Source organism: Giraffa tippelskirchi, chromosome 1 (assembly GCF_054371585.1).
Source record: "Giraffa tippelskirchi isolate mGirTip1 chromosome 1, T2T-mGirTip1v1.2.pri, whole genome shotgun sequence".
Classification (NCBI taxonomy): Eukaryota; Metazoa; Chordata; class Mammalia; order Artiodactyla; family Giraffidae; genus Giraffa; species Giraffa tippelskirchi.
In genome coordinates this window covers 30,895,371-30,955,226 of record NC_137275.1, presented here as the reverse complement: position 1 = coordinate 30,955,226, position 59,856 = coordinate 30,895,371, and the positions used below count along the sequence as shown (strand labels likewise).

The 59,856-nt window shown below is 37.0% G+C and overlaps 3 protein-coding genes and 1 pseudogene across 10 annotated transcripts in view; all 4 read right to left on the bottom strand.

The window, feature by feature from the left end:
• Positions 1-5,728, bottom strand: part of LOC145515444 (UDP-glucuronosyltransferase 2B18-like) — an 8,575-nt gene extending 2,847 nt beyond the window's left edge. The window contains exons 1-2 of the mRNA XM_081515841.1: positions 5,607-5,728; positions 3,459-3,506 (exon numbers count right to left, since the gene is read on the bottom strand). Of these exons, the coding sequence (XP_081371967.1) occupies positions 3,459-3,506; positions 5,607-5,728 (170 nt within the window). The remainder of the gene's footprint in view (positions 1-3,458; positions 3,507-5,606) is intronic.
• A 4,566-nt stretch (positions 5,729-10,294) lies between these two features.
• On the bottom strand, positions 10,295-14,017 carry LOC145515440 (UDP-glucuronosyltransferase 2B4-like; annotated as a pseudogene).
• An 8,802-nt stretch (positions 14,018-22,819) lies between these two features.
• LOC145511057 (UDP-glucuronosyltransferase 2B31-like) lies at positions 22,820-36,923 on the bottom strand. 4 transcript variants are annotated; one of them, XM_081503821.1, is made up of 7 exons: positions 36,606-36,920; positions 36,203-36,254; positions 35,454-35,602; positions 29,256-29,387; positions 26,550-26,637; positions 25,467-25,686; positions 22,820-23,099 (listed from the first exon to the last, which is right to left on the bottom strand). In XM_081503821.1, the coding sequence occupies exons 1-7, from the start codon at positions 36,918-36,920 to the stop codon at positions 22,820-22,822; spliced, it is 1,236 nt and encodes a 411-aa protein (XP_081359947.1). The 4 variants fall into 4 exon arrangements, with proteins under 4 accessions (XP_081359947.1, XP_081359776.1, XP_081359675.1 ...); XM_081503650.1 differs by having other exon boundaries at positions 35,454-35,598; positions 36,199-36,923; XM_081503549.1 differs by having other exon boundaries at positions 36,203-36,923.
• Positions 36,924-50,354: 13,431 nt separating this feature from the next.
• The window catches only part of LOC145514648 (UDP-glucuronosyltransferase 2B4-like), a 19,586-nt gene continuing 10,084 nt past the window's right edge, over positions 50,355-59,856 (bottom strand). For 4 of the 5 annotated variants that reach the window (XM_081513035.1, XM_081513067.1, XM_081513077.1 and 1 more), the window contains 4 exons: positions 55,480-55,611; positions 54,910-54,997; positions 53,621-53,840; positions 50,355-50,631 (listed from right to left, as the gene is read on the bottom strand). In XM_081513035.1, coding sequence (XP_081369161.1) covers positions 50,355-50,631; positions 53,621-53,840; positions 54,910-54,997; positions 55,480-55,611 — 717 coding nt within the window. The remainder of the gene's footprint in view (positions 50,632-53,620; positions 53,841-54,909; positions 54,998-55,479; positions 55,612-59,856) is intronic. The other variant, XM_081513056.1, reaches the window with a different exon arrangement.

Below are 59,856 nucleotides of genomic sequence, written 5' to 3'. Positions count from 1 at the left end.
TTGGATAAAAGGAAGCACATGAACAAAAAAACAAGGGAAGGGCATGTCAGAAATATACTCTCAAAGAAATAGTGAAGCTATTTATTCAGATAAGAACGGAGTCAAGGCAACAGGAAGCATAATTGTGGAACTGCAAGCAGAGGGAGGAAAAACCAAATTTTATCATGAAATGTGACATGGAATGCCCACATTTTATATACTTATTACTGTTTGTATGCAGCCATGACCTTTCACACATAACAGCATAGACAAAGGAGATTTTCAATGACAAGTATAAATATTTGAGAAATTGTTAGTTGATCTTCATTCTAGTGCAAAAACACAGTCACAGATTACTAATAACTTGCAATTTACTTTATTTCGTATACTAGCTCTCAAATTTTATAGTTACTGGTTTATTTCTTTTTGACTGTTATAGAAGGGAGCTAACATATCCACTTAATATAACTCGTTATTTCATTAGAGTTTTTATCTTTTTATTTACAGAAAGGAAAGTGCATGCAATGAGAAATAAATATTTTTTTCTTATTTGTAATTTATCAATTACAAATTGATGTAATTGTGTCCAACTCTTTGTTACTCCATGGACTGTAGCCCGCCAGGCTCCTCTGTCCATGGGATTCTCCCAGCAAGAATACTGGAATGGGTTGCCATTTCCTTCTCTAGGGGATCTTCCTGACCCAGGGATCGAATCTAGGTCTTCTGCATTGCAGGCAGATTCTTTACCATCTGAGCTATAGGAAAGTCTCTAATTTATCAATAATTAATTTAACTTATGCTGCCTAGGAAGTATACGTTCTTTTATATTACAAATTGTTAAGCCCTACTTCCAACAAAAATGGCAACTTGTAGCATCTTACATGAATCCAGAGTATTAGCACTATTACAAGTTTCAAAATTGTTTGAATTTAGAAAAGAAAACCGTGTTACTACTTATAAATATCAATAAGGCTGTTGAAAAAGAAGTTCCAAAATTATGTTGCTAAAATTTATTGAACCAACCCTGAACATTTTGACAATGAGGCACAAAGCATTGACAGCATTGATTAATGTGGTTTGTTTGCCCAGTACCAAAATAAGATAACCAACTGATTCCCAAGCAATTCCTTTAACTGTATTTTAATTTACTAGTGTTTGACTTCTACTTGTCCTGTGAATGTAAAATAACTTTAAGTTCTCAGCAAAAAATTAGTGTAGGTGCTTAGAAGAAGTCTGTAATATCAGATAGCAAACTAAAAGTAGTTCACAAATCTCCAAAACGATATTTTACATAGTAGAAAATAACACCCAAGGGTATTTTACATAGTAGAAAATAAATTACTACTATATTTTATGGAGGAGGAGGCAGTTGATCTTTTCCATGCCAGTCTTCCTCATACTTGACATCTTATAGTCTCTTTTCCTCCCTCAATTTGGAGAAGACACAGAGTCCACTAAGGGTCAGACTACAATGGGCAGGGTTCATTCTAAGGGCAGGACCCCATCTTCACACTTTATCTTTGATCTTCCTACTTCAGACTTTGGCAGGGCCCAGTCAACCACGGATGCTGATGTTTCTCTAAATCACTGTGGCTGGTTGGATGTCTGGAGGCAGTTTGGGGAGCCCTGACCATCCTTTCTCTAGGTAGCTCCCTGAAAAAAAGCACACTGAATAGCACACCAAAATTTAGAGGAAATAAAAGGGTCCAGGATTACCTGGCAAGTAAAAATTGCATGGCACATTTCAGGCTTTTATCACAATTACTTAACATTATTGTGCTACTATAGGCTGCATATTGTCACCCTGCTTATTTAATTTATATGCAGAGTACATCATGAGAAATGCTGGACTGGAAGAAGCACAAGCTGGAATCAAGATTGCCAGGAGAAATATCAATATGCAGATATGCAGATGACACCACCCATATGGCAGAAAGTGAAGAAGAACTAAAGAGCCTCTTGATGAAAGTGAAAGAGGAGAGTGAAAAAGTTGGCTTAAAGCTCAACATTTAGAAAACTAAGATCATGGCATCCAGTCTCATCACTTCATGGCAAATAGATGAAGAAACAGTGGAAACACTGACAGACTTTATTCTTTTGGGCTCCAAAATCACTGCAGATGGTGACTGCAGCCATGAAATTAAAAGATGCTTACTGCTTGGAAGAAAAGTTATGACCAATCTAGACAGCACATTAAAGAGCAGAGACGTTATTCTGCCAACAAAGGTACATCTAGTTAAGGCTATGATTTTTCCAGTAGTCATGTATGGATGTGAGAGTTGGACTGTGAAGAAAGCTGAGCACCAAAGAATTGATGCTTTTGAACTGTGGTGTTGGAGAAGACTCTTGAGAGTCCCTTGGACTGCAAGGAGACCCAACCAGTCCATCCTAAAGGAAATCAGTCCTGAATGTTCATGGCAAGGACTGATGTTGAAGTTGAAACTCCAATATTTTGGCCACCTGATTCAAAGAACTGACTCATTTGAAAAGTCCCTGGTGCTGGAAAAGATTGAAGTCAGGAGGAGAAAGGGACGACAGAGGATGAGATGGTTGGATGGCATCACTGACTCAATGGACATGAGTCTGAGTAAACTCTTGGAGTTGGTGGTGGACAGGGTGGCCTGGCGTGCTGCAGTCCATGGGGTCGCAAAGAGTCGGGCACGACGGAGTGACTGAACTGTACTGAACTGAAGGGAAAAAACCTAAGTGCCCATCACTTGATGAATGCATAAAGATCTGAAATACACATACACACACACACACACACACAGGCATAGGCACAAACATAGAATTATATTAATCCATGAGAAAGAAATTCCATCATATTTGATAACATGGATAGACTTTGACAATATTATGCTAGAATTTGTACATTCATTCTAATCTTTTATCTACTTCTATAATTAAATATACATTATGACATATATTTTGAAAATTGTAATCTAACATATTCTTCTTTATCCTACAAGAAAATTATGATCTTATTGTTTGTTATTTTCCACTTATTTCCAATAAGTCTCATATGTAGATGATTTAGGGTAATTAAGTATTCTTTGATAGTTCTTTTATAATGGTGTGATGTGCACATTGATACACTGTTTAATCATTGCTTAATATTGGATATTTAGATTGCTTCCTGTGTTGACTCTTATGAATTACTGCCCAAAATATTGTTTTTGCACATCTTGATTATTTTTTTCTGTATCATTTCATAGGAGTATATTGTGAAGCCAAAGGCTATAAGCATTTTTAAGATTCTGGACACATTTTGCCAAACATCTTATTTCTTCAAAAAGTACAGAAATTTTCCGAGAACATAATAATTAATGGAAAAGGTGGTAGTTTGAAAGAACAGTTTCTCTGTATAATAAAGTCTTCACAGTCATTGACTTGGACTTAAATCTTGTTTCTCCAACTTAATAACAACACATATTATAACTAATTATTGTGATTTACTGCTATTCATCTTTCTCTTTTACCTTCTTCGTCTCCTGCTAATCTCTTCTCCTATTAACATTGTCACTTTCCTGAAATGAGAATGGGGAAATCTTTCAAAAAATGGAGTTAGGTAGCACAGAACTTTCACTAATCTTATCTCAGCCTTTGGACACTCTGAAAGTTATCAGAGATAACCCAAGCTTTTGTAATCAAAAGTGATATTATGTTTTACCTTTGAAAAAGTTCATTTTTCCACCAATAAGAGACAAGAAGGATTTAAGAGATCACAAAAGAGTTCACAGATTAGATTCTTGCTTTCCTTCACACTGACTGTCATCCTAAACTGAAGAGAATTTTTTATAATTTGAAAATATGTGCAATTTTCAGATTCATGTATGAATAATTATTTGGTCTTTATTACATGTGCAGAATTTATGGTTCTTATGTATGCAGTGTAAATTCTGTCAGACAGCTATGATGTTGAGACCTACATTCTTTTAAGGGAGCTTTTCTGATGTTTTCTTTAGGTTTAGTATAGGCAGAAAATATCTGTTCATTAGAATAAATGAAAATAATCCTCCCTTTTATGCTGTAAGATATAAAACCTTGGAGTTTTTAATGAGGAATGGTTTAAATGCTGGTGTGAAGGTGAGGAAATGTTGGATTTTGTTGCAAAAATTATTAGGTCATACATTTCATACATTTATATTGTTGAAGATTTTTTTTTTTTTTTAAGCTAAAGTGCTGGTGAAAAGCCTCAACCCTTACAAAAAAAAACTATAGCATTTTATCTTGCTCATCTGTTTGCCAAAACCTTAAAAAATTCTTAACATTATAATTTTAAATTGAATATACTCATTAGACTCTTGAGAGTCCCTTGGACTGCAAGGAGATCCAACCAGTCCATCCTAAAAGGCGATAAGTCCTGAGTGTTCATTGGAAGGATTGATGTTGAAGCTGAAACTCCAATACTTTGGCCACCTGATGCGAAGAGCTGACTCATTTGAAAAGACCCTGATGCTGAGAAAGATTGAAGGCAGGAGGAGAAGGGGACGACAGAGGATGAGATGGTTGGATGGTATCACCGACTCAATGGAGATGAGTTTGAATAAACTCCGGGCGTTGGTGATGGACAAGAGGCCTGGCGTGCTGTGGTCCATGGGGTCGTGAAGAGTCGGACACAACTGAGTGACTGAACTGAACTGATTATATTTCATTTAACAAATTTTATTAAATGTGTTAAAATTTTTGATTACCTTTATTTTTTAACATAAAACATTTAAAAATTTACTTTTTAAAAAAAATAAATTTATTTATTTTAGTTGGGGGGTAATTACTTTACAATATTGTAGTGGTTTTTGCCATACATTGACATGAATCAGCCCTGGGTTTACATGTGTTCCCCATCCTGAACCCCCCTCCCTCCTTCCTCCCCATCCCATACCTCTGGGTCATCCATTGCCCCAGCCCTGAGCATTTGTTTCATGCATCGAACCTGCAATGGTGTTCTGTTTCACATATGATAATATACATGTTTCAATGAATTTAAAAGTAAATAAAATTTACTTTTAAACAACTATCTAGAATATCTACTCTCTAGGACTTTACTGGATTATATAATCTTGATGTATTGGAAAATTGATTTCTAAATATTAATTCACAAAATCCAAGTGGCTGGTGCACACTGGGTTATTGATAGTATGTTATAGTTACAATAATGACAATATTTAATATTTCTTCTGGATCACTGAGTATGTGTCAGAGACATTTTAGGTGCTGCATACCTAAAATGACAATATGAGGTTGGTACTGTTACTATGTTAGTATGATTATATCTCTATGAACATTGTAGTCTAGTTTTCCATCATTGTTGTCTGTATCTTGCCTGGTAAATGATGGCCATTTCTACTCTAGCCCCTTTACAGTCCAACACAGTGACTAAATCTTGTGTTTCTTTTTAAACGTGATCATCTCTTTCCCTTTCCTAACCTTTTTAATTTTCTCCATAGTACTCTTACTAGATGTTTCAAACTCCTTATAATTATCTGTCTCCAACTTTACTTTTTTTACTTTTAAAAGTAAAAAAAAATTTACTTTTAAACAACTGTCTAGAATATCTACTCTCTAGGACTTTACTGGATTATATAATCTTGATGTATTGGAAAATTGATTTCTAAATATTAATTCACAAAATCCAAGTGGCTGGTGCACACTGGGTTGCTGGAGAGGTGCACACCTCTCCAGCATCATCTGCTTCTTTACTCAGCCTCTTCCTGTTTAGACCAAACTTAGACTTCTTGGGAACTGTCATTACTACTCCACCTGATTTTCTTTTCTGTCTTCCTCCACACATGCCCTATCCCTTCTGTTTATTCCTAAATATCCTTCAGATCTCACCTTAATGTCAGTGCCTCACAGATAATTTCTATGACTCACTCTGGATATTTCCTTACTGTTGTGGTCTTTTCTTTCTTTTTTTTTTTTAGCATTTTAAAATTTGTTTATTTTATATTTTTTAACTTTACAATATTGTATTTGTTTTGCCATACACTGACATGAATCCACCATGGGTGTACATGTTTTCCCCCTCCAGAACCCCCCTTCCACCTCCCTCCCCATCCCATCCTTCCGGGTCATCCCGGTGCACCAGCCCCTAGCACCCTGCGACACGCGTTGAACCTGGACTGGTGATTCGTTTCACATATGATAATCTCCATGCTTCAATGCCATTCTCCCATATCATCCTGCCCTCGCCCTCTCCCACAGAGTCCATAATACTGATCTATTTATCTGTGTCTCTTTTGATGTCTCGCATACAGGGTTATCTTTACCTATTGACTAAATACCGTATGTATGTGTTAGTATACTGCATTGGTGTTTTCCTTTCTGGCTTACTTCACTCTGTATAATAGGCTCCAGTTTCATCCACCTCATTAGAGCTGATTCGAATGTATTCTTTTGAATGGCTGAGTAATATTCCATTGTGTATATGTATCACAGCTTCCTTATCCATTCTTCTGCTGATGGGCATCTAGGCTGCTTCCATGTCCTGGCTATCATACACAGTGCTGTGATGAACATGGGGGTACACGTGTCTCTTTCAAGTCTGGTTTCCTCAAGTGTGTATGCCCAGCAGTGGGATTGCTGGGTCATATGGCAGTTCTATTTCCAGTTTTTTGAGGAATCTCCACACTCTTCTCCATAGTGGCTGTACTAGTTTGCATTCCCACCAACAGTGTAAGAGGGTTCCCTTTTCTCCACACCCTCTCCAGCATTTATTGCTTGTAGACTTTTGGATAGCAGCCATTCTGACGGGCGTGAAATGGTACTTCATTGTGGTTTTGATTTGCATTTCTCTGATAATGAGTGATGTTGAGCATCTTTTCATGTGTTTGTTAGCCATCTGTATGTCTTCTTTGAAGAAGTGTCTGTTTAGTTCTTTGGCCCACTTTTTGATTGGGTCGTTTATTTTTCTGAAATTGAGCTGCAGGAGTTTGTATATTTTTGAGATTAATTTTTTGTCCATTGCTTCATTTGCTATTATTTTCTCCCATTCCGAGGGCTGTCTTTTCACCTTGCTTATAGTTTCCTTTGTTGTGCAAAAGCTTTTAATTTTAATTAGGTCCCATTTGTTTATTTTTGCTTTTATTTCCACTATTCTGGGAGGTGGGTCATAGAGGATCCTGCTGTGGTTTATGTCGGAGAGTGTTTTGCCTGTTTTCCTCTAGGAGTTTTATAGTTTCTGGTCTTATGTTTAGATCTTTAATCCATTTTGAGTTTATTTTTGTGTATGGTGTTAGAAAGTGTCCTAGTCTCATTCTTTTACAAGTGGTTGACCAGTTTTCCCAGCACCACTTGTTAAAGAGATTGACTTTTCTCCATTGTATATTCTTGCCTCCTTTGTCAAAGATAAGGTGTCCATAGGTGTGTGGATTTATCTCTGGGCTTTCAATTTTGTTCCATTGATCTAAATATAATATAAATGTATATATATATTATAATGTAATATAATAATAATATAATATAATATAAATATCCTTGTGCCAGTACCATACTGTCTTGATGACTGGCTTTGTAGTATAGCCTGAAGTCAGGCAGGTTGATTCCTCCAGTTCCATTCTTCTTTCTCAAGATTGCTTTGGCTATTCAAGGTTTTTATATTTCCATACAAATTGTGAAATTATTTGTTCTAGTTCTCTGAAGAATACCGTTGGAAGCTCGATAGGGATTGTGTTGAATCTATAGATTGCTTTGGGTAGTATACTCATTTTCACTATATTGATACTTCCGATCCATGAACACGGTGTATTTCTCCATCTATTTGTGTCCTCTTTGATTTCTTTCACCAGTGTTTTATAGTTTTCTATATATAGGTCTTTTGTTTCTTTAGGTAGATATATTCCTCAGTATTTTATTCTTTTCATTGTGATGGTGAATGGAATTGTTTCCTTAATTTCTCTTTCTGTTTTCTCGTTGTTAGTGTATAGGAATGCAAGGGATTTCTGTGTGTTAATTTTATATCCTGCAACTTTCCTATATTCATTGATTAGCTCTAGTAATTTTCTGGTGGAGTCTTTAGGATTTTCTATATAGAGGATCATGTCATCTGCAAACAGTGAGAGTTTTACTTCTTCTTTTCCAATCTGGTTTCCTTTTATTATTGTTAATTTTTTTTCTGCTCTGATTGCTCTGGCCAAAACTTCCAAAACTATGTTGAATAGCAGTGGTGAGAGTGGGCACCCTTGTCTTGTTCCTGATTTTAGGGGAAATGCTTTCAGTTTTTCACCATTTAGGATAATGTTTGCCATGAGTTTGTCATATATAGCTTTTATTATGTTGAGGTATGTTCCTTCTATTCCTGCTTTTTGGAGGGTTTTTATCATAAATGGATGTTGAATTTTGTCAAAGGCTTTCTCTGCATCTATTGAAATAATCATATGGTTTTTATTTTTTAATTTGTTTATGTGGTGTATTACATTGATTGATTTGCGGATATTGAAGAATCCTTGCATCCCTGGGATAAAGCCCACTTGGTCATGATGTATGGTCTTTTTAATATGTTGCTGGATTCTGTTTGCTAGGATTTTGTTAAGGATTTTTGCATCTATGTTCATCAGTGAAATTGGCCTGTAGTTTTCTTTTTTTGTGGCATCTTTGTCTGGTTTTGATATTAGGGTGATGGTGGCCCTATAGAATGAGTTTGGAAGTTTACATTCCTCTGCAATTTTCTGGAAGAGTTTGAGTAGGATAGGTGTTAGATTTTCTCTAAATTTTTGGTAGAATTCAACTCTGAAGCCATCTGGTCCTGGGCTTTTGTTTGCTGGAAGATTTCTGATTACAGTTTCAATTTCTGTGCTTGTGATGAGTCTGTTGAGATTTTCTATTTCTTCCTGCTTCAGTTTTGGGAAGTCGTACTTTTCTAAGAATTTATCCATTTCTTCCAAGTTGTCCAATTTATTTGCATATAGTTGCTGACAATTGTCTCTTATGATCCTTTGTATTTCTGTGTTGTCTGTTGTGATCTCTCCGTTTTCATTTCTAATTTTGTTGACTTGATTCTTCTCCCTTTGTTTCTTGATGAGTCTGGCTAATGGCTTGTCAATTTTATTTGTCTTCTCAAAGAACCAGCTTTTGGCTTTGTTGATTTTTGCTATGGTCTCTTTTGTTTCTTTTGCATTTATTTATGCCCTAATTTTTAAGATTTCTTTCCTTCTACTAACCCTGGGGTTCTTCATTTCTTCCTTTTCTAGTTGCTTTAGGTGTAGAGTTAGGTTATTTATTTGACTTTTTTCCTGTTTCTTGAGGTGAGCCTGTATTGCTATGAATCTTCCCCTTAGCACTGCTTTTACTGTGTCCCATAGGTTTTGGGTTGTTGTGTTTTCATTTTCGTTCATTTCTATGCATATTTTGATTTCTTTTTTGATTTCTTCTGTGATTTGTTGGTCATTCAGCAGTGTGTTGTTCAGCCTCCATATGTTGGAGTTTTTAATTGTTTTTCTCCTGTAATTGAGATTTAATCTTACTGCATTGTGCTCAGAAAAGATGCTTGGAATGATTTCAATTTTTTTGAATTTACCAAGACTAGATTTATGGCCCAGGATGTGATCTATTCTGGAGAAGGTTCCGTGTGCGCTTGAGAAAAAGGTGAAATGCATTGTTTTGGAGTGAAATGACCTCTAGATATCAATTAGGTCTAACTGGTCTATTGTATCATTTAAAGTTTGTGTTTCCTTGTTAATTTTCTGTTTAGTTGATCTGTCCATAGGTGTGAGTGGGGTATTAAAGTCTCCCACTATTATTGTGTTATTGTTACATTCCCCTTTCATACTTGTTAGCATTTGCCTTACATATTGCGGTGCTCCTATGTTGGGTGCATATATATTCATAATTGTTATAGCTTCTTCTTGAATTGATCCTTTGATCATTATGTAGTGTCCATCTTTGTCTCTTTTCACCACCTTTGTTTTATAGTCTATTTTATCTGTTATGAGTATTGCTACTCCTGCTTTCTTTTGGTCTCTATTTGCATGAAATATCTTTGGTCTTTTCTTATTATAATAATTTTCACACAATTTTTGTGTGTTGTTATTCTATCTTTTACTTCCCTGGTGGCTCAGAGGGTAAAGCGTCTGCCTGCAATGCAATTGACCTGGGTTTGATCCCTAGGTCGAGAAGATCCCCTGGAGAAGGAAATGTCAACCCATTCCAGTATTCTTGCCTGGAGAATCCCATGGACGGAGGAGCCTGGTAGGCTACAGTCCACAGGGTTGCAAAGAGTCAGACATGACTGAGCAACTTCACTTTCCCATTCTATCTTTCCACATAGAGTATCAGGTGGCAGAAACTGTGTGTACACCACATCTCTGCATATTAGCACTTATTTCTGGAATAATAATTATTATTATAATTATAATTATTTTTGAATGAATGTCTGATGCTTTACTATGTGTTCAATAATGAATTCATGATTTGATCAACATATTCTCAAAGTTTCCTGGGTTTCTCCTTTCTCCAGGCTACCCTCTTTCCCAGTTCATTCTGTAATGATAATAAAATTCAGATACTGTGTTGGCATAGAATAAATGAGTTTTTAGTTGGCAGATCACTTTGGTAAACTTTCTACATCTGAGTCATTGAAATCAAATATTCTAAATAAAGCAAGCAGACTTATTGTTATTGAAAATGCAAAATAAACAAAACAAAGCAAATAGGAATATGCCACCTTAGGCAGGAGTTCAGCAAGTCTGCAATGGGGGCCTCCAACAATTTCAAAATTTGGTAGCAGAAGGCAAGGGAATTCAAGATCACAGTAGGTTTGAATGAGCGACATCTCAGCTTTCCCCATCATCTCTGATAATGTAGTGTGTCTTCTTGAAAGGAAAAACAAAAACAAAAGCAAGAAGGAAGATTAGACAAAATGAGAATGCTGCCATGTGAATATTTTAAATAATTTTTCCAAAGGAACTTGGAATGATACAGCCAAAGATGTTTGAAAGTGTCTGTTCTTTGATAAAGCAATTAGTGTATAATGTAATATGCATGTGTGTTCAGTCTCTTAGTCATGTCCAGCTCTTTGAGACCCCATTGACTGTAGCCTGCCAGGCTCCTCTGTCCATGGGATTCTGCAGGCAAGAATAATGGAGTGCGTTGCTGTGTCCTCCGCCAAGGAATCTTCCCAATGCAGGGATAAAACCTGGGTCTCTTGCATCTCCTGCATTGGCAGGCAGATTCTTTACCACCAAGCCACTTGGGAAGCCCTATAATATAATAATATAACAATAGAATAATATTATATTATAATATGGGCTTCCCTTTTTGCTCAGCTGGTAAAGAATCCACCTGCAATGTGGGAGACCTGGGTTTGATCCCTGGGTTGGGAAGATCCCCTGGAGAAGGGAAAGGCTACCCACTCCAGTATTCTGGCCTGGAGAACTCCATGGACTATATAGTCCATGGGGTTGCAAAGAGTTGGACACGAATAATACAGTATAAAAACTGAGATAATCAAATCGAAAGAATTTCTAAATCCTACCTAGATACTCATGCTCCAAATATGTGTGTCATTTCTCAATTTAAATGACTTCATCTATCAAGAAATTTTATGGGGTTTCCAGTGATTTTTTTTTTTAAGTTAAAAAAAATTTAGTAAGTTGGATATATAATTGCTTGGAGAACTTCCAAGTTCTTCAGTTTGTGGCTTGTTATTTCCTGAAATGTTCTGTGTTAGTGATGGTCCACGGGGTTCTACTGTCAGTTCAGTTCAGTTCAGTTGTTCAGTTGTTTCCAACTCTTTGCAGCCCCATGGACTGCAGCATGCCAGGCCTCCCTGTCCATCACCAACCCCTGGAGCTTACTCAAATTCATGTCCATCGAGTCGGTGATGCCATCCAACCATCTCATTCTCTGTCATTCTCTTCTTGTCCCACCTTCAATCTTTCCCAGCATCAGGGTCTTTTCCAATGTGTCAGCTCTTCACATCAGGTGGCCAAAGTATGAGAGTTTCAGCTTCAACATCAGTCCTTCCAATGAATATTCAGGACTGATTTCCTTTAGGATGGACTGGTTGGATCTCCTTGCTGTCCAAGGGACTCTCAAGAGTCTTCTCCAACACCACAATTCAAATCATCATTTCTTCAGTGCTCAGCTTTCTTTATAGTCCAACTCTCACATCCATACATGACTACTGGAAAAACCATAGCTTTGAGTAGATGGACCTTTGTTGGCAAAGTTAAGTCTCTGTTTTTCAATATGCTCTCTAGGTTGGTCATAGTTTTTCTTCTAAGGAGCAAGCATCTTTTAATTTCATGACTGCAGTCACCATGTCCAGGTATTTTGGAGCCCAAGAAAATAAAATCTGTCATTGTTTCCAGTGTCTCCCCATATATTTGCCATGAAGTGATGAGACTGGATGCCATGATCTTAGTTTTATGAATGTTGATCTTTAAGACAACTTTTTCACTCTCCTCTTTCACTTTCATCAAGAGGCTCTTTAGTTCTTCTTCACTTTCTGCCATAAGCGTGTTGTCATCTGCATTTCTGAGGTTATTGATATTTCTCGCTGCAATCTTGATTCCAGCTTGTGCTTCATACAACCTTGCATTTCTCATGATGTACTCTGCATATAAGTTAAGTAGTTCAGTTCAGTTCAGTTCAGTCACTCAGTCATGTCCGACTCTTTGCAACCCCATGGACCACAGCATGCTCGGCATCCCTGTCCATCACCAACTCCCAAAGTTTATCAAACTCATGTGCATTGAGTTGGTGATGCTATCTAACCATCTCATCCTCTGTCATTGCCTTCTCTTCCTGCCTTCAATCTTTCCCAACATCAGGGTCTTTTCAAATGAGTCAGCTCCTTGCATCAGGTGGCCAAAATATTGGAGTTTCAGCTTCAACATCAGTCCTTCCAAATAAGCAGCATGAAAATATACAACCTAGACATACTCCCCCTATTTGGAACCAGTCTGTTGTTCCATATCCAGTTCTAACTGTTGCTTCTTGACCTGCATACAAATTTCTCAGGAGGCAGGTAAGGTGGTCTGGTATTCCCATCTCTTTAAGAATTTTCCAAAGTTTGTGGTGATCCACACAGTCGAAGGTTTTGGCATATTCAATAAAGCAGAAGTAGATATTTTTCTGAAACTCTCTTGCTTTTACTATGATCCAACAGATGTTGGCAATTTGATCTCTGGATCTACTTTACCATATAATTTAAGTGTTTCTGTATTATTTATGAGATCAGTGGATCATTTTATATTTTCATTTCATCTTTACACTTACAGGAGAAAAATTCTTGGAACTTTATACAAACACACTTTCTGAGGCACTAGAAAAGTTAGGGCTCATCCTAAAATCTAAAAGATAACTTACCTAGTACTTTGCTGTAAAACTACTAGATTCCACTTGTTTACATTAAATGTCTGGAAACAGAAGTAAAAATAAAGTGCATATATCATATTTTTAAGCCTTTCCATAAATGTCATATGGTCATTTAGTTCTGACATAATAACAGGTACCTAGGATGGTGGGAATGGAATTTTTCCACTATACTTTTCAGTAATAATCAGGGGTGAAATGAAGACTGTAGTTAAAGGTATTTTAAGTATGTCAGCCAGCAACTCACCACAAGGTCCAATGGCATCTGCAAGAACGACTTTGAACCTTGATTCCTGTAGCTTTGTCATAAATTTCTTGTTTGAAACAACATCTCAAAGCTTCATAGTAGTATCAGAATATTCCAAAATTGCATATTTCAGCATTGAGAAATGTGTCCAAAATGAGTCTTTTGACACATCCATCCACACATCTTAACAAAACGCTTGATAAAATTTTTGTAATCAACATTAGCTAAAGATACATGGAAAGCCTCAAACTTAATAGCAGATGGTTTGTTGGGATCAATAAGAATGGAAACTGAAGATGTCAAAACAGTCACATCATGACCCCTTGTGACAGGTTGATCCAGAATCATCTTCATGTTAATCCAATGACTATATTCCACTGGCCACACCAGCACCTTTCCACAACTTCCAGAGCTAAAGCAGCAAATCAGCCTTAGCAGCAACAGAAATGACAGACATTTCATAGATATTTTATTCATACGCAAAAATTGCTGAATCCTTTTGCCATTGCTCATGCTTATATCTCCTCATGCTTATGAAGAGGTACCCCACGTCCAAGGTCAGAGAAACACCAGCAAGAGAGTAGGCGCTGGAGTGGTGGCTGCGCAGCGCTGGAGCAGCTGTGAGGAGGTACCCCACACCCAAGGGCAAAAGAGAAGCCCCAGCAAGATGGTATGAGGGATGAATTCGCGTTTAGAATCAAACCCCATTCCCTCAAGAGACGCTCAGAGGCTCAAACAAACCTTGTGTGCACCAGGACCCAGGGACCCCACAGAGATGGAGCTGTGTTGAGCATCTCCTGTGGAGGTACAGGTCAGCAGTGGACTGCCACAGAGACAGGGGCTCTGGGTGAAGCAGACTTGGGTATGGCATAAGCCCTCTTGGAGGAGGTCACCATTAACCCCACCATAGAGCTGCCAGAACTTACACAGGACTGGGAAATAGACTCTTGGAGGGCACAAACAGAACCTTGTGTGCACCAGGACCCAGGAGAAAGGAGCAGTGACCCCACAAAAGACTGACTCAGACTTGCCTGGGAGTGTCCAGGAGTCTCCAGTGGAGGTGTGGGTCGGTGGTGGCTTGCTGCAGGATTGGGGGCAGTGAGTGTAGCAGTACATGCATGGGATCTTTTGAAGGAAGTCCCATTTTCTTCATTAACTCCACCATAGTTTGGCCACAGGTAAATAGCAGGGAGGGAACACAGCTCCACCCATCAACAGAAAATTGGATTACAGATTTACTGAACATGGCCCCGCCCATCAGAACAAGACCCACTCAGTCAGTCTCTCTCATCAGGAAGCTTCCATAAGCCTCTTATCCTTCTCTCTCTGAGGGCAGATGAAAAGAAAACCACAATCACAGAAAAATAACCAATCTGATCACATGGACCACAGCCTTGTCTAACTTAATGAAACTATGAGCCATGCCATGTAGGGCCACCCAAGATGGATGGGTAATGGTGGGGAGTTCTGACAAAACGTGGTCCACTGGAGAAGGGAATGGAAAGCCACTTCAGTATTCCTGTCTTGAGAACCCCATGAATAGTATGAAAAGGCAAAAAGACAGGACCCTGAAAGATGAACTCCCCAGGTCAGTGGTGCCCATTATGCTACTGGAGATCAGTGGAGAAGTAAATCCAGAAAGAATGAAGAGACAGAGCCAAAGCTAAAACAACACCCAGTTGTGGATGTGACTGGTGATAGAAGCAAGGTCCAATGCTGTAAAGAACAATATTGCATAGGAACCTGGAATGTTAGGTCCATGAATCAAGGTAAATTGGAAGTGGTCAAACAGGAGATGGCAAGAGTGAACATAGATTTTTTAGGAATCAGTGAACTAAAATGGACTGGAATGGCTGAATTTAACTGAGATGACCATTATATCTACTACTGTGGGCAAGAATCCCTTAGAAGAAATGGAGTAGCCATCATAGTCAACAAAAGAGTCTGAAATGCAGAACTTGAATGCAATCTCAAAAACGACAGAATGATCTCTGTTCGTTTTCAAGGCAAACCATTCAATATAATAGTAATCCAAGCCTATGCCCCGACCAGTTATGTTTAAGAAGCTGAAGTTGAATGGTTCTATGAAGACCTACAAGACCTTCAGGAACTAAGACCTAAAAAAGATGTACTTTTCATTATAGGGGACTGGAATGCAAAAGTAGGAAGTCAAGAAACACCTGAAGTAACAGGCAAATTTGGCCTTGGAGTACGGAATGAAGTAGGGCAAAAGCTAATAGAGTTTTGCCAAGAAAATGCACTGGTCATAGCAAACACCCTCTTCCAATAACACACGAGAAGACTCTACACATGAACATCACCAGATGGTCAATACTTAAATCAGATTGATTATATTCTTTTCAGCCAAAGATGGAAAAGCTCTATACAGTCAGCAAAGTCAAGAGTGGGAGCTGACTATGTCTCAGATCATGAACTCCTTATTGCCAAATTCAGACTTAAGTTGAAGAAAGTAGGGAAAACCACTAGACCATTCAGGTATGACCTAAATCAAATCCCTTATGATTATGCAGTGGAAGTGAGAAATAGATTCAAGGGACTAGGTCTGATAGACAGAATGCCTGATGAACTATGGGCGGAGGTTCATGACATTGTACAGGAGACAAGGATCAAGACTGTCCCTAAGGAAAAAAAAATGCAAAAAGCAAAATGGCTGTCTGAGGAGGCCTTACAAATAGCTGAGAAAAGAAGAGAAGCATAAAGCAAAGGAGAAAAGGAAAGATATACCCATTTGAATGCAGAGTTCCAAAGAATAGCAAGGAGAGATAAGAAAGCCTTCCTCAGCGATCAATGCAAAGAAATAGAGGAAAACAATAGAATGGGAAAGACTAGAGATCTCTTCAAGAAAATTAGAGATACCAAGGGAATATTTCCTGCAAAGATAGGCTCAGTAAAGGACAGAAATTGTATGGACCTAAAAGAGGCAGAAGATGTTAAGAAGAGGTGGCAAAATACACAGAAGATCTATACAGAAAAGATCTTCATGACCCAGATAATCACGATGGTATGATCACTCTCCTAGAGCCAAACATCCTGGAATGTGAAGTCAAGTGGGCCTTAGGAAGCATCATTACACACAAAGCTAGTGGAGGTGATGGAATTCCAGTTGAGCTATTTCAAATCCTGAAAGATGATGCTGTGAAAGTGCTGCATTCAGTATGTCAGCAAATTTGGAAAACTCGTCAGTGGCCGCAAGACTGGAAAAGGTCAGTTTTCATTCCAATCCCTAAGAAAGGCAATGCCAAAGAATGCTCTAACTACCACACAATTGTACTCCTCTCACACACTAGTAAAGTAGTGCTCAAAATTCTCCAAGCAAGGCTTCAGCAGTACGTGAACCGTGAACTTCCAGATGTTCAAGCTGGTTTGAGAAAAAACAGAGGAACCAGAGATAAAATTGCCAACATATGCTGGATCATTGAAGAAGCAAGTGAGTTCCAGAAAAACATCTATTTCTGCTTTATTGACTATGCTAAAGCCTTTGACTGTGTGGATCACAATAAACTGTGGAAAATTCTGAAAGAGATGGGAATACCAGACCACCTGACCTGCCTCTTGAGAAATCTGTATCAGGTCAGGAAGCAACAATTAGAACTGGACATGGAACAACAGACTGATTCCAAATAGGGAAAGGAATACATCAAGGTTGTGTATTTTCACACTGCTTATTTAACTTGTATGCAGAGTACATCATTTGAAATGCCAGGCTGGATGAAGCACAAGCTGGAATCAAGATTTTTGGGAGAAACATCAGTAACTTCAGATACACAGATGACACCACCCTTATGGCAGAAAGCAAAGAAGAACTAAAGAGCCTCTTGATGAAAGTGAAAGAGGAGACTGAAAAAGAAAAGTTGGCTTAAAGCTCAACATTCAGAAAACTAAGATCATGGCATCTGGTCCCATCACTTCATGGCAAATAGGTGGAGAAACAGTGGAAACACTGACAGACTTTATCCTTTTGGGCTCCAAAATCACTGCAGATGGTGATTGCAGCCATGAAATTAAAAGATGCTTACTGTTTGGAAGGAAAGTTATGACCAACCTAGACAGCATATTAAAGAGCAGAAACGTTACTTTGCCTACAAAGGTCCGTCTAGTTAAAGCTATTGTTTTTCCAGTAGTCATGTATGGATGTGAGAGTTGGACTATAAAGAACGCTGAGCACCGAAGAATTGATGCTTTTGAACTGTGGTGTTGGAGAAGACTCTTGAGAGTCCCTTGGACTGCAAGGAGATCCAACCAGTCCATCCTAAAGGAAATCAGTCCTGAGTGTTCTTTGGAAGGACTGATGTTGAAGCTGAAACTCCAATACTTTGGCTACCTGATTCGAAGAACTGACTCATTGGAAAAGACCCTAATATTGGGAAAGATTGAAGGCAGGACGAGAAGGTGATGACAGAGGATTAGATGTTGGATATCCTCACCGACTCAATGGACATGAGCTTGAGTAAACTCTGGGAGTTGGTGATGGACAGGGAGGTCCAGCGTGGTGCAGTTCATGGGGTTGCAAATGTTGGACACAACTGAACGACTGAACCTAATTGATGCTTATATCCAAAGAGAAATCAGTCAGGAAGTTAAAATATATCAGTTCCATCTCAAGTAAAATATTGTATTAATAACAGATACCAAAAGCAAGTGAAAGGGCAAAGTGTAGAACACTTCGGGATTATACAGTGTTTAATATTGTTTTGTCAGTCATCATCCATTTAAATATTGATGTCGTTGCACAGGATGTCAACTATATCTTGTAAGAGATAAAACTAGTGTGAAAACAATAGCAAGTGAGAGGTTCTTGTGACTATGGCCCCTTTGACACAGAATTAGAAATAAAGTGACATCAACAAGTTGGAGGGTTAGGAGGGTCCCAACACTTGTATCCCCCACAAAATCTACAAAAACAATAAATGCACAACTAGAAACCATTGAAAAATATATGGAACTAAAATTTAAATTCTCTTCATTGGAAATTCAGTGTATTCTTTAAGATAATTTTCTCTGTAGTATGCAAATTTGCATATATTTACATATGTTTAATTTTATGTCCAAAGAAGATTGTCATGCCTATTTTTTGTAATTTTTGCAACTTGTTCTTTACTTAGTAGTGTGACATGGAGAGTGTTCAACAATATTGTCCATAATCCATCTGTTTTCTCTCATGGCTGCATAACGCATACCTACGTTGTAGGTTAGTGTGTTCATAAACTGACAGCAATTTAAGTGCTAGTGGGAATTCAGTATATAATTATGAACCCACCTATCAATGCAGGAGACATAAGAGATGTGGGTTTGATCCCTGGGTTGGGAAGATCCCCTGGAGGAGGGCATGGCAACCCACTGCAGTATTCTTGTCTGGAGAATCCCATGGTCATAAGAGCCTGGCAAGCTACAGTCCATGGGGTGGCAAGGAGTCAGACACGACTGAAGTGACTTAGCATGCATGAACACATGCAATTCTTTCTGTATGACAGATAACCAAGATGTAGAGTTGTGGTGTTAAACAGTACATTTAAATTTTATTTTCAAAGGGTATCTCCACATTATACATACAGAAAAATAGTTCCCCTGTATTATTTGTTCTGAAAATTAATTTTGGAAAATAATTTGCTTAAAAAAATTTTTAAATTATGAAAATATGATAAAACATTTACAGAAGACTTGGAAAATGCAGTTACATATAGTTCCTTGTATATTACAATTTTTTAGGTAGATAAGAGTTTTAGTTAGAATTTCAATATCAAACTCTCAGAAATTAATAGAATGCATCTATAGAGAAGTAGAATATAGTAGACCTGAAAAGCATCATGAATCAATTCAACATATTAAGATTTATGCAATTTTTACACAACAGTAGGATACAAATTCTACTCAAGTTTCCATAGACTATAAACTAAGAGACACTGGAACATATCCAGAGACATAAGTGACTTAATTTCCATTTCCCAAAGCCCCAGTGACCTTTGTCCCTTTTTATATGTCATTGGCCATTTCTCTTCTGTGAATTTCTTATTCATCTTCATCTATTTTCACATTGGACTGTTTGACTTTTTGTTGGAGATTTGGAGTTGTTTTCACTATACAATAATGACAAACCCTTTTTTTGTTACAAGTGTTGCAGGATAGATTTGTGGAAAATTATTTAGAACTATATGTGTGATTTAATAATATTATCTACTATGATACCATATTAATTCTACCTTTTTTAAACATGGCAATTATGTTGAGAGGCAGTATGGAAAATTCTATGGTACATTTTTCCTATCGTTCCCCAAGCATCAATTTATTTTTAAATAATTTGAATAAATTATGCCTTAGACTGATGAATGTTTGTTATATGACTTAGATGGTGGTCCTCTTGGTCAATAAGACCCATTTCCTCACCTGGACCACCTTGATTATAAACTGCTTTCGTGATGTGCAGTTTTCAAAAGTGACTTCAGATTGCTTTCATTTGATTTACCAATTTTCCATAAACTTAATGTAATTTTTGTATTCTGCCCATTGTTATGTGATTATGTCAGTCAGAGGAGGTCTAGGTTTATCATTCTAGTGTCTATGCACACCATGTGAAACACTGTTATAACATATTCAATAAATTTTTGGTAAAACTTCTGGTTTAAAATAATAAATTTCAATATTTACCCATTTACTTTTATATGAAAAGTAGGAAGTTAGGAAACACCTGGCGTAACAGGCAAATTTGACCTTGGAGTACAGAATGAACCAGGGCAAAGGCTAATAGAGTTTTGCCACGAGAACGCACTGGTAATAGCAAACACCCTCTTCCAACAACACAAGAGAAGACTCTACAAATGAACAACATCAGATGGTCAATACCAAAATCATATTGATTATATTCTTTGCAGCCAAAGATGGAGAAGCTCTATACAGTCAGCAAATACAAGACCGGGATCAGACTGTGGCTCGGATCATGAACTCCTTATTGCCAAATTCAGACTTAAATTGAAGAAAGTAGGGAAAACCACTAGTCCATTCAGGTATGACCTAAATCAAATCCCTTATGAATATACAGTAGAAGTGACAAATAGATTTAAGGGACTAGAACTGATAGAGTGCCTGATGAACTATGGACGGAGGTTCGTGACATTGTACAGGAGACAGGGATCAAGACCATGCCCATGGAAAAGAAATGTAAAAAATGCAAAAAAGCAAAATGGCTGTCTGAAGAGGCCTTACAGATAGCTGGGAAGAGAAGAGAAGCGAAAAGCAAAGGAGAAAGGGAAAGATATTCCCATCTCCATGCAGAGTTCCAAAGAATAGCAAGGAGAGATAAGAAAGCCTTCCTCAGCGATCAGTGCAAAGAAATAGAGGAAAACAACAGATTGGGAAAGACTAGAGATCTCTTCAAGAAAATTAGAGATACCAAGGGAACATTTCATGCAAAGATGGTCTTGATAAAGGACAGAAATGGTATGGACCTAACAGAAGCAGAAGATATTAAGAAGAGGTGGCAAGAATACACAGAAGAACTATACAAAAAAGATCTTCACGATGGTGTGATCACTCACCTAGAGGCAGACATCCTGGAATGTGAAGTCAAGTGGGCCTTGGAAAGCATCACTATGAACAAAGCTAGTGGAGGTGATGGAATTCCAGTTGAGCTATTTCAAATCCTCAAAGATGATGCTGTGAAAGTGCTGCACTCGATATGCCAGCAAATTTGGAAAACTCAGCAGTGGCCACAGGATTGGAAAAGGCCAGTTTTCATTCCAATCCCAAAGAAAGGCAATGCCAAATAATGCTCAAACTAGTGCACAATTGCACTCATCTCACACGCTAGTAAAGTAATGCTCAAAATTCTCCAAGCCAGGCTTCAGCAATACGTGAACCATGAACTTCTAGATGTTCAAGCTGGTTTTACAAAAGGCAGAGGAAACAGAGATCACATTTCCAACATCCACTGAATCATCGAAAAAGCAAGAGAGTTCCAGAAAAACATCTCTTTCTGCTTTATTGACTATGCCAAAGCCTTTGACTGTGTGGATCACAATAAACTGTGGAAAATTCTGAAAGAGATGGGAATACCAGACCATCTGACCTGCCTCTTGAGAAACCTGAATCCAGGTCAGGAAGCAACAGTTAGAACTGGACATGGAACAACAGACTGGTTCCAAATAGGAAAAGGAGTATGTCAAGGCTGTATATTGTCACCCTGCTTATTTAACTTATATGCAGAGTACATCATGAGAAACACTGGGCTGGAAGAAACACAAGCTGGAATCAAGATTGCCGGGAGAAATATCAATAACCTCAGATATGCAGATGACACCACCTTTATGGCAGAAAGTGAAGAAGAACTAAAGAGCCTCTTGATGAAAGTGAAAGAGGAGAGTGACAAAGTTGGCTTAAAGCTCAACGTTCAGAAAACTAAGATCATGGCATCTGGTCCCATCACTTCATGGGAAAGAGATGGGGAAACAGTGTCAGACTTTATTTTTTTGGGCTCCAAAATCACTGCTGATGGTGATTGCAGCCATGAGATTAAAAGACACTTACTCCTTGGAAGGAAGGTTATGGCCAACCTAGATAGCATATTTAAAAGCAGAGACATTACTTTGCCAACTAAAGTCTGTCTAGTCAAGGCTATGGTTTTTCCAGTGGTCATGTCTGGATGTGAGATTTGGATGGTGAAGAAAGCTGAGTGCCGCAGAATTGATGCTTTTGAACTGTGGTGTTGGAGAAGACTCTTGAGAGTCCCTTGGACTGCAAGGAGATCCAATCAATCCATCCTAAAGGAGATCAATCCTGGGTGTTCATTGGAAGGACTGATGTTGAAGCTGAAACTCCAATACTGTGGCCACCTCATGCGAAGAGTTGACTCATTGGAAAAGACCCTAATGCTGGGAAGGATTGGGGGCAGGAGGAGAAGGGGACGACAGAGGATGAGATGGTTGGATGGCATCACTGACTCGATGGACATGGGTTTGGGTTAGCTCCGGGAGTTGGTGATGGACGGGGAGGCCTGATGTGCTCCAGTTCATGGTGTCGCAAAGAGTTGGACACGACTTAGTGACTGAACTGAAGTGAACTGAACATCAGCTTTCATCTTGGCATGACATTTTTCTAAGTCTTAAACAGTTAAAATATTCCTTGAAAACAAATTTTGAAAGGTGGTTCTGAACTGTGAAAAGTCATTTTGTCACAGGAAGTTAAGAGTCTTTTCATAAGTCCTTCCTGTTGGAATAAGCTGGAAGAATTTCACCTATGGGGCATTCCTGGTTTGGGACCCAAATACAGCTATTCCCTTTTCCTCTTCTTTCCTGTTTCAGCAAACTTTCGGCAAAAAAACAGAAAACATTTTGTGATGACAAATACAACAGTTGCCACACAGGCCAGCAGAAACCCGATCACATCCAGAGAGTGGTACTGGTACCAGGTGAGCTTGTGGGCAGCAGGTCGCAGGTGCTTGGCTCCTTTGTGGCGCATGACGAACTCGATCCAGAAGACTGCTTGGTCCAGGGGCTTTACAGGCTGATCATGTTGAATGGTTGATAACCTCATAGCATTCCGTTTATACCTGAAGGAAAATCAAAGAGACAACAATTTATAGAATGAACTAGAAAAGTTAAATATGTGAAATTTCCATGCAGAGAGAAGAAATGAGTGCCACATAGAGTGGAAGAAAAATTGATTGTTTTTCTAAGAGATAATTATAGAGATCTAAGCTCATTGGCCTGGAGTAGGAAATGGCAACCCACTCCAGTATTCTTGCTGGAGAATTTCATGGACAGAGGATGCTGGAAGGCTACAGTCCATGTGGTTGCAAAGACCTAGATATGACTAAGCAACTGTTCACATGCACAGGAGCTTATGGGCTAGAATTTGTTGAATGAATAGGATTTCAAGCTATGAAGAAAGGAGAAGACAAGAGAGGAGAAGCATTTGTAGCCTGAAGAATGGAATAAGTTAAATTGTTAAGGTGTAAAGAAAAGAAATACATGACTTGAGCTATCCAGTAAGGAATTGTTAAGAGATCTGGCAGAGAAGCTTCGAAACACTATCATAATCCAGAGATAGGAGGTAATTACATCATGAGCTTCAGAGCTATGGCCCGACAGCACTGGCCAGGAGTTGGTGTTGACCTTATATTAATGAAGCAGTGGTTAAATTGTGGAAGTGAATTGCCTTCGTTTGAATCCTGACTCTGACACTTACCTTGCTGCCTGCTTTTTAAATTAGCTTTCTCAGTTTTTCATTGTTAAATGGAATGTATAGCAATTGTATCTTATCTGACTATTTGGAGGATTAATATATTGATCCTTAGATGTATTATTAGTATACAGTAGACTCAGTAAATATTTCCTAATATTATTGTTGTTTTCCTGAGTAGTTATTTTAGAATAGAGAGTGTGCCATACATTTCACCTTCAGGCTTTGGAGTTTTATTTGTTTTTACTGTTGAAATGATGATGATTAACAGACAAGGAAGGAGGAATAAAATGATATGATGCATGAACTTTAAATAACAATGTGGTAACAATGGAGGTAACTTCTCTCCCTGTTCTGTAAAAAACTCAGGGGGAGCATTGGGTGTTTGAGAAGAGGGTAACAGTTCAGAAATACTTTTAATAGAGTAGGGAAAGTTTACAATGAAGAAGTTACTTAATATGTACAATGGACTTAGTACAAAGTGTACCATATCATAAATAGTCAATATATATCAAGCAGTACATTATCTTTGTTGATACTAGCTTTACATTATTAAAAATTAAAAAATATACAAAGATACTAGAGAGAGTTACTTTTACATAAAACTGCCTACTGAAACATATATTTCTTTTAAAAAGAAAGAAAATATTCTTCTTATGGAAGTCATTTAGTGTAATATTTGTTTTTAAAGCACAAATGTCCATTGTGCGATTATTACCAATATAGTCTCAAAATGTTTTTTTCCAAAGTCATCATGAAACAAAAGGGGGAAAATGCATACATCATATTTGTGATATTAATAGTAATAATATTACTCAAGTTAAACCATGAAACAATTTGAAAACAAAATGTTTCTGGTTTCAGAAAATTTGGTTTTTATATGGGAATATCCCAACATGTCTTTTCAAAGTCAATTACTTTTTGATTTTACAATTCTTCAAAACAAGACAAAAACAACCTAAAGAAGAACTAAGAATGTACCTACATCTGGGCTTTCGAGGTGGCACTAGTGGTAAAGAATAAAGAGTCTCAAAATAGCTGTAATTAGATAGTTAATTAGATAGTTCTAGATGCTTATCTTTCATCTTTGATGGAAAAAAATATTAGCACAGAAAATTTGAAAAGTGCTCAGTGTAATGAGAATTTGAGATGGATTATGTCATGGTGATTTACTAAAATTAGACCATTTTAGAAGAGTCTAAAACATTTGAGGAATTCATATGCTGAAGGAAACTCGTAAGTGTGCAGATGAGTGCTTAAAGAGTTCATGGTTTCCTACTTTAACTTTGTTCTCAGTGCTTCCTCTTAATCCTTGTGGATTCTTCTCATTCATATTAGGAGCTCTTTCAAAATTTCTCCACCATCCTTAAGCCTCTGATAAATCGTTCCCCTACAGCCACCGAAAACACATAATGTGACCCAATAGGTTACTAATGACTATTTTCAAAGCAGTGAGCAAATCTTTTTTTTTTTTTCGAAGAATTAATACCAATCTTTATTGAACTTAAAAGAAAAAGAGGAAACATTTCCAAAGTTATTTTATGAGGACAAATATCATCATCCTGATACCAAAACAAAGCAGACACTATAAGAAAACTATATGCAAATACTCCTCATTGTTTTTACTGAAGACTCCTTGCTGCCTCTTGTGTCTTCCTATGAGAATGCCTCTAGAAATAGTATGTAGTAAAATATATATGTGTATGTATATATATATATATATATATATACTCACGAAGGATTGTTAATGACTTGCTTCAGTGCATTGAGAAAATCTGTTTTTGACATTGTTTCCAAATCCAGTCTGACAGCTGCTCCCTTGGCCTTCAGTCGGTTGATGTTATCAGGTTGATCAGCAAACAAAGGAAGGCCCACCATAGGGACCCCATGGTAGATGGCCTCATAAATGCCATTGGTTCCACCATGAGTTATAAAGGCCTTGGTTTTTGGATGACCTAGGATTGTGTGAATTTCAGTAAAATTATTAATTAAAAGTCTTAAAAATGAGAAAAGGGCATTTGAAGACAATGAAAGAAAGCAATTTATTTTTTATATATAACCCTTGATTACACACAGGAAACTGTATTTAAATTGCTTTCGGAACTCAGTGCAAGAATCCACTAAGTCTGCTGAAGAGGTAAGTGAAGACTTCATGAAAGAAGTACTTTAGCTTTTGGATGTTATAAATGAATTCAAGATCGGCAGGTGAATAGCTTGAAAGAATAGTCTGCGTAAAATAAAGTGGATGAACAAAAACACCAGAGGAGGGCATGTCAGAAATATATTCTCTTAAAGAAACAGTAAAGTCATTCAGTCCAGTAGAAAGGGTGACAAGGCCACAGGAGGGGTAATGGTAGTGGTACTGGAACCAGAGGAAGGAAAAGCTGCATTACCATAAAATGTGTAATTGCCTCAGGGAAATGATTGTGGAATTTTTCCTACAGAAAATGAAGGGTCATTGGTAATAAAAGAGGAGCCAGTATTTTTCAGTGGAACTTAAAATATCCCTACAGGGGGGAAAAGATAGAGAATTCAGAGACAGAACAACAATCCATGAAGTTATTTAAAAGTTCATCGCTAGAAATGACTACAGCTAAAATAAGACATTTTGATTCTGACTGTAAAGGACATCACTATGTTTAATAAAGTGACAATTGCTATATTTTCTTCTATTTTCACCGAGAGCTGGAAATAAAAGAGTAAAGTTTTCTTTTCGAGTGTTTCAATAATAAATGCTTGGTAAGTTTGTTTCCTGTTGAAGTATGATCACTCTGCTCAGCTGTTAACCCATGCTTTCAATTATTCTACCAAGTCTCACCAAGAAGGTCATTCTGGGGGACCCACTTATATAGCCGAGTATTGGGTCCTAAGGTGTCTGGTTTCTTGCCACCATATCTCCATAGAACCTGTTAAAGTAAAGAAAATATTCTGTAAATTGAACTTCAAATTTATAGGGATAGAATTCTAAAGAGATTGAAGACATCTAGTTATATGTCTTCCATATAACACTTTGTCATATTCCATATGAAATGTCATATTCCACATGACATTCAGCTTAAGCTGAAACTCCAATACTTTGGCCACCTGATGTGAAGAACTGATTCTTTAGAAAATACCCTGATGCTGGGAAAGATTGAAGGCAGGAGGAGAAGGGGAAGACAGAGGATAAGATGGTTGGATGGCATCACTGACTCAATGCACTTGAGTTGGAGTAGCCACTGGGAGTTGGTGATGGACAGAGAAACCTGGTGTGCTGCAGTCCATGGGGTCGCAAAGAGTCAGACACAACTGCGTGACTGAGCTGAACTGAACTGATGACAGTTAAGGAAACAAGGACATGAGCTCTTAAGTAATGATATCTACTAATACACTGCCATCAATAGGAAGACTCACATTTTATGAACTTATTCAACCAGGTGTGGTATGCACTAAAGACATCTCACACATGATGCCATAGAGAAATGAGATCTTGAATGGCAAATTTAAATATTTAATAAATTGCTATGTGGTCTCCATTCTATTCCAAAAAAAGTGGCAAATTATTAATAACATACATTTATTTTGCTTTATTTCATACACTAGCTCTCATTTTAAAATTTAATTGTCTCTTACTGTTTCCTTTTGGATTGATTCATAGTAGGGACTTTACTTATATACATTTACTCGTATAGCTTAAGTTATTTTTACTAGAGTTTTACATCTTTTGATTCACAAAAAGGAATGCATTCAATCAGCCACTTATAACAATTAATATTTCTGTTATTTAGTAATTTATTAATAGCAAGTTAATTAATGCTGTTTAGGAAGATAACTTCTTTTAGATTACAAATTGTTAAACACTACTTCCAGGAAAAGTGTCTATTAGCAATTTTGGCATGAATCCAGTGTATTACCACTTTTCTAGTTTAGGAAGTTCTTTAAATTTAGAAAAGAAGAGCCTTTCAGTAATTTGTAACTATTAATAACAAAGCAGCTGTTGGTAAAGTTCAAAAACTGTGGTGCTAAATTAGTACCAAGGAATCTTCATAAACTGGAGTATAATTTTTAGTTGTTTAACTTCTATTTGCTATATGAATGTAAAGTAGGTTCCCAGCAAAAACTTAGCATGTATGGTTAGGAGAATACTACAATATCAGATAGTAAACTAAAAAAGTAGTTCACAAACATCCAAAGACCCTTGGTGTATTTTATACATTAGAAAATAAGTTACTACTATATTTTATGGAGAAGGAGGCAGCTGATCCTTTTCCATGCCAGTCTTTCTCATGCTTGACTTCCTACAGCCTCTTTTCTTTCCTCAATTCAGAATAGTAATAGAAGCAGAGTCCATTAAGGACCAGACTTTACAATGCACAGGGTTCACCCAAAGGGCAGGACCCCACCTTCACCCTTTCTCTTTGTTCTTCTGCCTCATACTTTGACAGGACCCAGTCAACCAAGGAGGCTGATGTTTCTCTTTTTCTGAATAACTGTGGCTATATGGATATCTGGCAGCAGCTTGTGGTGCCCTGACCATACTTTCTCTGTGTAGCAACTGGAAAAGGACACTGAAGCAGGCTGTTTCAACATTTAGGAGAAGGAAAGGGATTGGGATTTCCTGGCAGGTAGAAATTGCATGGCACATTTCAGATTTTTGTCAGTATTGCTTAACATCATTGTATTATTGGGCTTCCCTGGTGGCTCAGATGGTAAAGAGTCTGCCTGCAGTGAGGGAGACCTGGGTTTGATCTCTGGGTTGGGAAGATCCCCTCAAGAAGGAAATGGCAACCCATTCCATTATTCTTGCCTGGAAAATCCCATGGATAGAGGAGTCTGGCTACAGTCCATGGGTTTGTAAAAAGTTGGTATTATGCCTACGTTAAAATTTAACCTCTGAGAACACCTGTATATGTATATATATACATATATATATATATACATATATATATATATATATATATATATATATATATATATATAGTGTCCTCAGGAGCCCTTCAAGGTAAAGGAATAAACCACACAACAGAATCTGGTGATTTCTTTTCCCACCCACAATACTATTATAATACCAAAATTCATACTACGTCTCTTAAATAAATCTCTTCTTGATTACAATGTTAATCCAAAGTTCTTGTCAATTAAAAACACTCTCTATATCACTTTAGCATCTGCCATGTATATTTAGTTTTTTATAAATATCTCAGATAAGTTGGAGCTATCACAATAGTTTACCTTTCTTGCAGAAATTGTCTGTAATTAGACCTTTTATAGAGTTTAACAGATTCATTAGTTGCTATTGTCATTCAGTTGCTAAGCTGTGTCTGATGCTTTGCAACCCCATGAACTGTAGCCCACCAGGCTCCTCTGTCCATGGGGTGTTCCAGGCAAGAACACTGGAGTGGCTTGTCATTTCTTTATCCAAGTGATCTTCCCAACCCAAGGATCAAGCCTGAGTCTCCTGAATTGACAGGCATACTCTTACACTGAGCCACCAGGGAAGCCCAACTTGTTAAATAGTTGTCCATTATTAAGTTACTGTGTGTACCTTTTGTGGAATCTGGGCAAGAGCTGATGCAATCATATTGGCTCTTTCTTCTGTCATGTTAGTGACCATTGACCCCAAGGTAAACACCACAATACCATTTTCTCCAGAGCTCTGCACAAACTCTTCCATTTCCTGTGAAAAAAGCATTTGCTCCATCACAAAAGAGCAACAGCATAGCAAGCATTAATTGAAGGATGGCTACAAACACTATAGTTAGGAATTATTCAGTTCAGTTCAGTCAGTCATGTCCAACTCTTTGCGACCCCATGAACCGCAGAACACCAGGCCTCCCTGTCCATCACCAAATCCAGGAGTCCACCCATGTATGGATGTGAAAGTTGGACTGTAAAGAGAGCTGAGCACTGAAGAATTGATGCTTTTGAACTGTGGTGTTGGAGAAGACTCTTGAGAGTCCCTTGGACTGCAAGGAGATCCAACCAGTCCATCCTAAAGATCAGTTTCCTGGGTGTTCATTGGAAGGACTGATGTTGAAGCTGAAACTCCAATAGTTTGGCCACCTCATGCGAAGAGTTGACTCATTGGAAAAGACCCTAATGCTGGGTAGGATTGGGGGCAGGAGGAGAAGGGGACGACAGAGGATGAGATGTTTGGATGGCATCACTGATTCAATGAATATGGGTTTGGGTGGACTCCGGGATTTGGTGATGGACAGGGAGGCCTGACATGCTGTGGTTCATGGGGTCGCAAAGAGTCAGACATGACTGAACCACTGAATTGAACTGGTCTCAGCATGTTTGATGATTATAATATTGTTGTCTAAATTCACTGTTCTGTACCTTGTATCTCTAGCACTTATTTACTCTGAGATGCAAGCTTGTACCTTAAAAAACGTCTCTTAATTTCTCCCAGTCCTTAGTCCCTGGCAACCACTACCGTATTACTCCCTTTTATTAAAAGTCTGACCTTTTTTAGTTTCTTCAAACAAGGGATGGGTGTGTGTGCTTAGTCACTCAGTCATGTCTGACTCTTTGCGACCCTATGGACTGTAGCCTGCCAGGCTCCTCTGGCCATGGGAATTCTCCAGTCAAGAATACTGGAGTGGGTTTCCATGCCCTCCTCATACAAGGGATATCATACAGTATTTGTCTTTGTCTTTTCAAAAAGATAAACAAAAATTACAAACTTTAGCTAGACTAACAAAGGAAAGAAGAAGACCCGTAAATAAAATTATAAATGAAAGAGAAGACATTAAACTGATATCACAAAAATACATAGGGTCATAAGATACTGCTGTGTAGAATTATATACCAACAAATTACGAACCACAGAGAAGAGATAAAGTCCTAGAAATACATAATATGTCAAGACAGAATCAGGAAGAATTAGAAAATCTGAATAGTTATAATGAGTAAAGATATTGAACCAGTAATCAAAAACCTCCCAACACAGAAAACACCAGGACTAGAAGTCTTCACTGACAAATTCTATAAAATATTAATATTTGCTGTTGTTGTTGTTGAGTCACTAAGTTGTGTTTGACTCTTTGTGACTCCATGACCAGTACATGCCAGGCTACCTGGGGTTCTCCAGTCAAGAATACTGAAATGGATTGCCATTTCCTTCTCCAGGGGATCTTCCCAGATCAGGGATTGAAACTGTGTCCCCTGAATTGGCAGGGAAATTCTTTACCACTGAACCACTAACAAAGTTATATCAACAAGGGGAAAGACTGTATGACCAAAAAGGCCCCCTACTCAAAGTGTTCTCTCCTAAGATAGTTTTCTGAGGCTTTAGAAATGGCTTCTAAATTGCAGGGTTCTTTCTTATTTTGGTTTCCAGGAACCCTAGGTATCCACTGGTTGGAACTCAGGGATTCTTAAACTCCCCTGGGGTAGGGACATTTAACATGCATATGTGTGATTCTTTTTTCTTCTACTGAAGTATAAACATTATCAGAATCAAAATAATATTAAAGGAAGATTTTCATCTCTGTATATCAAAGAACTGTAAGTACCATTAGTTCAAATATGGTTGATGAAAATTGTATGAAACTGATCATGAAGTCTTTCATTAGAAAAGACAGTAAGTTAATATCATTTTTGCTTTTTCAGCCTGAATCTCTTTAGTTCTCCCACCTGATTCGCTTGTCAAGTCTTTTAGGAGTTCACAGTTACATTTCAGAGACTGCTTAAACAGTGTGGACCTCATGTTGTAAACAATAATATGATATTCTTAAGAGAATATGAATTTCTTCTCCAAATATGTCTATGTAAACTTGTAATACAGTTTAAAAAGCCAAAGAGAGGAAAGTAGTAATTCTGAAGACTATGAAGCTCCACAGAGACTAAAGTGGGATCTCTGTCAGTCCCTCATTCAGACACATCCCCACATAGCATGAAGCTCATGCTCAGTACTTACTCCAGGGGCTGAGAATCATTGCTTCAAAAACTTTTCCCAAAAAATTAAACATGAGAGAAGGAACACTTCTAAACTCATTCTACAAGGCCAGTATTACACCTTGATATCAAATAGACAAGGACATTATAAGTAAAGAGAACTATATGCCAATATCCAGGATAAATATATATGCAAAAATTCTCATCCAAATATCAGGAAACCAAATTCAACAATACATTAAAAGAATTATATACCATGACCAAGTGGGATTTATCCATAGGATGCAAGGATGGTTCACCATCTAAATCAATAGATGTAATACATTGCATTAATAAAATAAAAGATAAAATAACTTGATTATTTCAACAGATGGAGAATAATATTTGACAAGATAACATCCTTTCCTGATAAAACCTCCTATATATTGGGTGTAGAAGGGACATACCTCAACATAATAAAGACCATATATGGAAAACTCAAAGCTAACATGATCAACAATGAAAATTTGAAAACTTTTTCTCTAAGATCAGGAACAAGAAATGGGATGGCCTCTCACACTCTTTCAACATAGTGTTAGAAGTCCTAGCTAGAGCAATGAGGCAAGACAAAAAAATAAAAGGTATCCAAATCAGCAAGGAAGAAGTAAAATTATCATTCTTGTTTTTTTTGTGGATGACATAATTTTTTTGTACAGATAATCCCAGAGGTTTAACCAAACACCTGAACTAATCAACAAATTCAGTAAAGTTATAGTATAAAAAGTCAACATACAGAAATTAGTTGCATTTTTCTATACTAATAATGAAACATCTAAAAAAATTATGCTATTTACTATATCATCAAAGATAATAAAATAACTAGAAATAAACTTAACCAATGAAGTGAAAACTCTGCACAGTTATAAGACTTTGTTGAAAGAAATAGCGGAAAAAACAAATAAATAGAAAAACATCACGTATTCATGGGTCATAAGAGATAATATTGTTGAAATATCCACACTACTCAATGCCAGCCAGGGCATCACACTTACCAATTTCAAATTACACTACAAGGCTATAATATTTAAGACAATATGGTATTGGCCTAAAGATAGACAAATAGAACAGTGGAAGAGAATGCAGGGTCCAAATTAAAACTGCATTTATAGTCAATATTTGACAAAGAAGGCAAGAACACCTAATTGGGAAATACTCCTAATTGTATTCTGAGAAAACAAAGCACATGCAAAAAAGTGAAAGGAGATTCCTATTGTACACATTTCACAAAAATGAATCAAAGACTTAACAGAAGACTAGACAGAATAGTAGTCTTTAAAAAAAAACAAGTGGAGAGAAACTTCCTTAATATTGGTTTTGAAAATGAATTTTTTGAATATGACACCAAAATCATGACAGAAGAAAAAATCAACAATAGGACTATATCAAACTCGAAAGCTTCTTCACAGCAAAAGAGACAGTCAACAAAATGAAAATACAAGCTACAGAATGGGAGAAAAGTTTTGCAAATCGCATACTGAATAAGAAATTGATATTAAAACTATTGATGTATTTTGCCAGAAGTCAATTCTTTAAAAGGTAATGAAAATTTCTGAGAACCTAATAATTGATAGAAAATTTATTGTTTGAAGGAATAGTTTTTCTATATAATGAAATCTTCACAATAATTGACTTGGATTTAAATCTTGTTTGACAACTTAATAACAACAGCTACATTTACTGATTATTATCATTATCCTACTGTTCATCTTTCCTTGTCATTCTCCCTTTCCTTCTAACCTCCCTTCCTACTAACACTATCATGTTCCTGAAATGAGAATGGTGAAATCTTTCAAAATACATGGTTAGGTAGTGAAGAACTGTCACTAATCTTATTTCAGCCTTTGGACACTATGAAAATTACCATAGATAACTCAAACAATTTGCAATCCAAAGAGTTTTCCCTTTGAAAAAGATATCAGTTTAATTTTTCCACCAATAATGAGTAGACGAAAGGATCTCTTAAGAGCTCACAAAATAGTTTACTGAAGATTATTTGCTTCCTATTTAAATTTTAACTAAATTTAAAACTAATCATGTTAATTTATAACATTATATTCTTGCTTTCCTTCATTAGAAATAGAGCCCTATGAACTGAAGAAATTTTATAATTGGGCAGTTTTCAGATTCAAGTGGTACAGATTATTTAGTCTTTATTATAATCTGCAGAAGTTATGATTCCTATATAGGCAGTGTGCATTTTCTCTGTGTTCATTCTGTCAGGCAGCTATAATGTGGAGACCTACGCTTCTTAAGAGAGCTTTGCTGAGGTTTTTGTATTGGGTCAGTGCAAACAGAAAACATCTGGCCTAATAGACGAAGTTATTCCTTTTACGCTGTCAGCTGTGAAACCCTGGGATTTCAAATGAGGACTTGTTTAAAAGCTGATGTGAGGCAAGGAAATGTATTTGGCTGCAAAAATTGTTAGGGCATACATTTATGTTGTCAAAGAATAATTTTCATTTTGTCTAGAGCAGAGGTGAACAGAGTCAATCCTCAGAAAATAATTCTAGCTTTTCATCTTGCTCATTTAATTGCTGAAACCTTAAGAAATTCTTAACATTACAATTTTAAATTGTTATTAAATTATATTTTATTTAAATTTTATTAAGTTACTTTTATTAATTTAATTTTTTTCTAATCAAAAAACTTTAAAAATTTACTTTTAAATCACTTCATGGGATATCTGCTTTCTAGGATTTTGCTGGAGAGTGTAATCTTGATGTGTTGGGGAACCAATCTTGATTCAATTAGGAATTAAATCCAGGTGGCTGGCACACATTGGGTTATTGATTGTATGTAATAGCAGCAAAATAACAATAGTTAATATTTCTTCTAGACCACTAAGTGTGTGTCAGGGATATTTTGGATGTTTCATATGTACAGTTTTTTTCCTCACAAGAACAATATGAGGTTGGTACTATTATCATGACTTAGTGTGGTCATATCTTTTCCATCCTTATTTCCTGTATTTCACAGCAACTTGCTAAATGGTGTCCCTTTCTACTCTTCCCTCTTTACAATCCAACCCAGTGACTATATCTTATGTAGATTTTATTTTTTAATGTGATCAAATCTTTCCCTTGGCCCTTTTAAAGTTCTACCTAACACCTTTTCTAGATACTTCAAACTCCTCATAATTATCTGTCTCCAACTTACCTCTTCAGCATCATATGCCTCTTTACTCAGCCTCTTTCTCTTTTGACTAAACCTGGACTTCTTGGCCACTATTATTACTACTCAACCTGCTTTCATTTTGTATCCACTTCTGCCCTATACCTTCAATTATTTCTGAATATCCTTTGGATCTCACCTTAATTATTAATGACTCAGAGATATTTCTGTGATTGCTGCTAGATGTTTCCTTATCATTGTGGTCTTTCCATATTATAAAAATTAACTCACAAGTTTTATTACTTGTTTGTATTCTATCTTTCCAGGTAGAGTATCAAGTGGCAGAAACTGGGTTTCTACCATTTCTCTGCATATTATCACTTACTTCTGGAATATGCTAGTCATTTTATAATTATTTTTTAATGAGTGTCTGATGCTTTATTATGCATTACATGATGAAAATATAATTTAACTGACATATTCTCAAAATCTCCCAGGTATCCCTCTTTTATTCTGTAATGTTAATGAAATTCATATACTTGTGTTGGTGTGGAATATGAGTTTCTAATTGGAAGTCACTTTAGTTTCCTACATCACTCTCACTATAATTAAACATTATAAATAAAGAATGCAGAATTATTCCTACTGAAAATGCAAAGTTAAAGAAGCACAATAGAGAAGAGTAGGTGACCTTAGGCAGAGGTTTGGCAGGTTTGCAGTGGAGGCCTCCAATAAATTCAACATTTGGCAGTAGTGGGCAAGGATATTCAAAATCCCAGTAGGATCGAAAGAGCCAAAATTCAGCTTTCCCCATTGTCTCTAATAATGTAGTTGGTCTTCCTGGAAGGAAAAAAAACAAACAAACCAAGACTCAGATCAAATAACAATATTGCCATATGTATATATTAGGTAAGCTTTGGAAAAAAGATTGGAATGATGTAGCCAAAGATGTTTGAATGTTTCTGTTCTTTAATAAAGCTAATATATACATATGTGTATAATATATATTAAACATAAAATTTCTGAAAACTGAACTACATAAACAAAAAAATTAAATGCTACCTAGAAGCTTGTGTTACAAATATGTGTGTAATTCTTCAATCTACATGTCTTCATTTATTAAGACATTTTATGAGTTTTCTAGTGACTTTTTTCAAGTTAAAAAAGTTTAGTAAGATGGATATACAATTGCTTAGAGAAGTCCTAAGTGTTTCAATTTAAGGTTTATGACTTCCTGGAGTGTCCCGTACTAGTAATGGACCACAGGATTATATCTTACCCTATCATTTAATGTTTCTATACTATTTATGAGATTGATGGAACATTTTATGTTTTCTTTTCATCATTTTACTTATAATAGACAAATTTCTGTGACTTTATACAAACTTTTATTCCAAGGAAAGTTAGGACTTCATGCCACCAACTAAAAACCTGACTTACCTAGTACTTCACTGTAAAACTGGTCCCACTTCTTCTCATTAAACATCTGGAAGCAAAAGTCAAAATAAAGTACATATATCATATTTTTGACCCTCTCCATGAATGTCATGTGATCACTTAATTCAGACAATATAACAGGTACGTAGGATGGTGAGAATGGAAGTTTCCCACTCTTCCTTTCAATTGAATAACCGGGAGTGAAGCGGACACTGTACACTAAAGGTACTTTGAGTATCTCAGCCAGCAGCTCTCCACAGGGTCCAACGGTATCTGCAAGGACAACATCAAACCTTGATTCATGTAGTTTTGTCATAAGTTTCTTGTTTGAAACAACTTCTTTACAGATCTTTAGAGTAACATCAGAATATTCCTCAAATAAGCTTTGCAGTAACAAAGGAAATGTCCAAAATGAATTTGCCAGGTCTGTCCATTTCCTGACAAAATCCATGAGAGCATTCTCAAAATCATCTTTGGTTAAAGATACTGGGAAATTCTCAAATTTGATGGCAGATGGTTTGTTGGGATCAATAAGAATGGAAGCTGAAGATGTCAAAACAGTCACCTCATGACCCCTTGTGACAAGTTCATCCAGAATTATCTTCATATTCATCCAGTGACTATATTCCACTGGCCACACCAGCACCTTTCCACAGCTCCCAGAGCTCAAGTAACAAGTCAGCTGTAGCAGCAGCAGAAGCGAGAGGCATTTCATAGACATCATGTTCAAATGCAGTACTTCTTTAAAATAACTATCTTTTTGCCATTGCTCAAGCTTATGGCCAAAGAGAAATCAATCTGGAAGTTAAATTATAACTCCTACATTTTTTTTTGTTGTTGTTTTGTTTTTTAACTCCTACATTTTAAATAAATACATAATATGATCAGTCAGCAGATGTGGAAAGCAGTGAAAGGGCAAAGTGTAGGACACTTCCAGATAACACAGTGTGTTTAATATACTGTTTTGCCAGTGCTATCACTCATCTAAAAGTCAAGGATCTTGTAAAACAAATTCACTATGTTATGTAAGAGAGAAGACTAGTGTAAAAACAGTAGAAATGAGAAGCACTTTTGTCTGCGGTCTCCTTGAACAGAATTTGAAATAAGGTGACATCTTCAAGATGGAGGGCTAGGAGGTCCCAACACTTGTATCCCTCACAAAAACAACAAAAATAATAAATGAACAAGTACAAACCAATGTAAATTATTTTGGGAAAGTTCTATTATAATGAAGAAGGAGTAGAAACCCTAAAGAGGGCAAAGCAAAAACTGAAGATGTCCATGTAAAAAAACCATGGGAAAGATTTTAGATACATAACAACATCCTTCAGTTCAGGCCAGCTTGGCAGCATTAAGGATCCCTCCAACAGGATCTTCCCCATGGAGAGAAAGAGAGCAGGAGAATTCCAAAGAGCATCACCACTGTAAGCATTTGCAGCCTTTGTTACTGAGGACTTCCACAGTCTTCACCAGCACTGATTCCATTTGACAGAACTGCCAAGAGTCCCTGCTGCTGTGTCTTTCCTGAAGCTGGAAATGTCACTGTGGTGAGACCTGAGCTTTGGGCCCCATCTCTCCTGTAAGTTGCTTTCCTTAGTTGAGATGTTACAGTGCCTTGCCATCTATGAGATTGGAGCTGCTGCTCTGTGTTCTGGCCTCAGGTTCTAAGTCAGTGCTTTTCTTGCCATAACTAGGGCCAGTCTGCTGTTTCCTTGGACATCACTCTCTATTCCTGGAGGTTCTCGGGTAGTGCTAGTGGTAAAGAACCCACCTGTCAATGCAGATTAGACATAAGAGACTTGGGTTCGATCCCTGAGTCTGGAAGATGCCCTGGAGAAGTCCACGGCAACCCACTCTAGTATTCTTGCCTGGAGAACCCCATGGACAGAAGAGCCTGGTGGGCTGCAGTCCATGGGGTCACACATAGTTGTACATGACATAAGCAACATAGCATAGCACTTTGTATTCTTAATTGTGACTTTGACTGGCCATACCTAGGCTGAGCTGCTGCTGTTCGACACAGCCTCTCTGTATCCTAAGTCACAGCTTTAATCTATCATGCTGTACCACTGCAGCAACAGCTCCCCATCTAATATTAATATATTAACTATATTTTCTTATGCTTAACAATATAACTATAAGCTTGATTTACATGCTTGTGTTTTATATTTGTTAAGGGAAGAAAGGAGAAAAAAATGTGTGTTTGCTGTTGTTCAGTCATTCAGTCATATCCGACTCTTTGTGACCTGATGGACTGTGGCATGCCAGGCTTCCCTGTCCTTCACTATCTCTGAGAGTTTGCTCATATTCATGTCCATTTAGCCAGTGATGCCATCCAAACATCTCTTCCTCGGTCGTCCCCTTCTCCTGCTTTCAATCTTTCCTAGCATCAGGGTCTTTTCCAGTGAGTCAGCTCCTCAATCAGGCAGCCAAAGTACTGGAGCTTCAGCTTTAGCATCAGTCCTTCCAATGAATATTCAGGATTGATTTCCTTTAGGATTGACTGGTTTGATCTCCATGCAGTGCAAGGGACTCTCAAGAGTCTTCTCCAGAACCACAGTGTGTTTGTTCTGTCTTGTATAATTCCTTAGTTATCTTCACCAGTGCTCTTTGATTGATTATGGTGATTAGAATTGTAGTCTGGGTTTATTTCCTTTAGCCTGAAAACCTCTCTTTGGCTTTTCCTGTATGTCAGAATTCATAGCAAAGAATTCTTTCTGGGGGTGGGGTATAGAGAAATGTATGTATTTTGCCCTCAGTTTTGAAAGATAGCTTTGTTTGACAGAATTTTCGGCTGACAGTTTTGACTTTGAGCACTTTGAACATGATATCCCACTGCCATAGAGCATCCATTGTTTCTGATGAAAAATAAGTAGTATCTTATTGGAGTTTGCTTTTATGGATGAATAATTTTTCTCTTAGTGCTTCAAGATTTTCTGTCCTTAGCTTTCAACATTTCACTAATGTCTTTGTATGGCTCTCCTGTGTTTATCCTACTTGAAATTGGTTGAGCCAATGCAGTGTGTAGATTAATATTTTTCATCATAATTGGGATGTTTTCAGGCATTATGTTTTGAAGATTTTGCTTTTACGTTTTTCTTCTGGCACTCCCCTTTTATGTGTGTTATTGTTGTTGTTTTAGTCACTGAGTCGTGTCAGGCTCCTCTGTCCATGGGATTTTCCAGGCAAGAATACTGGAGTTGGTTGCCATTTCCTTCTCCAGGGGACCTCCCAGAGATTGAACCTATGGCTCCTTTCACATGTCCTGCATTACGGGCAGATTTTTTTCCCACTGAATCACAGGGTCAGCCCCTTGTGTATGTATTGTGCTTAGTTATGTTCCACAATTGTCTACCCCTCTGTTTATTTTTCTTTACTCTTTTTTTCTCTCTGTTCTTTGGATTATATTGTTGATCTATCTTAAGTTTTCTGGCTTTTTCATCAGTTCTTCAAATCTACTGTTAAATACCTCCCACCTTACTGAATTTTTCATTTCAGATATTTTAATTTTCTACTTCAAAATTTTCATTTGTTACTTCATAAAATATGATTTCTATCTATTATTTGTAGACTCTATTAGGTGGGACATTTTTATTATACCTTTCTTCTTTAAGCATAGTTTCCTGAGGGTAGGTTGTATACTTCCAAGAATTTATCTATTTCTTCTAAATTCTCCAATTTGTAGGAATAATACTATCCCCAATAGTTTCTTATGATCATTTATATTTTTTATCTTAGTTTCTCATTTTACATATTTCAGTGTTTTGTCTTTTTTTGGTAGTTTCCTTTGGGTCGTTGAGCCCATTGACATTAGCTAATTTGAAGTTTTTCCTGTTAAAGCCAACCATTAGTACCTCTAACAGGCAGTTTGTTTTGCCTGTTTTTTCTCCATGTAGGCCACGTATTCATATTTTTTTATATATGTTTTGAAGTTATTGTTAAACTTTGCATTTAGACAATAGAGCGTGGCTACTCTGGATACTGGCCCTCTCCAGCTCCATGTATTGTTACTGGTATTTATTTAGTGACTACATGGACTATTTTAGTGAAGTCTTTTTCCCCTACTGTGTTAAGGCTCTGATATGGTTTCCTGGAGGGTGCAGCCTCAGGTATATTCACATTACTGGGCAGCAGTGATTTTAGTAGAGTGCTCCTTTTAACTGTCTCTGTTCTTACTTTTAGCTTTCACTGATTGTTGGGTGATGAGTAATATTTTCTGATAATATCTTGGGAGCATAAATTGCCTCAGAATCTGTTCCCAGAAAGTTTAGGCTCTTTTGCGGGCGTACTCTTTGAAGTCAGCATCTGAGGTGGACGTTTACCTCAGGAAGGCTCTTCATAGCTGTGTCCTTGATAAACTTGTTTGTCAATGGTTTGACCTGTATCTACTATGAGGCAACCAGATTTCTCTTAATTGCTTACCAAATTATCTTTCATAGTTTGTGGGCATTCTTAGGTTTGAACTTCCCACAGGAATTTTCAAATAAAGTGAGCTTCTTATGGAATAGCTTAGAGCTCTGTGTTTATGTCCTGAGTCTCCCTCTGGTCAAATTCTCTGAACCTTGGCTTCCAGAGCTGGGGAATAACAGTGGCATACTTCTTTCCGAGTGACATCCCCACTTTAGCAGTAAGACCGTGGCCTCTATTTTTAGTTTGCCTGTTTCCTCATGGAAACTCCATCCTATAAATTGTGGTCTTATCAGACCGGGACCAGGTGGACTGGAGTGGACGAAAAGAAAAAGAGACAGAAAGAAGGAAGTGGGGGACCCAGGTCTCTAGTGGAGCAAGGGTGTTTTATTTGCAGAAATGCAGGCTTATATATCTTTGGTGAAATGATTACACAGGATGAAGTGCCGTTAATTGCAACAAAATGGATGGTCTAATGCATACAAGGTTGCTGATGCTGAAAGAAATCACGAAAGGGGGTAACTGAAAGGAATCCAAGTAGATACCCTTTCTCATGATCTCAGTCCTGAGAACTGCGTGCAGTTCTACTCCTTCAGGAATAGGAACTGATAAGGAACAGAGAATCCTTGAGAAATAGCACACAAAGGAAGAAAAGTGCAACATATTGGATTTCTTAAAGGTAAACGTCCCCTGACATGAATGACCTGGGGCAATGAGTATTTGGAATTTAGTATTCTCAGTATGTTGTGCATTAATGGAGCTTCTTCCTATCATTGGGGCTCAGGGAATAAGGGAGATCCCTCTCAGCAACACTTGTCTGAACTTTGCCTCTGTAACACATAACTGTGTGTGAGAGAGAGATATAGAAAGTCAAGGAGCTTGACCCTTCCAAGAAGATACCACGGCACTCAAAAGGGAGCTGTGGGGAGTGAGAACCCCATGCTCTTTCTGAACCTACCTGGAATAGTCTCTCACTCTGAGTAAAGAGGGTGAGAGAGGGAGCAAGCTGAGGTTCAAATGCCACAGGCTATCACTCATTTTACTGTTAGTGTATTTCTGGAATAAATGTATCTTTATTTGCTGTATGTCTTTAGGATAATTTCTTTTTTTTTTTTTTAAGGATAATTTCTTTAAAAGACACTTAAAATAGTTGTCTTAAAAATATTTTTCACTTGTGAAGCTTGTTGCATGTGGGAGATAGTCTGTGGAACATGCCATACTGCCATTCAGAAATTGGGAGGTTCAAAGTGTTCTTGAAAAGTTTCTCTATATTCTGATGCTTCGATGCATTCTATGTTCTTGTATACATTCAATAAAAGAACAACCAAGGAATTAATAGTAAATTTTAATTCATCAGATAATTTTAATTTAAGAACCAAGAAAATACATGAAAAGTAGAGAAAGAAGTCTGGTTAAAGATTTAGTCTTGCATTTTTTTGTTTGTTTTTTGGTATTACTTAAATGCTGCACAGTGATGAAACCACAAGGCTTATTTGCTAGGGCCTGGGAGTGGGTGAACGGGAAATAACTATCTAAAGGCTATAGAGTTTAAATACTCTGGGTCTAGATACAGGTAATAGTTGCACATCATTGTACATTCATTAATTGACACAGAATTATACAATTTATTACAGTTAAAAAGGTGAATTTCCTGTGACATGAATTTTACCTCAGTGGAAAAACACAAATGGCTACCAAGAGTTAGGTCAGAGGCCATGGTTTTGCAGCCCTTAATTTGTACACATATATATTTGCTTGCTTATTTACGTTAGTTTATTTATAAGTTTTTGTTAGTTTCACATGTTTAGCAAAATGATTCAGTATTTTTGTAGATTGTATTTCATTATAGTTTATTTTTAGATATTTGGTATAATTCCCCTTGTGAGAGAGTGAGTGAGTGAGTGAAAGTCGCTCAGTCGTGTCTGACTCTTTGCAACCCCATGGACTACACAGTCCATGGAATTCTTCAGTCTAGAATACCGGAGTAGGGAGCCGTTCCCTTCCTCAGGGAATCTTCCCAACCCAGGGATCAAACCGGGGTCTCCTTCATTGCAGGTGGATTCTTTACCAGCTGAGCTATCAGGGAAGCCCATAATTCCCCTTGCTATTTGGTAAATACTTGTTTCTTTTATGTATAGTAGTTTGTATTGGTTATACTGTATTCTTAATTTGTCCTTCCCCCTTTCCCAGGTAACTGTAAATTTATTATCTATGTCTGTGAGTCTGTTTCTGTTTTGTATATAGATTTAATTTGTGTTAATTTTTAGATTCAATGTATAATTTATATCTTACAGTATGTGTCTTTCTCTGCCTGATTTATATCACTTAGCACAATATTCTCTAGGCCCATCCACACTGCCACAAATGACATTATTTCATTCTTGCTTATGACTAATATTTCCTGTACACATATCCCACATCTTCCTAAGACTGTCATCTGTTGCTGGGCACTTAAGCGGCTTCTGTGTTTTGGCTATTGTACTGCTATGAATATCGGGGTGGATGTATCATTTTGAATTACAGTTTTCTATTTTTTTGGATATATACCTAGGCATGGAATTGCTAGATATTGTGGTAGTTCTATTATTACTTTTTAAGGAACATCTATACTATTTACCATAATGGTTGCTTCAATTTATATTTCCAGGAATAGTATATGAAAATTCCCTTTCTCCACATCTTCTTCAGCATTTATTATTTATAGAATTTTTGATGTTAGTCATTCGAAACAGTGTGAAGTGATTCCTCATTGTGGTTTTGATTTCCATTTCTCTAATAATTCAATGTTGAGCATCTTTTCATGTGTCGGTTAGACGTCTGTGTGTCCTCTTTGGAAAAGAAGATCTTTTCTTTGGGTGTTCTGTCCATTTTTTGATTAAGTTGTTCGCTTTTTGATATTGAATTGTATGAGCTGTTTGTATATTTGGGATGTTAACACCTTGTATTTTCTTTTTTCTGCTAAATTTGGTCTTTCTTTTTTTTTCCCCTCTAATTGTTTTGGAAGGTAGGTTACATTTGAAATTTTTCTTGTTTCTTGAGGAAGGCTTGCATCATGATGAACTTCCTTCTTAAAACTGTTTTTGCTACATCCCATAGATTTTGTAGAACTGTGTTTTCATTTTCAATTGCTTGTGGTGTTTTCTCATTTCTTCTTTGATTTCATTGTTGACCCATTGTTTTTTTTAGAAGCATGCTGAATAGTGTTAATGTGTTCATTCTTTCCATCTTTTTCTTTTTTGTAGGGGATTTATAGTTTCATACCATTGTGATTTAAAGGATGCTTCATATAATTTCTAGTTTTTGCATGTCTGAGAAATTTTTTTTCTTTCCTTCTATTCTAAATGATAATCTTGCTGGTCAGAGTATGCTAGGTCTCAGGGTTTTCCCATTCAGGACTTTGTATATAGCAGCACTCTCTGTGTGGCTTGCAAAATTTGTCTCAAGAAATCAGCTGATAGACTTATGAGGGTTCTTTTGAAAATATTTTTTTTCTTGCTTCCTTAAATTCTGTCTTTATCATTAACTTTTACATCTTCTTATTGTCATTTGCATGTTACATTAAAATATATTAAGTCAATGTGAAGACTAAAGTCATTCTGGAAACTTTCTATGTATTTAAATGAGAGAATGTGCTTAGTTGTTCAGTCGTGTCCGACTCTTTGCAACCCCATGGACTGTAGCCTGCCAGGCTCCTTTGTCCATGGGGATTCTCCACGCAAGAATACTGGAGTGGGTTGCCATGCTCTCCTTCAGGGGATGTTCCCAACCCAGGGATAGAATCCAGATCTCCCGCATTGCAGACGGATTCTTTACCATGTGAGCCACCAGGGAATAGTCAATGCACATTACATTTTACTGTATATAGCAACTATTTATTCAGTGCTTTAAAATATTAATATATTTAGACTTTTAACAACCTATGAAATAGGTGATACTGTTATTTTATCTGCATTCCACTGATGAGGCAGTGGAGGCATAGAGAGGTTAAGCATCTGGTCCAAACCCATGTAACTCTGGTTGTTTCATGGTGACTTATGGATATACTGTGTTCAAACTGTAGCCTCTTAAACAGTATGGTATGGTGGCTTCCCTTTCTGTCTTATAGTTACCTTCAAATGAAATATTAAGTTTCCCATTAAGATATGTAATAATTATAATATTATTACAGAAGTATAATTATTGCTCAGTTATATATTAGTGCACAAAAACTGCCCTTAAATGAAGGGACTTAGAGCTCATAGTTCTGGGTGTTGCTGGGATCAGCTAAGTGGTTCTTACAGGAAGTTTCTCAGGTGGTTACTGTCTTATGGTGGTGGGGTTGTAATCATCTGAACATATCTGGTGATTTGTTTATGAAGACTCAAACTGCTGGGGGGCTGGAACTAGGAGGATTTGTTCAGTTCAGTTCAGTCGCTCAGTCGTCTCCAACTCTTTGCGGCCCCATGAATTGCAGCACGCCAGGCCTCTCTGTCCATCACCAACTCCTGGAGTCTACCCAAACCCATGTCTATTGAGTCAGTGATGCCATCCAACCATCTTATCCTCTGTCGTCCCCTTCTCTTCCTGCCCCCAATCCTACCCAGCATTAGGGTCTTTTCCAATGAGTCAACTCTTCACATGAGTTGGCCACAGTATTGGAGTTTCAGCTTCAACATCAGTCCTTCCAATGAACACCCAGGATTGATCTCCTTTAGGATGGATTGATTGGATCTCCTTGCAGTCCAAGGGACTCTCAAGAGTCTTCTCCAACACCACAGTTCAAAAGCATCAATTCTGCTGCGCTCAGCTTTCTTCACTGTCCAACTCTCACATCCATACATGACCACTGGAAAAACCATAGCCTTGACTAGACAGACTTTTGTTGGCAAAGTAATGTCTCTGCTTTTAAATATGCTATCTAGGTTGGCCATAACCTTCCTTTCAAGAAGGAAGCCTCTGTTAATTTCATGGCTGCAATCACCATCTGCAGTGATTTTGGAGCCCCCAAAAATAAAGTCTGACACTGTTTCCACTGGTTCCCCATCTATTTCCCATGAAGTGATGGGACCAGATGCCATGATCTTAGTTTTCTGAACGTTGAGCTTTAAGCCAACTTTGTCACTCTCCTCTTTCACTTTCATCAAGAGGCTCTTTAGTTCTTCACTTTCTGCCATAAGGGTGGTGTCATCTGCATATCTGAGGTTATTGATATTTCTCCCAGCAATCTTGATTCCAGCTTGTGTTTCTTCCAGCCCAGTGTCTCTCATGATGTACTCTGCATATAAGTTAAATAAGCAGGGTGACAATATACAGCCTTGACGTACTCCTTTTCCTATTTGGAACCAGTCTGTTGTTCCATGTCCAGTTCTAACTGTTGCTTTCTGACCTACATACAGGTTTCTCAAGAGGCAGGTCAGGTGGTCTGGTATTCCCATCTCTTTCAGAATTTTCCACAGTTTATTGTGATCCACACAGTCAAAGGCTTTGGCACAGTCAATAAAGCAGAAAGAGATGTTTTTCTGGAACTCTCTTGCTTTTTTGATGATCCAGCAGATGTTGGCAATTTTATCTCTTTCCTCTGCCTTTTGTAAAACCAGCTTGAATATCTGGAAGTTCACGGTTCACGTATTGCTGAAGCCTGGCTTGGAGAATTTTGAGCATTACTTTACTAGCATGCGAGACGAGTGCAATTGTGCGCTAGTTTGAGCATTCTTTGGCATTGCCTTTCTTTGGTATTGGAATAAAAACTGACCTTTTCCAGTCCTGTGACCACTGCTGAGTTTTCCAAATTTGCTGGCATATCGAGTGCAACACTTTCACAGCATCATCTTTGAGGATTTGAAATAGCTCCACTGGAATTCCATCACCTCCACTAGTTTTTTCGTAGTGATGCTTTCTAAGGCCCACTTGACTTCACATTCTAGGATGTCTGGCTCTAGGTGAGTGATCACATCATCATGAAGATCTTTTTTGTACAGTTCTTCTGTGTATTCTTGCCACCTCTTCTTAATATCTTCTGCTTCTGTTAGGTCCATACCATTTCTGTCCTTTATTGAGCCCATCTTTGCATGAAATGTTCCCTTGGTATCTCTAATTTTCTTGAAGAGATCTCTAGTCTTTCCCAATCTGTTGTTTTCCTCTATTTCTTTGCACTGATCGCTGAGGAAGGCTTTCTTATCTCTCCTTGCTATTCTTTGGAACTCTGCATTCAGATGGGAATATCTTTCCTTTTCTCCCTTGCTTTTTGCTTCTCTTCTCTTCCAAGCTATCTGTAAGGCCTCCTCAGACAGCCATTTTGCTTTTTTGCATTTTTTACATTTCTTTTCCATGGGCATGTTCTTGATCCCTGTCTCCTGTACAATGTCACGAACCTCTGTCCATAGTTCATCAAGCACTCTATCAGATTTAGTCCCTTAAATCTATCTGTCACTTCTACTGTATATTCATAAGGGATTTGATCTAGGTCATACCTGAATGGACTAGTGGTTTTCCCTACTTTCTTCAATTTAAGTCTGAATTTGGCAATAAGGAGTTCATGATCTGAGCCACAGTCCACTCCTGGTCTTGTATTTGCTGACTGTATAGAGCTTCTCCATCTTTGGCTACAAAGAATATAATCAATTTGATTTTGGTATTGACCATCTGGTGTTGTCCATTTGTAGAGTCTTCTCTTGTGTTGTTGGAAGAGGGTGTTTGCTATGACCAGTGCGTTCTCTTGGCAAAACTCTATTTGCCTTTGGCCTGGTTCATTTTGTACTCCAAGGCCAAATTTGCCTGTTACTCCAGGTGTTTCCTGACTTCCTACTTTTTCATTCCAGTCCCCTATAATGAAAAGGACATCTTTTTTGGGTATTAGTTCTGGAAGGTCTTGTAGGTCTTCATACAACTGTTCAACTTCAGCTTCTTTGCCGTTACTGGTAGGGGCATAGACTTGGATTACTGTGATATTGAATGGTTTGCCTTGCAAACGAACAGAGATCATTATATCGTTTTTGAGATTGCATCCAAGTACTGCCTTTCAGACTCTTTTGTTGACCATGATGGCTACTCCACTTCTTCTAAGGGATTCTTGCCCACAGTAGTAGATATAATGGTCATCTCAGTTAAATTCACCCATTCCAGTCCATCTTAGTTTGCTGATTCCTAGAATGTCGACGTTCACTCTTGCCATCTCCTGTTTGACCACTTCCTATTTGCCTTGATTCATGGACCTTACATTCCAGGTTCCTACGCAATATTGCTCTTTAAAGCATCGGACTTTGCTTCCATCACTAGTCACATCCACAGCTGGGTATCGTTTTTGCTTTGGCTCCATCCCATCATTCTTTCTGGAGTTATTTCTCCACTGATCTCCAGTAGCATACTGGGCACTTACTGACCTGGGGAGTTCATCTTTCAGTGTCCTATCTTTTTGCCTTTTCATACTGTTAATGGGGTTCTCAAGGCAAGAACCCTAAAGTGGTTTGCCATGCCCTTCTCCAGTGGACCACGTTCTGTCTGACCTCTCCACCATGACCCATCTGTCCTGGGTGGCCCCACTCGGCATGGCTTAGTTTCATTGAGATATACAAGGCTGTAATCTGTGTGATCAGATTAGCTACTTTTCTGTAATTTTAGTTTCAGTGTGTCTCACTGAGGTTGCTCAGTCGTGTTCAACTCTTCACGACCCCATGGACTGCAGCCTACCAGGCTCCTCCATCCATGGGATTTTCCAGGCAAGAGTACTGGAGTGGGTTGACATTGCTTTCTCCGACTTGGTGGGAGAGCTGTCAAAATACTTGTAGCTATGTCTCAAAAGGACTACAAATATAAATATTGAAATAAGCCAATAGAGGTCCCCAAGCTCTTGTAAAATTCATTAAATATTGATATTAAAACCACAGTAAAGTCATTAAAATTTTGTGAGTTAATTTTTGAAGCTATTGAAATTGTACATATATGTTGTAATATATTTACTTATAATATTTGAAACATAAAGTAAGTATCCTAAAAAAGTCTATCATTTGATATATTAGATAGTATGTCAGATTTTTTCAGTCAAGTGTTCTGAATGAAACTAACACATTGATTACATCGTATGAACATCTTGGAACTTACTATATGGAATCAATTAATTTTTTCCACTAATAATTTTTTAAACCACAAAATTAATAAATGAAAACATTATTGTTAAATGTCAAATAATAAAGAAATATATAGAATAAAAATTTTAAATTCTCATCTTTGGAAATCCAGTGTATTCTTTAAGATCATTTCTTCTGTGGCATACAAATTTACATATATTTCATTTTATTTTGAAAGAAGAGAGTCATGCTTATTTTTTATAATTTCTGCAACTTGATTTTTATTTAGCAATGTGGAATGGCAGTATTCACCAACATTACCCATAATCTATTTTCTCTCTTACCTATATGCCCCATACTTGTTGTAGATGAGTGTGTTCATTAGCTGATAGCCATTTAAATGCTACTGGGAATGTTCAGAATATAGTTATGAACATGTGCAAGTCTTTCTACATGGCAGATATCTAGATGTAGAGTGGCAATATCAGCATTATGTTTAAATTTTTTTTAAAAAGGTATTTCCACATTATACTTCCAGAAAAATAGTCCTCCCATATAATTTGTTTTACAAATCATCTATAGGAAAGTAGTTTATTGACTTAATTTCCATTTCATAAAGAATCGGTGACCATTGACACCTTTTATGTGTCGCTGGCCAGTTAACTTCTGTGAATTTCCTGTAAATATACTTCATATATTCATATTCATATTGGGCTGGTTGACTTTTCTTTGGAGATTTGTAGTAGTTCTCATTGTACAGTGACTACCAGTCCTTTTTCTGTTACATGTAATTGCTTTCATTTGATTTATCAATTTCCAAGAAACTTACATAATTTTTGTATTCTGCTCATTGTTATTATGCCAGTCATAATGTGCCTAGGCTTATATACATATATATTCACGTGCATTTGAAGAAAATGAAAATTCAGTAAGACCATTTATTATGTTATCTTAAAATACAGTTGAGATCTACATCCATTATTGAAGGCTGAATATGGAAGTGAAAGAGATAAAGTGATTATTTTTAAAGGTGATGAGGCAAAAATAATTAGGTCACAATATCAAAGATTTTCCCAAATATCTCAGTTTGTTTTTTTTTTTAACAGGAAGCAGGTAGCAGAGACTATATTTCTAATTCCACAAGCATTCCACTGGGAAATGAGTTAAACTGGATGAAGGCAAATGTTACATCATGGCTTTAGATAAGAAGTAATAGTGAGGCTGGATGCACAGTGAAAAGCAAGAAGTGTTACTGGTCTCACAAATGAAACAAAAAAGTGAATCAACACAATTCTGATTATTGTACAGTTTCTGTAGCAAGATAAAACTATAAAATTCTGCATTAAAATATTCTGAATATCTACAAAATAACATGGATACTATAAATAAACTTGTTTCTATGCACAATATGTAAAACATTGTTATATTCAATAATTTTTGTATAACTTTTGAATTAAAATGAATAAAATAAAAATATGAATTTCAATGTATACTCACATAGTTTTATTTTTATTTAACTTCCTCTGGAATGACATATTTCTACTCTTAAGTATAGAAAAATCCCTTAAAAACTAATTTTGATCTGAGGTGCTAAACTGTGACTAGCCATTTTGTCACAAGAGGATGGGAGCCTTAACTCCTTCCTGTTGGAATTAGCTAGAAGATTTCCAGGTATGCGGCATATCTGCTTCAGGCCTCACATACAGCTACTCCCTCTTCTTCTTTCCTGTTTTAAGAAACTTTCGGTAACAAAATAGATAACACTTTGTGATGACAAATGCAGCAGTTGCCACACAAGCCAGCAGGAACCCGATCACGTCCAGAGAGTGGTACTGGAGCCAGGTGAGCTTGTGGGCAGCAGGTCGCAGGTGCTTGGCTCCTCTGTGGCGCATGACGAACTCGATCCAGAAGACTGCTCGGTCCAGGGGCTTCATAGGCTGATCACGTTGAATGGTTGATAACCACATCGCATTCTCTTTATATCTGAAGAAAAATCAAATAGACATCAGTTTATAGAATGAACTAGAAAAGATAAATATGTAACATTTTCATACAGATGGTAAAATTCAGTGCTTCATAGAGTGGAAGAAATACAGATTATTTCCCTCAGAGTTGATTAGAGACCTTATTTTATGTAATACAATTTATTAAATGCGTAGGATTTCAAGCTATGAAAAAAAAGAAAATTGGAAAGAGAAGAATTTGTAATTTAAAGAATGAATGTATTAAGTCCCAAAGGCCAGAAAAGAGAAAGGAAATACATATTTTGAGTGTTCAAAGTTTGAGCTATCCAGTAAGGAGTTGGTAATAGATTCTGGTGGATAGATTTTAAAATATTATCATAAGCCAGAAATAGGAGACATATCCATGATGAGGTTCAGGGACATGTCCAGGCAGTGCTGCTCAGGAGTTGATGTTGACATCATATTAGTGAAGTAACATTTAGAAGTGTGGAAGTGAAGTGCCTTGGTTTGAATCTTAACTCTGATTGCCTGCTTTTTTTCATTGTCAAATGGAATGTTAGGAATAGTATCTTTTCTGATTATCTGAAGGAATAATACATTGATTCTTAGGGATATTCTTGGGCTTCCCTCATAGCTCAGTTGGTAAACAGTCTGCCTGCAACGCAGGAGGCCCTGGTTCAATTCCTGGGTCGGGAAGATCCTCTGGAGAAGGGATAGGCTACCTATTCCAGTATTCTATGCACTCCAGTATTCTTGGGCTTCCCATGTGGCTCAGCTGGTAAAGAATCTGTCTGCAAAGTGGGAGACCTGGGTTCAATCCCTGGGTTGGGAAGATCCCCTGGAGAAGGGAAAGGCTACAGAAAGCCTGGAGTGTGAAATCAAGTGGGCCTTAGGAAGCATTACTATGAACAAAACTAGTGGACGTAATAGAATTCCAGCTAAACTATTTCAAATCCTAAAAGATGATGCTGTTAAAGTGCTGCACTCAATATATCAACAGATTTGGAAAACTCAGCAGTGGCCACAGGACAGAAAAAGTCAGTTTTCATTCCAATCCCAAAGAAGGGCAATGTCAAAGAATGTTCAAACTACCATACAGCTGTGCTTATTTCATATATTAGCAAGGTTATAACCAAAATCCTTCAATTTGGACTTCAGCAATGTGAACCAGGAACTTCCAGATGTACAAGCTGGGTTTAGAAAAGATAGAGGAACCAGAGATCAAATTGCCAACATTTGCTTCATCATGGAGAAAGCAAGTGATTTCCAGAAAAACATCTAGTTCTACTTAATTGACTACGCCAAAGCCTTTGACTGTGTGGCTCACAACAAAATGTGCAAAATTCTTAGAGAGATGGGAGTACCAGACTACCTTACCTATCTCCTAAGAAACCTGTATGCAGGTCAAGAAGCAATAGTTAGAACCAGACATGGAAAAATGGACTACTTCAAAATTGGGAAAGGAGTATCTCAAGGCTCTATATTGTCACCCTGCTTTTTTAACTTCCATGCAGAGAACATCATGTGAATTGACAGACTAGATGAATTACAAGCTGGAATCAAGATTGTCAGGAGGAACATCAACAACCTCATAGATGCAGATGAAGTTATTACTCTAAGGGCAAAAAGAGAAGAGGAACTAAAGAGCCTCTTGATGAGGGTAAAAGAGGAGAGTGAAAAAGCTGATTTAAAACTCAACATTCAAGAAACTAAGATCATGGCATCAGGTCCCATCACTTCAAGGCAAATAGAAGGGGGAGAAAGTGAAAGCAGTGACTTTAAAAAAGCAGATTTTATTTTTTTGGGCTCCAAATTCACTGTGGATGGTGACTGCAACCACAAAATTAAAAGATGTTTGCTTATTAGAAGAAAAGCTATGACAAATCTAGACAGCATTTTAAAAAGCAGAGACATCACTTTGCCAACAAAGGTCCATGTAGTCAAAGCTATGGTTTTTCCAGTAGTCATGTACAAATGTGAGACTTGGACCATCAAGAAGACTGAAGGCCAAAAAATTTACGTTTTTGAATTGTGGTGTTGGAGGAGACTCTTGAGAATCCCTTGGACTGCAAGGAGATCAAGCCAGCCAATCTTAAAAGACATCAACCCTGAATACTCACTGGAAGGACTGATGCTGAAGCTGAAGCTTCAATATTTTGGCCACTTGATGCGAAGGGCAGACTCATTAGAAAAGACCCTGATGCTGGGAAAAAACGAAGGCCTGTTCTGTAAAAAACACAGTGGAAGCACTGCGTTTTTGAGAAGAGGGCAGGGTTTTGTTAATATTTTTCTAATACGGTAGGGAAAGACTATAAGGAAGTACAAAGTGGAAGTGTTAGTTGTTCAGTCATGCCTGACTCTTTGCGACCCCACCAACTGTAGCCCACCAGGCTCCTCTGTCCATGGAATTCTCCAGGCAAGAATACTGGAGTCGGCTGCTATTCACTTCTTCAGGGGATCTTCGTGACCCAGGGATTGAACCCAGGTCTCCTGCATTGCAAGCAGATTCTTTACTTTCTGAGCTACCTTGAAAGTCTTAATGTAATGGGAATTTGAGATGAATTATGTCACAGTGATTTATTAAAATTAAGCCATTTTAGAAGAATTTAAAACATTTGTGGATTTTACATGCTGAAAGAAAGTATGCAGATGAGTCCTCATAGCATTCATGGTTCCCTAGTTTAGCTTTGTTCTCAGTTCTTCCTCTTAATCCTGGTTACCTTTGAGGGATTCTTCTCAATCTAATAAGTTCTTTCAAAATTTATCCACCATCCTTGAGCCTTTGACAAACCTTTTCCCTACAACCATGGGAAAAACTTAAGGTGACACAATAGGCTATTGTTGACTGTTTTCAAAACTGAGCAAATCTTACTCCTCTGTTTTTATGTGACAACTCCTTGCTGCCTCCCATGTCTTCTCAAGAGAACTTCTCTAGAAATAGTATATAGTAATATATATATATGTGTATATATACACATATACATATATACATATATATATGTACTCACGAAGTATTATTAATGACTTCGTTCAATGCATTAAGCAAATCTCTTGTTGACATTGTTTCCAAGTCCACTCTGACAGCTGCTCCCTTGGCCTTCATATGAGCGATGTTATCAGGTTGATCAGCAAACAAAGGAAGGCCCACCATAGGGATCCCATGGTAGATGGCCTCGTAAATGCCATTGGTTCCACCATGAGTTATAAAGGCTTTGGTTTTTGGATGACCTAGGATTGAATGAATTTCAGTAAAATTATTAATTGAGTCTTAGAAATAAAATGAGTACCAGAAAGCACTGAAAGAAACAATGTATTTTAGATAACAGATGATTATACACAGGAAACTTCATTTAAATTGCTATCAGAACTCTGAGCAAGAATCCACTGAGTCTGCTGGAGAGGTTAAGTGAAGGCTTCCTAAAAGAAGAGCTTTGTCACTTGAACTTCACAAATTCAAGATTGGCAGGTAAACAAATTGAAAGAACATTCTGGATAAAAGAAACCACATGAACAACAATCACATCAAAACAAACAAACAGGGAGGGCATGTCAGAAATATAGTCTATTAAAGAAATCTTGAAGACATTTAGTTGGATAGGAAGGGTGTCAAGTCCAAAGGAAGGGTAATACTAGTGGTACTAGAACTCGAGGATGGAAAAGCTGTATTTTATCCTAAAATGTGTAATTTTTCAAGAAAAATATTGTGATACAAATGAAATTAATTATTTAACAGGAACAGACTCACAGATTTAGAGAATGAATTCATTCTTTTCAGGGGGGATGTGTGGGGTGGGGAGGGACAGACTGGGGGTTTTGGATTGACAGGTACACACTGCTATATTTAAAATAGGTAACCAACAAGACTCTACTATAAAATAAGATTATATATATTTTTTATTATAGAAAATGGAGAACTACTGTTAATAAAAGATGAGCTGTTATATTTTAGTAGCATTTAAAATATCCCTATAGAGTGGACAAGTGCAAAGAGAGAGTTCAGAGACAGAACAACAATCCACAAAGTTATTTAAGATTTCACTGTGAGAAGTAATATCAGTTAAAATAAAGATTTTTGATTTGTGCATGAAAGAAATGTACTGTGTATAATGAAATGAGAATTTCTATATTTTCTTTTTTTTTTTTTTTCACCTAAGGCTGGAAATAACAATGAGGAAGTAACTTTTTCTTTTCAAGTTTTTCAATAATAAATACTCAATAAGTTTGTTTTGTGTTGAAGTGCTATCAGTCTGCTCAGCTGCTCGGTCTTCTTTTCAATATTTGTTCTACCAAGTCTCACCAAGAAGGTCGTTCTGGGGGATCCAGTCATACAGCCGAGTATTGGGTCCTAACGTGTCTGGTTTTTTGCCACTGTATCTCCATAACACCTGTTAGAGTAAAGGAAATACCTTATTCCATAAGTTAAACTTCACAGTTCTAGCATTAGAATTTTGTACAGGTTTAAAGACATCTAGATAAATGTCTTGTGTATGACAGATAAGGAAATAAGGATCAGAGATTTTAAGTAAAAACTACTAATGCATTGGCCTGAACAGGAATGCACACATTTTACATACTTAATTGTTATGTTAAATCAGGTATGACATGCAATCAGGAGATTTCACACATGATGCCATAGACAAATGAGATTTTCCTTGACAAATTTAACTATTTAAGAAATTGGTAGGTGGTCTTGATTCTATTGCCAAAATATTAGTGGCAAATTACTAATAATCTACATGTTTATTTTGAGATAAGTTGGAGCTATCATAATAGTTTATTTTTCTTGCAGGATATATTTGTAATCAGATTTTTTACATTATTTAAGAGACCCATTAAATAGTTGACACTTTTAAATTACTATATGTACCTTTTGTGGAATCTGGGCAAGGGCTGATGCAATTGTATTGGCTCTTTCTTCTGTCATGTTAGTGATCATTGACCCCAAAGTAAACACCACAATACCATTTTCTCCAGAGCTCTGGACAAATTCTTCCATTTCCTATAAAAAAGAATTTGCTCCATCACAAAAGAGCAACAACATAGCAAACATTACTTAAAGGATGCCTACAAAGAGCTAAAGAGAGAACGTCTAAACTTTTGAAGAATTATTAGAGTAGTGGCTTTTTAAAAAGTGTAGTAAAATACACGTAAGATAAATTTGCCATCTTAATCACTCCTAAATGATTCAGTCAGGTCAAGTCACATGTTAGTCAAGTCAAATGTTAGTCACTCAGTCATGTCTGACTCTGACCCCATGGGGTGTATTCCACTGGGTTCCTCTGTCCATGGAATTCTCCAAGCAAGAATACTGAAATCGGCTGCCATTCCCTTCTCCAGGGGGAATCAGATGAGCTACCAGGGAATCCTTTATGGTTCAGTAGTGTTAAGTATATTCATGTTGTGCAACCAGTCTCCAGAAGTCTTCATCTTGAAAGACTGGAACTTTGATCCCACTAAGAAACTCCATTTTCCTCTTTCTCCGGCCTCTGGCAAACTCCAGTGCTCTCTATGTTTCTACAAATTTGATTAGTCTAGATACCTCATATAAGTTGAATTATTTAGTATTTGACTTTTTGGACTGTCTTATTTCATTTAAAGTTCACGCATGATATGCCATGTGTCATATTTCTTTTTAATGGCCGAATAATATTTTATTGTTTGTAGATATCACATTTTGTTTATGGATTTATCTGTTGATGGACGCTTGAGTTGCTTCACTCCTTGTCTCTAGTGGATAGTGCTTTCATGCACATGGTGTGCAAATATCTCGTTGGGATTCTCATTTCAATTCTTTTTGGATATATGCCCAGAAGAGGAATTTCTGGATCATATGGTCATTTAGTTTTTTGAGGAAACTCTGTAATCTTTTAAGTAATGGGTGTGTTTTTTTTTTTTTTCACCAGACCTAATTTCTGAGGTCCTTTGGAAGAAGATGTGTCATATGAGGTCAATTTTTTCTATTGTGTGTATTTGTGCACTTGTGTGTATGTACAAGCAAGAAATGAGATAGAGCCAGTACACAATAGTGATGAGGTGTGCTTAGTCACTTCAGTTGTGTCCAACTCTTTGCAATCCTATGGACTGTAGCCCACCAGGCTCCTCTGTCCATGGGGATTCTCCAGGCTAGAATACTGGAGTGGTATGCCATGCCCTCCTCCAAGGGATCTTCCCAACCCAGGGATTGAACCCAGGTCTCCAGCACTGCAGGTGGATTCTTTACTATCTGAGCCACTAGTGATGAGGAGATACTGTTAAACAATTACTGTTTAGACTAAGATTACTGTTAGACTCAAACTCTTCATCTATAATGTTATTAATTACTAACATAGATTCTTGGAAGAAAGTTACACTGCAGGATTTATCTCACCCTTATTTTTTATTATAGTTCTATTAAATTGTTTTTTTCCAGGCAGAATTATTTTAGCATAGTCATTCATATTTCATTTCCATGGCTATTAGCACTGAAAAAAAATTATGATTAGAATCACTTTATGTCTGTCATTCTATAGCTCTATAATCCTTGTTCCTTATCTTAAACTTTGTCACAATTTTCCTAATTCTCTTTCTATATTACTTATCAGTGACAGTGAGAAGTCTGGTATTGTAGTTTGAAGTTTCTGCGAAACAGTCTGATGAGGACTATTTATAATCCAACAGTTTCATACTATGAGATCTTTTATAACCCAGATGGGTACTTGTGTACTCACAGATTTGAATAACATTATCACTGGTTTTGTTTACATATGATACCCTTTGCCATGAACTCATTTTGTGTAATTGATGTCACAGTAGGATGTCCTATGTGCAACGGCTGTGAGGGACCATCATCATCACCTCACCGAGTTTTCCAGGGAGCACCTTTCCCACAGTGTGAGAAGTGCCTCAGGGCTTTCTGCAGCAGAGATCTGGTCACGTTTTGAGTAGTTCACATCAAGCTAAACACAGCTCCTGGAGAAGCTGTATTCACTTGGAATTGCTTCATAATTATTTTGTCACTTTGTCCTTCATACTTTCCCAAGTAAAAAATCATAACTCTCTACATTAAAATAATTCCACATCATTCGGTGCACTTTATTACAAAAAAAAATATAGAGGGAAAATTTTCCTGGATATTTGGTCAAAATCATATATTAATCTTTCAAATTTCTCTTTTCTGTTTCAAACTCATTATTCTTTTCTTTATGGTAAACAATGACCCAACTCTTTCACCATAAAGTATTTATTTTCTGATCGTAACTATTGTCATTAAACTTCTTTTAAAAAGTATTTTTTACAGAAAGAATAAAAGGATTTTTTTTCAAACTTTAACCTTGCTGACTGTATTGTGTAGTACATTCTTTGAAAGTATAATGTCACCCTGATATCAGTTTCAACATTAAGTTCACTGAACTTTCCTATGATTTAACATGGTCCATCCAGGTATTGTGTGTATTTCCAGGGACCTATAGCAGCTTTTAAATTTACCTGTCTTCATTGTTTTGTCTCATTCTCTTGCTACCCAAAGCTGCTTATCTTTTCCGTGGAAAATGGATCCCTATCATATTATTGGAGAAGTTCTTTTATTTAATAATTAATCACCGATATGGAGTGTTTATTCTCACTTTTTGACATCTTTATGAAAATAAATATGAGCTCATGGTGAAAAAATATGCAAAACACAAAAAATTAGAAAAATGAAGTAAGATGTACTCATTTTCACTGTCAAGAAATAGTTTAAAATTCACATGCTCTGTTCAAAGATGAAATACATTTTACATAAAACATTATTTAATGTGTATAATATATTGATTTTATACATTTATATATTGTAATAGAATTGTCATTTTCATGATATTTTGTGCCTCTATCATGCTGCATAATTATCATTTCTTTTTGTGATTAGAATAATTAATTAAGATGTAGTCTCTTAGCAAAGTTGATGATTACAATATAATATTGTTGTCTATAATATAATATTGTTGTCTATTGTTGCATTGGAGAAGGAAATGGCAACCCACTCCAGTGTTCTTGCCTGGAGAATCCCAGGGATGGTGGAGCCTGGTGGACTGCCGTCTATGGGGTCACACAGAGTCGGACACGACTGAAGCGACTTAGCAGCAGCAGCAGTTGTCTATATTCACTGTTCTGTACCTTAGATCTCCAGGATTAATTTTTCTATGAGAGGCAAGTTTGCACTCTTGAAAGACATCTCTTCTATTCTCCTACCCCACAGATCCTGGTAACCATCGTATTAATATTACTCTCTGTTTTTAAAAGTTTGACTTTTTAAGATTCCACATATAAGGGATATCATATAGTATTTGTCTCTCTCTGTCTTTTCAAAAAATAAACAAAAATAACAAGCTTTAGCTAGACTAACAAAGGAAAGAAAAAGACTCATATAAATTAAATTAGAAATGAAAGCGGAGACATTACAACTGTTACTACAACTACATAGGCTCTTAAGAGATTATTGTGTAGAATTATATACAAAAAATTATATTACCAAGAAGAATGAATAAATTTCTAGAAACACACAGTCTATCAAGACTGAATCAGGAAGAACTAGAAAATCTTGACAGTCATAATAGCTAAAGATATTCACTTAGTTTCAAAAACCTCCCAACAGAGAAAACCCCCAGACCTCAATGGCTTCACTGACAAATTAGATGAAATATTTAAAAAATAATTAATGTCAGTTCTTCAAAAACTATTCCAAAAAATTAAAGAGAAGGAACACTTCTGAAACTCATTCTACAAGACCAGTGTTACCTTTATACCAAATCAATAAGGATATGAATATAGATGCAAAAATTCTCATCCAAATATCTGGAAGTCCAATTCAAGAACACATTGAAAGGATTACATACTGTGACCAGATGAGATTTATTCCTGGGATGCAAAGGATGGCTCAATGTACCGAAATCAATTATTGTAATATATTCCATTAATAAAATGAAATTTAAAATAACTTGTTCATGCTAATAGATGTGGAATAACATTTGACAAGATGCAACATTCTTTCCTGATGAAAACCCTCAACACTGTGACTGTAGAAGGAACATATTTCAACATAAGTCATATATAACAAACCCAAAGTTAGCATCATGTTCAACAGTGAAAATTTGAAAGCTTTTTCTCTAATATCAGGAAGAAGACAAGGATGCCCACTCTTACACTCATTACACATATTATAGTATTAGAAGTCCTAGCTAGAGTAACTAGGCAAGACAAAGAAATAAGACATCCAACTCAGGAAGGAAGA

Excerpts from the sequence above, each read along its gene's own strand:
- LOC145511057 (XM_081503650.1), bottom strand. The coding sequence starts at position 36,923 with ATGATGTCTATGAAATGCCTCTCGCTTCTGCTGCTGCTACAGCTGACT. Across the intron at positions 25,687-26,549 it reads CCCCCAGAATGACCTTCTTG|GTCATCCAAAAACCAAGGCC; the intron begins GTGAGACTTGGT and ends ACACAATCCTAG. Across the intron at positions 23,100-25,466 it reads CAAGTCATTAACAATCCTTC|GTATAAACGGAATGCTATGA; the intron begins GTGAGTATATAT and ends ATTTTCCTTCAG.